The following is a 72,089-nucleotide window of genomic DNA, read 5'->3' as shown; positions in this document are numbered from 1 at the left end:
GTTTCTATTGAGGTGTTCGGGCCCGATAAGAGGTATGTTTGGTGGACGGAATTTGGTGTAAAGTGGGGTCTACGGACATGGTTGTTTTTTATATGTTGACGGTGAGTCAACGGGTTTGGATCAAGTACTGCAATGGGAATGTTGGGCTCCTGAGAGCCACCTGTATCCTTTCTATCTAAGTTGTTTGCTCATTTCCTTATTTGATATGCATATGTGACTAATTGAACATGAAGTTCCATGATTCTTGACTGCTATTATTTTGGTACCTCATTGAGCGTAAGCTCACCCCCTTTCCCGTTATCTTTGTTTTCCTTTCAGGGGACAAACTTTGAACTCATGGTTTTGGAAGAAAGGGTCGAGCTAGTGTATATGTTATTTTGTTAAACTCTTTTGCCACCGAAACCCTAATTGTATTTTGAACAGTATGGACACTGTGGCTTATACTTTGGTTAATTTGTTCAAGACCCCGATGTAAATATATGTATAAGTGTGTAACCTTGTCTATTATGTGTATTCATTTGAGATGTTATGATTCTATGGCTTTGGTGAATGTTTCTTGTAACCATTGGAGGATCGGGCGAGCGTGGCAATTGAAAAGGAAAGAAAATTTCTGGCAGGAAAATTCTTCAGAGAATCCGGCCGCATATCCTGCCAGTTCTTGGCCGGATTGACAGGGGAAGTTGAAAAAAATTTGGTTTAACCACTACCTCGAATCCGGCCTGATTGTGACGTGGCTTTTACGTTTCATTTTCGTTTTTCGTTTCTCTTTTCATTGAAGTGTTTAATCGAAGTCTCGTACTACTGTATGGTTTCGTAAGTTCTATTTTGGGTCTGGTGGTCTCCAATTGTTTGTTTTCTTTTGGGCTCCATCGCGCGTACTATAGGGTTTGTGAGATTCGACTCAGTAGTCCTGGCGAGAGTTGGACAGGCGATCTGCCGAACCCTTTGGTTCGCCTTAGGGGAAGGTGGGACTGTCACATCAAACATAGTTTGTTTACTTCTTAAATAAACGTTCTTTCTACATTAAGGTTAGTGGGAGTAATACTATGAGAGTTTTTCTCAATCATGATATTTGTGAAACCCTTCTATCATTGATATTCACAGAATAGAATGCAAAAGATAGTTAATTTATCTTAAGACCTTCATGCAAGAGTTCTTTGATTACTTTTACGTAATAATAGTGAATAATTGCATAATGTTCACATCATGCATTGGAATGAATATAAATTCACCAAAGATGCTATGAAGTTATACCATAGGCATCTACTGTTTGGCAAAAAATTTGTCGATATTGTATTGTGGCCATTATAGATATTTGATTTGACTATATCCTTTCATTCTGTATACATAAAAGAGTAGGAGTCAAAATAGGCATGTCAACATAAGATATTCAATAGTTATTTAGAAAGTAAAAGGTAGCTATTGAGTATACAGTAAGGAGTTATTATTGTTGATCAAATAACTAAAGGTTGTCGGCTGAATTGTTAACGATCAAATAACTCACATGGAACTCAATAGTTCATTTAGTGTTTTGCAATTATTTTCAAACTATTGTTATTGTCTAGATACTTGAGATATTTATATTTACATGATTTTGTGCACATTGTTGTTCATGTATAAAGTAAGGATCATGTGATCCATAAAGTTGGATCCTAAATAACTTATTTGAAGTTATTCATAAAGTTCTTTTAAAGCACTTGATTTGGAAGTATAATACATTTTAATACATGGAAGGAAGTGCTTGCTATGAGGGTATAACCGCCATGATTCATGTATTATTATTTTTTAATTAAACAATTGTTACATAACTGTTGAATTGGGTGAGTGACAAACAAGGTTTATGGCCATTTTTAAGTAGTTAGTCACTCATAAGTTATTTGACTATTTCATGTGGGTTAAGTGGGAGAATGTAAGACTTGCCTCTTTTTGAGGCAATTATGATCCACATGATTGATTCTAAAGTGATTGATATCATAATTAATTGATTGACATTTTGTCAATAATTAATTAGCATCTCCTAATAGATAATGATTGGTAATTGATATTCTAATTAATTGATTGACATTTTATCAATACATAATTAGTATCTCTTATTTGTTAATGATTGATTGATATCTTTGTTAATTAATATCTTATTTGGTTATGCAATTCATCCACATTTTCTCCAATAATATGGTATGATTGCAAGTAATTTGAATGTTTCTTGGACTTACATATTATATGTTTTGATTGTTATTATCAATACAATATAACAATTCGAGAGACATGCAAAGAGTTGTTATATTCAACAATCAAAAGATTAATATCATATTAATCTATGCAAGATAATTGGTTGACTTTATATGAATAGATCTGCAGACTTATTGAATATGTGCTACCTTATTATGAGATAAATATTTAAAAACATGATTTCATTATGAATTTGCCTCTACGTTCCTGTTGTTATTTGAAATTATGTAGTATTTTGTGTACTATACTTATGTTCATTTATCTCATATTCTAATGTCAACATAAGTATAGTTGATTACATTTAAATTTCAGAGAATTTCCTTTATAAAGTGTGTCTTGCATCTCAATTATTTGATGCATGAAGTATTTTAATCACATAAAGACAGGTGGTTAAAAATGAACATAAAAAAGAGGAAATTATGAAATTTTTTTATCAAAATACAGCTTTTTTGACTATTTTGATATCCTTATAAAGTCTAGCACACTTTATGTTTGAGAGTAGCCATAACATCTCAAACATTGATGTATTACAATTTTGATCACATATAGTTTAGTGATTAAAATCAAGGATTTCTAGTCAACAAGTTGACTACTTATTTTTTATGAATTTCCATTAGAAGTTTTCTTGCATCGTATATTTGGGAGTAGCCAAAGCATCTCAAATATACGGTGTAAAAAACTTTAATCACATAAGATTAAGTGATTATAAAAGGAAAGAAAAATTCAATGAAATTCAGTCAACGTAAAGTTTTTGACTATTGACAAATAATAAGATGCCATGCTAAGAATTTCACTTTTACATTATATATTTGAGAGTAGTCACAGCATCCCAAATATTTGATGAGAAAAGCTTTTCATCACATATAGTTGGTGATTGAAATTATGAATTTTTAGTCAACATATTAATTAGTTGACAATTTTTTGTATAACGTCATATACTTAGAAGTAATTACAGCATCTTAAGTATATTAGTGTTTGGATAAATTTTGTATATTCTTTTCACATAGTGTTGAGTGATTAAAGAAATTTAAAAAAAAAGGCATGTATATCAAGTTGCAAATAATTCATTAAGATAGTTATCCGACCCTACAGGGAGGTAATTATTTTGGTGAGATTAATTGACATAAGATGGTAAATTAGATAGTAAATTAAGAGATATTTCTATGTAAGATGGTCAATTTATTGTTTTAGATTACTATGTAAGACTTGTCTCTTTTTGAGGCAATTATGACCCATATGATTGATTCTACAGTGATTGATATCATAATTAATTAATTGACATTTTGTCAATAATTAATTAGCATCTCCCAATAGATAATGATTAGTGATTGATATTCTGATTAATTAATTGACATTTTGTCAATAATTAATTAGTATCTCTCATTTGTTAATGATTGATTGATATATTGTTAATTGATATCTTATTCAATCAATTAATCTATCAATTAGTCAAAAAATGTTATTTTCAATTATGAATTTTGGTAAGATTTCCTTGAGGAAGGAAACCTTAGGAATTTTGGTAAGATCAAATTAATCATGCTAACTAAATCTGATTTTTTGGCATAATTGAATTTAATTGTCTTTTCTAGTTTTTTTTTTGGATCCCTTAAGTTTGAATTAGGCAATAGTCATGTAGCTAAATTTAGCAAAAGTCATTAATACATTCCTAGATGATTGTATGTATCTACGAGTTGAGCACAAGTGTATAAACACATTGGATAAACAGACTTACTGGTCTTTCTTTACAAGTAGGTTGAGCTATCTTCATGAATTGTAAATATCAAGGAACAAATTTTCTAATAGACTATCTTATCTTCTAAAAAATTAAGTGTTCCATGTAATTTTTATAGATAAATAAACTTACTTTGTTTTATTGTTCTTAGGTGTTAATAGTTCAAATTTTGAATTCCAATTGCCTAGACTAGTCAGACGTTTGCGTTTAGTGACCTTCCCAGATTGCTTGCAGTTTGGTTTCATGATTTCCTAGCTCTATGTAAACACTACTCAAACATAGTTTGTATACTTCTTAGAATAACTTTCCTTCTGCTCTTATTTATTGCCTGATTTATTAATATCTGCATCTAACTTATGGAACCTACATGTTTACTGTTGTTTTTAGCTTCTTGGTTTTGGGTACAGTCTACTTGATGGAATACAAGGTGTCATAGGAGATCTACATTCAAGTTCAAGCTTGGGCAAGGTACAAATTAATGAAGTTGATCTTAGGTTAATATGATAGTTAGGTGCTTTGTGTTCTTTTCCCTTCAGCAATGTAAGCTAAGGTGGATTAATCTTGTCCTAGTCAATTTAGTTTTGATTATTATACTATATAGGAAATTAAAAAGAGTATCTTCAGATTTTAAGCAGTTATGCCAGCTTCCTTTACTTCTTGAATTGTTGCTTATTTGTTGGATTTTAATCTTCTGTGTGACATATATTACCTTGCCTGAAAAGTTTTGATTTGGGTCTGGGTGAATAGTAGTGATTACGGTGAGGGAACATGGATGGCAGTTACCGGCACACACCTTTCAGGTATAATTCAACTTTTTTCCCTCTTTTTCTGTTTCCTTGTTCAGGATGGATCATCTTTTGCAATCATATTGCTGCTGTTACTGCTAGACTCTTTGCTTTCTTCTTCTTTTCCTCAAACCTACAAACAATGTTCCGAATAAGTTGCTTGTATGTTCCTTACTTGAAGGCTTTACAAATTGGTGATCCTGAGACTCATAGGACCAATATAGTTTTGCAAGAAGACTAGAGGTCAAAGCTTTTATTTCATTGGAAATTTTGCAAGTCAATTACTAACTGTACAGGAGAAAAATTGTGGCAACACAATGTAAGATTGAACAGAGAGAAACTCATTATATAGCAAATAATTCTATCTCTTACATTGATCAAGGCAGCTATTTGTGGATATCAAAATAAAAAATTAAGAAAAATATTATTTGTGGATATAAAATAAAAATTAAGAAAAACATTAAGCACACTACTGCGAGCACCATTTAGCTTGATAGAGAGATTAAATGGCAGAGTTGATTCTAATATGACAAAGTTACACTAACAAATGATAGGAATGGTTTGTTCCATTAGCATAAGTAGGCTTTAAAAGAAGCATAATGGAATGACAGATAGAGTAGCTGATTTGTGATTTTTTGGAAAAAGTTCCTAATTGAGTTTGAGCTGGTGAATAGTTGTGAATCTTTTAGCTCATTTCTCACCCCTCTCTAGCTTGATTTTCTGCAGTTGTCTCAGAGATGAAATAGTATTTTTTTTCATGGAAGGAACACTTGCAGTCCTTGCAAATATTTTTTCCCCCTCCCATTAAAGCAGATATTTTTTCCCCTCTGTTGGAACCATAAAAAATTAATTCATTTAAGGAGATTTATTTTGTGATACAGTATTGAGTAGATATCTTGTTACTCTAGTTGGAGAACTTGATATTCAGAAAGAATGCATCATCTTTTACTCCTGGGATTGGTTCCACAAGTCATGTCTTTACCTTGATGAGGATGTGATAAGCCCAAGTTTCATTCAATTTAACTTCCTCTGGGTCCTATACATTTAATAATACAAGAAAAAGTCTTAATGTTTTCAACGCAAGGATTTTTGCTATTTGCTTATGTGCTAGAGCTAAGCCAAAACTGATCCTTTTTCTGCAGACTGTTTACCTTGAGTTGTTGGCTATTCCCGCTGAAACATCTATTGTGGTATTGATGGAGATATAAGTTTAGCTTTTGGTTGTTAAGAAATTGTTTGCTATGCGTGGTTCCGATATTGTCTGTTTAGGTTTTGCTAGTGTTGTATATGTTGAAATGTGTAGTTGAAGCACCCTGTTCCCCTTCCTCTTTATACTTTGGTTTGGATATCGTCAATTACTCTCGCGTCACCTCCATTTATCTTGGTACTATTTCTTTAAGTAAACAAAAAAAATCATTTGTCCTGTGATTTTAAGAGTTTTCGATGGTAGCTAATTTCAGGTTAGTATACTGGAACATGGCATTCATATAATTTTTCCTGACCTTAGTGAATCCAAGTCTTGTTGTCTGGTCTTGACACTTTAAATCTGTTCCATTATTATGTGCTTTTAATATCTTGTAATTGCATTTTTGGAGCCACAATCAAGGGTTTAAATACCACCAATTGGGTGATGTAGAATTGTGGCATATATGGTGTTTATCATGTTCAATTACAAAGTTAAATTACTTGATTCCCCTTACGATCATATGTTGGTGCAAAGTATACCAATGTAACTCTTGTTCCCTGGATTCATCTACTTTATACACTCAAGCTAAATGTAATCTATGCTGTAGTTTGACTTTTTTTTCTTATAGCACCTAATGGGATATAGGATACAAGAATGTCATGAATTTTTCCTAACCTATGATACCTAAGTGTTGAAGTGTGATCTATTCAAACCAAGTTGTTGATTAACTAATTTTGGATCTGACAAGAGTATGGTTCTACTTCAATTTTATGTTAAAAACAATATGGCATGAGCCTAAATACAATCTTTTAATGAATCACTCTATTTTTGAAAAGAAAAGAGACGAATATTGGCTATGCTAACAAATAGTTTTCCTTCTACTGTGAATAGGACATGGAGAGAAAAGAGAATAAGAAAAAAAAAAGTCTGAAGGGAGAAAACTAATACTAGAAATTGTGAGAACTCGAGAAAATCAGGTGTGTGCTTTGCATTTATTTTATTTTATTTACCTTGATATTGGAAATATTACATATAACGAATAAGTGGTTAAATTAAATGTCTAGTTGAATTTCTATGAAATCGAGAATTAGAAATATCCTAGATTGGTGTAGAAAAATTTTTATGAATCAAATAAACACATGGTATGTATATTGTAAATTGTGTCATTTGTATATATTACTAGACACGTAGCATATATTATACAGTTGAATAAATTATATGTCTAGTTGAGTTCCTTTAAAACCGAATGTATGAAAATCTCCTAGATTAATGTACGAGAATTTTGTAAGGGTATATAAATTAGAACAAATGAAGTTTGGAGTCAATGCATGAAATAATAAAACCGCAGCCCCTTAGTGAGCAAATAAGTTAATACTAATGACCTAACTAACCCTGAATTTTGGTTAAACTACTATTCAACCTAAGGAAGCCATCTTCTAGAAGACAACCGAGCGGAAACAATGAGAAAGAAATTGCTAGTTGGGCGGTGACCGAGAGGAAAGAAACACAAGGCAGCTTTCTTTCTTTCTTTCTTTCCAAAAACGGAATCGAGGGAGTGGAACTAAGAGTGAGGGAGAGAAAATTTGGTTAGCTTCATCATCTGCTGATCATAATCAAGAAGAGAAAGGCAAGGAAAATAGGAGGGATAGCTGGTGCAGACCTTGAGGAAACAAAGCTGGGAAAATCTGGTCAGTCTGCAATTTTTAACTCTTAAAGGAAAGAGGTAAATTCTCTGTGATCAATACTTATTTATTGAGTATAAATGAATATATATATATATATATATATATATATATACAAGCTGCAAGATAAGTTTTAGCAGAGGAAATGAGCTTCGATTGAAGAAAAATTCTGGTTTGAGATTAAAATGATTATTTGACTGAAGTTGTAGCAACCGGGAGTTAATTACATGAATTTCAGCTCATTAGCACTGTAAAAATGGAAAATATAATATAAGAAAAGCATGTAATATGGTTATCAGAGGTATTATAAGAAGTTTAGTTGAAGAAATTTGGGAAAAGTCGGAAATTGGGAGGACTGATGGAAGATCCTTGCCGGAATTTTTCCAGCTTTATCCGAGTGGGGGGGGAATGGAAAAGTTTCAGCTGTCTTTAGTGAATAATGACTCTAAAATTCTGTGTTAATCTGTAATATGTTGTATAACATCTTGATTTCTTCATGCATGAGTAAGGATGGCAACGGGGCAGGGTTGGGGCGAGGGACCCCTCCCCCACCCCCCGCCCCGTTGCCTATTAATTCTCCCCAACCCCCGCCCTGTTGCCTATTAATTCCCCCCAACCCCCGCCCTGTCCCCCGCCTCCCACTCCCCCAGCCCCGCTTCCTCCGCGGGGTTAATCAAATTGTCGTCGCGGGGTTAATAAAATTTTATTATAGCTAAATTTTAATAAATTATCAAATACTAAAATATCAACACATCATCAAGTTATTATTCATTGTAATTTTACAATTGAAAATCATAAAAACAATTAAACAAAAGTTATTTGAATACAATCCAACATGATGAAATAAATACAACTAAAATAGTCAAATTTTCACTTTTGGTACAAATACAATCACTAATTCATTATTGTGTTTGTGCTTTTTTTTTGAGAAAAAAGTGTTATTCTATTAAGTGTAATTAGAAATTTAGTATAAATGTATTAGTAAATTTAGTATAACTAATTAATAAATTCTATTAGTAGACATGTCTAATTATTCATATAATTGATAATATCAATTATATTATATACATTAATATACATTATATAATACATCTAACTAATAATATCATTATCATAAGTTTATAACTAATTAAATTACATATTATATATATATATATTTATATATACATACTTTTTTTTTGCGGGTGGCGGGGCGGGGGAGTATTCCCCCGCCCCCGCCCCGTTTCTAAACGGGGGCAAAAAATTCCCCCCCGCCCCAACCCCCGCCCCGAGAGCCCTCCACGGGGCGGTTGCCCGTAGGCACCCGCCCCCATTGCCATCCCTATGCATGCGAGGTTTGAGCATAAAATGAAGGGATCTAGTAGAAGAAACTCGTCTTTAGGCATTACTTGCTGCTACGAACCAACTTTATAGCCGAGAGAGGATATAAATCTTGGTTCAGCTTTTCTCTTGGATTTTTGGCTATAAATTTCTATATTTTGCTTAAGATGGTCTGTAGTTGAATGATCATCCCCTGCATGTCTAGTTGGAGCATGAAACTGAAAAGAAAATTATGAGAAAACACCACATGTTAAACTGCTATACTGCTGCAAATTGTAATTAGTTGATGACAGATTGTTGTGCGTAGCTTTTGGGTTGAATAATTTGTTGAAACTAGATGCTATTTGCCTTGGTATATGCTGGACTGAATGTACTTTAAATATTTAGAGCTTTAAGCAAGTGAAAGGATAGAGTTTTCGTCGAAAGCTTGAAGTAACGTTACTAGTTTTGGTTGCTGACCGAGAAAATGAAACAGGTTGTGCTTCTGACCGTCCCTTTTTGGCCTTGAAAACACGATAACTGGATGTCAATGTCTTCAGAAGAAATGTAGGTCTATGTCTTAGCTTCGAAACGCTATAAAATTCGCCTCAATCCGATAAGCGTAGTTCCAGTTGTGATCAAAACATCAGAGGGTGGCAAAGCTGCCTTTCTTGTTGCTTTCCTTTTGTTCCCGGATGCACTTTGCTTGGATAATGGCCGTGAGGAACCAACTTTGAACCAGCATTTCCTCTCATTTCCAACTTTGTAAGCTTTCATAAATGATAGCTACGGTTACCCTGATATTTAATGGCTATGTACAGCTCCACAAGTAGAGTTAAACTAAAGCAAATGAGGGGAAAACTCATGATAATTATGTACCTAAATTGGCTTCTAATTACTTAATATTGTCTTCACAAATATTTTAAAGACTATAAAATTTGAGGGACTGGTGTAGTGGAATAAAATTTAACTTACAAATAACCTAGAGTTTAATTAATTAAAAAGGGGACCAATGAAGTACTCCTAAACCGTAATCTTAGAATCTTGAGTGGAAAATGATTTAATCCTAAAATAAATATCTTATAAATTATTAACTTGGGAAAACAGGTATAATTCTTGATTAAAACAATAAAGTCAATGAGTTTCAAAATAAAATGATAAATGAATATTGAATATATTATATTTGTACTTTAAGGTCAAACTAGAATCTATTTTAGCCTAGACGGAAGAAATGAAACGTTTGCTTGTCTTAATCCTTGCACATTAGATTGGAAATGAGTTAATCTTAGCTCAAGTGTTTTATATGATATTAAAATTTGGTGTATATGCACATTAACCTTGTTTTAAAGCTACCAAACTTAATAAACTTGAAGACAAACGTAAGGAAGGTTGCTAGATTTTGGTGATTCGTTTTATAAGCTTAGGAACTTGGGTTTTAGTTACTTAAACATTAAATTATGTAAGATGAGTGGTTGTATATAAAATGAATATTCACTTTAGAATTATTAACTTGTACCAGGAAGTAGCCGTGAACCAGGAAACTAACTCGAGACTCGAGAGTAGTCATTTGAATCTTTGGTGAGTGTTTTCCGAATTTATGTGTTAAACTGTTTATGTGTACCTAAGTGCAATTATATTGCAAATGTGCTTATTATGAAATATTGCTAAGTGATTCATTGTGAAGAGTTTTCAATTGTCCCTCGCCTTCTAAGCCGAGGGTGTACTTTATCGCACTCGGCTTAGTTGAGGTTGAAGGTTGATAATTGATCAAGTGATATTGTAAGTGTGCATAACTGTAAGCCATGTGTGTACCTTATCACACTGGCTGAACTGGACCCCAAAACCCTCTGTTCAACGGACTATTCGAGCCAGCAAAGGGCTTGGTCGGGTAGGACGGTAGCTTTGGGTAAGTGTTTCGGTATACTCGAGTATTACCATGTAGTAGCAAATTACTGATATTGATATGGCCATCCAAGTGGCTCTAATGCGAGCACCGTATCCTTTTAAAAGCGATTGTTTGGTATGTGCTTCCTCAATTGCTTAATGAAAGTGATTGTACAGTGAAATGTGCACTACTCGCTTAATTGTACTGATTTAAGTGCTTATTGATTGTTGCTTACATGGAAACCTCACGGGTGTAAGCTCACCCTTTTAGCTTTGTTTTCCTTACAGGAGTTGGAGATTGAAAAGTGATTGGATGGAATTGGAAAGTTGTTTTGGGAAATTCCATCACTATGTATATATATTGGAGTCACGTTTTCTTTTGTATTTTAAGATGGTTGAATCTTCTATTTTGAGTTGATGTAATATTAAGAATGGATGTTTATAACGTGTATTTTGTTTCTTTTAGTGGACAAATCTATGTTTCAAGCTGATTGCAGTGGTACTTAAGAGTGAATGTTTAGTTGTTCAATGATAATGTTATCTCTGAAGTTAATGTAAGTGAGTGAGTCTTGGCGAGAGCCAGGCAGGCGATCCGCTAACTTCTAGGGTAGGCCCTAGGAGAAGGTGGGGTCGTCACAAGAAATTGAGTATTCTAAACTAGCAAAAAGTTTCTTTACTTCATTTGTAACTAGAGAGAAGATATCTTGAAATAATATGCTTCCTTCTAATTTGATCAATGTATTGCTGGCTTGACAGTTCTGGCAGTGGATGCTTACTTCCTAATTGTGTTGTCTTTTAGTATAGTGTTAATGTTATGAATCACTTAAGATAAAATACTGAGAGTTACTTCCAATAACACATTGAGAGATGCCTCAAACAAGATACATGCTGCAGATATATCTGTTAGGATTACGTTTTGCATCATCGTGGATTACATGCATATTTGTATTTGCGTATTTGAATTCCAGTGTGTTGCTTTACTTTCTATATTTGTTGACCACTTACATTAAATCTGTGGACTGTTTAACTTCTTGGACAGGTGGTTGCTATTACAGTATATTGCTTATTAGTGATTGCATTTTTTGCTTTTTTTGCTCCTTTCGTTGGACGCAATATTTGGGAGTATGCATTGGTTGCTGGTTATTCTCCTGTGGTATGTAACTTTGTTTTGTTTATGCATATTACGTAGTTACAAAACATGCTCCATTCGAGCATATGTTGGGACCTGAATTGACTGTTTAGGCTATAGATTTTGCTCATACTGGTAGTGTTGAAAGGCCAAATTTCTTTCCTGTTTGAAAGAACCAAGGCTGACCTCCGTACGTCTTATTAAGCTTGCATGTGCCTCAGTGTTTGGCTGTCTTCATTTGCTATTGACTGTCAATGCTTTTATTATTTGTACTATTCCAAAGTGAACCATTAAATTTCCCTCTCCCTCTCCCTCTCCCTCTCCCTCTCTCTTTCTCTCTCATTTGTTAGAATTTTAGGGGGCGCTTGGTTCATGCTTTGGAATTGGAGCTGGAATGAAATATCTATGAAATAATAAATAGAAAATAATTATGGGTTTGAATTAGTGGCATCATTTTAATCACTAGTGCTTGGTATAGACATATTTGGAATGGATGTCAAAATTAATTTTTTATTTTACTTGAATTGCTATGGACTAAGCCTTATTCCCTCAAAAAAAAAAGAGTTGTGAAAGAAAAAAATGGTATTGTACCTACTAATCCATGGGTTTAATGTTGAGCTTTTGGTTAATAGTTGACCCATTCACTGATAAATGCCAGTTTAATATTCTAACTTCTTAGATTAGTTAACCGTGAACTGGACGAGTCTTTGATTTTAGAAACTAACCGGAGAATAAGCCTTAAAATGTAGCCACTAAGACTTCATAAGGGTTAAATGCATCTTGGCAATAGATGATTTGAATTTTTTGACTTTATTTGTTGAATTGTTGTTCTCATGTTTGAGGACAAGTATGGTCTAAGTGTGGGGGGAACTAATAGGGTGCTATGATTATTTTTCCCTTGATTTTAGCCTAATTGATGGATTCTACTTATACTTAGTTAATGATGCTAATTGTAGATAAAGGAGCAAAACGTGATTAAAAGGGGTAATTTTCCAATTAATTTGATGGTGGCACGTTTGGGGCCGGTTTTCAAGTCCAAATCAAACTCAGGGCAACTTTTGGAGGAAGATTTTGAAGACTTTAATTTTCATTATTAGTTTTAGTATTGGATGAGAAAATTTGGAATATTATCTTTAGTAGTTTCCTTTTTTTTATTTTGGAGAACATGTCTTATTATTAGTAGTTGATGTTAAGTAGGAAACAAGGGGAGAAAATGACGGACGAACCAGCATGATTAAGAGTTCGGCCAACAACAATTTCGGGGGATGGGTGATTCTTTGGAACATAAGAGAGCCGTCACTTGTTTTCTCAATTCGTGTTGCTTTTCTTTATTTTTAGAGAAAAATCATATGCAATCAGATTCAATGGAGTCTTGCAGAATTTATTTTATGATGCGTAGCTAAATCTCCATTTTCTAGTCAAGGGTCGACTTGAAGTCATGGTTCCAAATATCTGTGAGATCGAATTAATTTTATTTATTTCTTTTATTCATTGATATTTGTATGTTTTCTGCTTTAATTTCTCATGATTATTTTATTGTTTGAATGTCGAAGGCCCGATATTTGAATTAACTTAATAATTTACTGTCAGTTTAAATGATTAAATCCGTAATTATTTGATCGATTAGCATTAGTGGCAACTAGCGTGATCGGTCCCATGTTAAAGAAACGTATGATCTAACTTAAACAAACCTTCATAGCATGTTTGTTAATTAAGGTTGGGCTTCTTTAATTCTTAATGCGATTGAGGAATTAAATTTTACGGTCGTACCTAGGGTTGTTCCTTGATTAGGGAAATAGTCAACGGTTGTACTTTGACTGTCCAAAAAGTAAGGAAGAGTTGGTTGTCAGAACTTGTTGATGACTATAACCAATCTATCAGTGAATATTTGAATTATTATTGTATTAGTGATCTGTTGTCTGAACCGTGGCTGAGAGTTGTACTTTTGGCTAGGGTCACATCTCCTGTTAATTTAATTCTCATTTATTGTGTTGTTAATTTGATTTATTTCTACAATTTGTTGATTTCCTATTTAGTACTCAAGATTTAGTGATTAATTAAGTATTTTTAAATTCATAAAAAAATCCCCCTCGTAATTTTACTCTAGAAAGGAATAGATTTCTCTCCAGTCCCTGTGGATACGACCCTACTCACCACTATTTACAAAGTTCTTATTTTTTTCGAGTAGGTATTTATTATTGTATAGACTCGACACCTGTCAATTATCTTGATAGATTGTTTAAAGGAAGACAAAAGAGGGTTACCTGTAGTTAGGGCTTTTGGATTGGTGTTAGGGCTGCTAGAGTTTGGGGTGAGAAGATTAGTGTAGGGAGGATGATTATTGGGAGGGATGGAAATTTTTTTATCACAAAGAAAATGAAATGGTCGTATTTGTCAAATATGACTGACAGGGTAGTTGCATTCTCCAAATACGACTCTCTCTTATGCTTGAACCGCTCATAAATCACTCCCTGTTGGTGGATAAGATTTTTTTTATCACAAACGAAGAAATTGTTCCAAATCCCACATACTACAAGTAAAAAAACTCAAAAAAAGCAAATTGATGCAAGTATGATATGAAGTGTTAATATACAATTGAATTATTAAGTATTGAAAATGTGAGGACCTGTAAATATCCCTTATTTTTATATTATTTTATTTTATTTTCCCGCATGCATTTTCTTCATTATACCTTCTTATTTTGATTTTTCTAGACATTTTATAAGTGAGTAGAGTTTTTAAATCATTTTTCTAGTTTAAATTAGTTCATATTCAGTTTGAAACGTAATATGGATGTGGGGCCCGCTAGTGCGCTAAGTGCGATAAATTTTTTGCCGATTAATTGAAGTTTGTATAAAGAAATATTATTGTACAAGGTGCTAGGAGATAATTAGAGGTTAGCTAGATAAATTACCATTGGTAGACAAAAGGATAAAATTAAAACCCTAAAGGACCATTTGTCACAAAACCATTGGACCTTGACTTTTGACCAAGACTTTTTGATCTTTATCTTGGAAAAAAATTGGACAAATTTCTTCATTTTTTTCTTCCTCTTAGCCGACTTCCTTAGCTAGAAAAAAGAGAGAGAGAAAACCCCAACTTCATCCTCCATTCCATGCTTGAATCTTGAATTTTAACTGTTAGTTTTGGAAATTACACCATACAAGTGCTTATTAAGGAGAAACAAAGGTCTTGGTGGAGTGATTTTTGTAGAGAAACCCTAAGCTATCAACTTTCCTCTAGTTTCAAGGTAAATTTCCTAGAAATTTCCTTTTACTCTTAATAATTGTCAATTAGTGGATTGGAGAGGTTAAATATGTAGTTTTGTGGATAAGTTTATGGTTTGAAGTAGGGGCATGGTGAATTTCAATTTTTATAGTAAATTTTCTGTCCTCATATGATGATTGATGTTTAGCCATGATTTTGTAGTTGTCATGAGTAATTTTGAGTTTGAAAATGCTAGTTCTGCTTGCCTTCAAAGAATTGGCCGAATTAGGCTTAACACAAAACATGAAAGTTGTAGGAAATGATGTTTTATAACTGCCTGTAAAATTTCAGCTCGATCAGAGTACTGTAGCATTTAAAATGACCGAAATACCCTTGACTGCCCATAAGCCCTGTTTCGCGGACAGTTTTCTGTTTTCGTGGAGATTTCAATTTTGAGTCTGAAAATGCATGATTTAGCTTTGGAGGCCTTCATAAGAAATGTAGGTATATGTCTTGGCTTTGAAACGCCATAAGATACACCTCAATCGGACTTCGGTAGCCTGAGTTATTGTGATTTAATCATAGTGCGGTTAACTAGTCTGATTGTGAGATGCTGGTTCTGTAATTTGAAATTTTGACCTGAATACACTACGAACTGGACTGAGTGGTCTTCATCACAGTTGTAGGCCTTTATCTTAGCTTCAAAACAGTATAAATTGCACCCCAATCCGATAAGCATAGTTTCGGTTGTGTCTGTTCCGCTAAGCGACGTCAAATCTGTCTTTTGTTTTCTGACTTAAACTTCATTTCCGGACATTTTCCTGGCTTGAATTTGTACTTGTACGACTTTGAGCCTATTAAACGGCTATTGAAATGAGATTATTTTGTGTGTGACTTTGGGATTGATTGAAGAAAACAATGAAGCCATAAATGGCTGGAAAATAGGTAAATACAGAGGGCCTGCTGCCCAAAATTTTAGGGCTACGCGATCCCTTCAAGTTGAGTTGATCTTGGTAAAAATGAAGGGTTTTGAGAGTTGTTTGTAACCCTAGGACCAACTGTTATCTTTTTGCTCAAAAGTCATATTTTATTCTTTTGTACTAGTACTTAACCTGGGAAGGCATACGACTTGTAGTCGAGCCTCATTGATGCATTCCATTTACTGGGTTTGTGGATGTGCGAACTATAATTGTTTTATCTTTGGTTATTTTAGGGTTTCTTGGCGATTAAAGCCACTTTGAGTAAAAACTTTTGAAGTATCTGTACTGGAACCAGTGAGTGTAGCACTCCCCTCATTTGTTGCTTAACTTGGTTTCTGCACCTGCAATCTGTGATTTGAATGACTGTACTATCTGTTTATTCTGTTTGAGACGAGAGTGTAATTTATCACACTCGTTCTCTTGTCTGTCTGTATGCCTATTTACTGTGTGTAATCTGTTATCTGCATCTGAGTCTGTTCGGACATCGTTTGGAGGCTGGTATCCAACGACCTTTCTGTGATCTCTAAGCTCAACACCTGTGGCTAGTTACTCGAATCGGGCCGTCAAGGGTCTGGTCGATTAGATAATGAACCACGGTAGTCTGTTTCTGGGAATCTTTGGGTATTGAGACTCTTGATTCCGGTATACTCGAGTATTACCATTTCTGTTTTTGTTGAGGTGTTCGGGCCCGGTAAGGTATATGTTCGGTGGACGAAAGTTGATGTAAAGTGGGGTCTAATGACATGGTTGTTCTTTATACATTGACGGAGAGTCAACGAATTTGGTTCAAGTACGGCAATGGGAATTTTGGCTCCTAAGAGCCACCTGTATCCTTTCTATCTAAGGTGTCTGTTCATTTCTCTATGTGATATGCACATGTTACTAATTGAACTTAAAATGCCATGATTCTTGACTGCTATTATTTTGGTAACTCATTGAGCGTAATCTCACTCCCTTCCCGTTATCTTTGTTTTCCTTTCATGGGCAAACTTTGAATCCTTGATTTTGGAAGAAAGGGTCGAGCTAGTGTAAATATTATTTTGTTAAGCTCTTTTGTAACCGAAACCCGAATTGTATTTTTAATTGTATGAATACTTTGATTTGTACTTTAGTTTAGTTAATTTGTTAAAGACTCCGATGTAAATATATATATATAAGTATTTAACCTATTTAGTGTATTCATTTGAGATATTAAGATTTTATGATTTGGTAAGCATGTTCTCACCATAGTAGTCTCCGATTGTTCGTTTTTCTTTGGGTCCTATCGCGCGTATTATAGGGTTTGTGAGTTTCGACTCCGTAGTCCTGGCGAGAGTTGGACAGGCGGTTCGTCGAACCCTTTGGTTCGCCTTAGGGTGAGGTGGGGCTGTCACAGGTGGTATCAGAGCCATTTCGCGTGGTCTCTGCGCCGAGTGAGTTTGGGCCAAGTAGTCTTATGGTCCCGATTGTATGAATAAGTGTAAAGGAATTAGTGCTTTTCCCTGGGCGTAGGCTGTGAATCGTGTCTGTTATAAGTGTAAATCCCTTATTATGGTACTTGCGAAAGATAGACATGTATATCGGGTAGGAATCTTTATTATAGATGGTTTACGCTTGGGACCAGCCAGCTCAAGTTGTGAATTATTTTATTGGGGATTCTTGTACCCGGATACGAAAGAAATGAGAACCTAGGTTAGAAATGTGATACGTTCCTCGATCAACACGTTTCGAGACACGTAGCACGTTTGCCCAAGGATCTAGCGAGGATGTCCAACGCTTGGAATTGCGTGATCTAGAACCAAACGGACGGCACGATTTGATTCAAGACGGTAGACGACACTCCGATGAAGGTGAATACTCCAGGGGAATAGGTCGGTAGAACAATCTAGGACAGGACGCAAGACTGCTCAAAACCCTTGCCAAAGCAAGTAAAGGGGTCGAATCTCTCTCTCAAGAAGAATCGAAAATATGCAAAACTTTATTGATAAAACGTCTCCCTAAAACCTTACAAAGAAAGCCTATTTATAGGCTAAAGTGACTGAAACCCTAAAGGGACTAGGAAAGGGAAAAGTCGGCCCATGGTCTTGGGACAAGATGGGCCGGCCCATGCTCTTACTTAAACACTAATCAATTGCTAAATAACTACTAAGGCCTAAGGCCCTATTCGGCCAACTCATTTGGAGGCCCACTTGAGTCTTCATGGGCTTGGGTCATGGTCTAGTTAACTCGATTAAAATCCTTCAAGCCTTCAATATCTCTATGGACTCCATGTTGGTTTTGGACAATTCGAACAAGGGTTTGGAGGGATTCTTTGAAGAGCTTGGCTCGTGCACGTGTGACTGGGCCCAATGGAACTCGGACTGGGTCATTACTTGGGCTAAGGTCCGTGCACACATCAGTCCCCTCCACTTGAGCAGGATTTGTCCTCAAATCTAGATAGAAATGAATGACACGAACAAGGGTTGGTATCATGGCTCCAGTGGCTCCTCTTGTTCGTATCAAAATGACTTGGGCGAACTAGAAATAAGATTCTATGGAATTTTATCTTTGACACCGCAACGGGTATAAAACCAACCAAGCAACTGAGATTTGACGAGGTCCAATTGCTCATCTACACCACGTAATGCCACTTCTTTGACTCCCTTAGGACCAGGAAGACAATGTTGTGGGCTAGCTTTTATGCGTCTTGTATTCGCCATGACGTATGAGGGAACCTGCAAAAAGTTAGCAACGAAACCGAAGATATTGCCTTTCACGCTCCCTTACGTGTATCCACTCGCACTCGTGTATATGGATGTCACTCTAATGGACTTACCAAATACCTTTACCTGTTGGGTTAGGTAGTTGAGAAAGGCCGCTCAAGTCCAATAATTGTCGCCAACTTTTTCCACAAGAGTAACCAAGAAGGTAAGACACAAATATGGGTGCAAAATGAAGTGGAAATGGACGACTTTGAAAGGCCAATAATGGCGGACAGAAATGGAAGTGCGCCAATGGGGACACAAAAGAAAGAAACCCTAGCTTCCTAAAATGTAGGAGTGGGTTCCTAGAATGTAGGAGAGTATTCCTAAAATGTAGGAGAGAATGTAGGAGAGTGTTCCTAAAATGTAGGAGAGAATGTAGGAGAGAAAAATGTAGGAGAGAATGTAGGAGAGTGTTCCTAAAATGTAGGAGAGAATGTATGTAGAGAATGTTGAAGTACCCTAAAATGTAGGAGAGAAGTAGGAGAAAATGTAGGAGAGTGTTCCTAAAATTTAGGAGAGAATGTATGAAAGTATTCCTAAAATATAGGAGAGGATGTAGGAGAGTATTCCTAAAATGTAGGAGAGAATGTAGGAGAGTGCCCCAAAATATAGGAGAGAATATAGGAGAGTGTCCAAGTGAAACAAAGAAACCCTAGCTGCAAGTAGAAAACCCTAGCCGCAAGGATAACCCTAGCAAGAGAAGGAAACCCTAGCAAGATAAGGAAACCCTAGCAGCCGTCACGTTATTGTTCTTGCTGCCCAAGCGACAACCAATTAACGAGACAGATTTGGGAGCAACGTTGAAACACCAACAACCAGAATTTTTGATGCACAAACGACTCAAACGCAAGAAACAAGTTGTGGACAGAAATTATCAACAAACTAGACACAACACAAAGAAGATAACACACTAACAGATTTTGTGTTCGGATGAACAGTAACGATGAACAGTGTCGGGTGAACAGTGACGTTTTTTTTTTTTTTGGGAAAACAAGGAAGCGGAAAGTACTAAGAATTCTACGACACAACTACGAAAAATATGGATATAACGAAAGATACCTCAACCTGGCTCTGAAGCCAACTGATACGTTCCTCGATCAACACGTTTCGAGACACGTAGCACGTTTGCCCAAGGATCTAGCGAGGATGTCCAACGCTTGGAATTGCGTGATCTAGAACCAAACGGACGGCACGATTTGATTCAAGACGGTAGACGACACTCCGATGAAGGTGAATACTCCAGGGGAATAGGTCGGTAGAACAATCTAGGACAGGACGCAAGACTGCTCAAAACCCTTGCCAAAGCAAGTAAAGGGGTCGAATCTCTCTCTCAAGAAGAATCGAAAATATGCAAAACTTTATTGATAAAACGTCTACCCTAAAACCTTACAAAGCAAGCCTATTTATAGGCTAAAGTGACTGAAACCCTAAAGGGACTAGGAAAGGGAAAAGTCGGCCCATGGTCTTGGGACAAGATGGGCCGGCCCATGCTCTTACTTAAACACTAATCAATTGCTAAATAACTACTAAGGCCTAAGGCCCTATTCGGCCAACTCATTTGGAGGCCCACTTGAGTCTTCATGGGCTTGGGTCATGGTGTAGATAACTCGATTAAAATCCTTCAAGCCTTCAATATCTCTATGGACTCCATGTTGGTTTTGGACAATTCGAACAAGGGCTTGGAGGGATTCTTTGAAGAGCTTGGCTCGTGCACGTGTGACTGGGCCCAATGGAACTCGGACTGGGTCATTACTTGGGCTAAGGTCCGTGCACACATCAGTCCCCTCCACTTGAGCAGGATTTGTCCTCAAATCTAGATAGAAATGAATGACACGAACAAGGGTTGGTATCATGGCTCCAGTGGCTCCTCTTGTTCGTATCAAAATGACTTGGGCGAACTAGAAATAAGATTCTATGGAATTTCATGTGATTTGTTTGAGTGTCATCAAGTATGAGTAATCCTGTCTAAGATATATAGTGCGTTATTCTCGTCGATTGTGGACGGAGCCCTAGAGGGGACAAGTTTTCGTTCGTGCTTTTGTATTTTTGGCCTAATTAGTATATAGTACCTTTGATGACCCCGATACTTTCATGGAATTTCCTTTGACTTGTATCTGACTGACTGTTAACGTGTGATATATATATGCCTTTTGATCTGTGTGTATCTTTTGTTACCCGTTCATGCATCTATTTATCTTTAATATTATTTTCACGCTTCGACCCTAGATTGGGTAATCCAATGGACGGTACCCGTGGTGGAAGAGGCCGTGGACGTGGTGTTAGGCAACTCTCGAATGAAGGAAGTAATCAGGAACCAATACCAGAACCAAATCCTGAACCTAGGGTCGACCCAAATACTCAGGTAGCTGCTGCTATCCAGCCCATGACCGATCTGCTAGCCCATATAGTGGAACACCAGGGTCAAAATCCTAATCCTCAATCTGGAAACCCTGGTAACAATGTAGAGGGTGAGGATAGAGCCCTCGAAAGGTTTCAGAAGTTCTCCCCACCAAAATTCCTTGGAGGACCAGACCCTGACGTGGCTGAGAGGTGGTTGGAGAAGATGATCGATATTTTTGCTGCGTTACATTATACCGAGGAGAGACAAGTGACCTTCGCTGTCTTCCAACTGGAGGGAGCAGCCCGATCTTGGTGAAATATCATTAGACTGAAATGGGAAAGAGAACAAACGCCGAGTACATGGGCGAACTTCATAAGGGAATTCAACACCAAGTTTTTCCCTCCTCTAATCCAAGAAAAGAAGGAAGATGAATTCATTCAGTTTCGCCAAGGAACTCAGACCGTAGCCGAGTATGAGAGTCAATTTACTCGGTTATCTAAGTTTGCACCCGAATTGATTGTAACTGAACAAAGACGGATAAGACGTTTTGTCCAGAGATTAAATGTTGAGATTCAGAAGAACTTGGCTGTAGCTCAACTTAGTACCTTTAGTGATGCTGTGGAGAAAGCCCAGCGGGTTGAAAATGCGAGGCTACAGGTGACAAACTGTGAGGACTCGCAAATTTTCTTATATTAAATTCTTATTTCGAGCTCATTTAATTATTTACTTGGCCATTTACTCTGAATATTATTTTCTAGCCTCTTGAGACCTAACTACATTGATCTATGACTTACTTATATTTTTAGAGTGGCTCGTTTCAAAAATTAATTTTTCGAAACCCGTTAAGTGAAAATAGTGAATACACGTTTGGGAACGATAACCGATTTAAGGGTACAATGAGATTGGAAAATTGGAGACTTGCACGATGGTTCTAAAATAGGTATTTTATGTTTAAGTATTCAAGTGATAGTTATTAGTATCATTGTTATAAGAATTTCTTGGAAGTTTCGCTTTATCGCGCTTAAATTGAAAATTCGCATTTTTGCGCGCGCGATTAATTGGGAGACTATAGACCGTCATTTTATATTTTTAAGAATGGATAATAATAGTATGAATATAAGTATATTGGAAGTTTAGTGCACTAGTGAAATGAACGCGAGAGGAATCAAGCACAAAACGCACGCGTACGCGCACTATTGAAGAGTTGACTTTTGCACCAATTCTAGCCACACAAATGAAGCTTCCTTAGGAAGTCAAATTAGATCAAAACACTCTCTCTCTTCCTCACAAAGTGGCCGGCCATCAGCTGCAAAAATAACCCAAGGAGTTGTTCATTTTTCATCTCTAAATCTTGCACAAATCATCTCCAATTCCTTCCAAATTTCACACACACTTAGCTTAATACTTGGAGATCATCTTAAGCTACAAAAAGGGGGAGCTTTCCACGGTTTTCTTGAGCTAAGAGAGGGCCGAAATTCTGCCCTTGTTCACCAACACAAGTAAGTGACGATCAACCCTCAAATTCTTGGCCTATGGAAGTTGATTTACACTTATGAGCTTAGATATTCATGTGGGTGGCTTGTTATTGTTAGAAAACTTTGAATGTGGGCTCTATGAACTCCCACTCTTGGATTGATGGCTGATGTGATGTTTGATGATGGATTTAATGTTGGTTTAGTGCTCAAATTGGTAGATTAATGGTGCATAGCTAGTATAAACTTCAATGAGAGCATGGATGTAAAGTTTCCAATTCTGCCCCTGTTATGATAGTACCTCTTTTTGCAAAATTTTAAGGTTCTAATAGCTTGTTTATGTTGTTTACATGTTATATTGGTTGTGTAAAAAGTTTCATTGAAAAATAACTTGATTTGATCACCCAAATGTTGGATTTACGAAAGTTTAAAAATCTGGAAACTAATCCCGTATCCACCCAGGCAGTGTTTTTGTTTTGGCTATATCTTTTTACTCCGATGTCAGAATCGAGTGCCATTTGCGGCACTGGAAACTAAACATTCCCAGCTTTCCAACGGTATGACATGCACGTTTTGGTTCCATCTGAGCAACCCAAACCATTCATTTGAAATTCGCTGTCCTGTTTCATTGTTTCCTGGAAGGTAGCACATGAGCTGTAACTTGATGCTCACGAACGAGCTAGTTATGGATAGATTTTGAAAAAAGTTTCTTCTGAGAAAATATAGCCTTATGAGTCTATTTTCCAACTTCACCAACCATGCTCAATTCCGAGTTGAATTGAGTGATTTATGATCAAAATTTGAATCTGATCTTGTGAAGGAATACCATGCATTTGGACAGATTTGAAACTAACAATGATTAGGACTTGATATCCGAAGCTTCTTAGTGTAAATCACCTATCAAATGTACCTTGGACATATTTTAGACATTACCTATTGGAATGAACCGTGTTTGAGGTGTTTTATTCGCCAAATGTTTTGAAAACGGAAAAACGGAAGTCCAAGGCAGATTTGCTGAGGAACTTCTTGGGACTTTAGTAGTTTCGTTAACCAATTTTCCGTACATATTTTTCTATGAAAATTGGCAGGGGAATAGTCCCTATATGGTAGTATTATACTGCTAAATTTGGTTCCATTCCAACTCCGTTTCGCTGCTCAACTAACCTTCCAAAGTTCATAATTTGAATTTGGAAAATCCTTGATTAACAAGGAAATCTTAGTAACTTTGAGCTACCATATCTTGGTGCTCAAAACTCCGAATCTTGTTCCATTTATTTTGCTTTAAACTTGGATTGCAACTCTATTAGAATTACAAATTTCAGAGGTTAGTTCAGATCAAGTGAATTTTACCAAATTTTCAAAGTTGGCCAAAAACCAACCTAAACCTGTCTTCAGTGCCCTAGAACAGCAATTTTGAGCTAATTTTTGGATACTTTTCGTTTGGAATCATGGAAAATTATCTTCTAAAAACTTTTAATACTTTCTAAGAGGTTTCCAACGGTATCAAGTTTTCCAATTTTAGACCTACTGAGTGTAAGATCTGATTTTTCTAAATTTGACGCGCAAAGCTGAAATTTGGCGATTTCTTAGAAAATAAAATTTTGAAAACTCGTTATTCCTTCTTGATGATAATTGGTCACTTTAAACTTGATTTCATGAAGAAAATCAGTTTTTCTTGTGTTAATAAAACCTCACTTTTGAACCTTTATTTTGAGTGGCTAAGGTTCTTGGTCTGACGTATTGACTAGTCCAAATGAGCGTAACTCTTTTCTTCATTAATACGTGATTGTGAGTGAAAAATACTTGTTAATTGCTTCAGGTGCTCAAGCGAGTCTTGAAGAGAATCTCGGAGGGGACAACTAAAGATTTTCTCGCTCAATTACTTTTGAATTGGTGAGTGTCAAGTGCATGACTTGTCGTATTTACTTGATTTACCTGCTTATACACGTGAATATCACTTGATGAGACGAGTGTGTACTTTATCGCACTCGCTCTCTTTTACTCGAATTTTACTTGCATTAACTTGGTTTTCAAAGTCGATTTGAATGAATCTCGTCAACAAAATAAACTCATTTTCGTGTGCATGCCGTGTTGTCGTGCGTGTCGTGTTGTCGGGTGGAGTGAACCTCCTTGACTTATGGAGACGTCCAATTTTCTTAGCCAATCTTGCAACTCGAGCCGGCATGGGTTTGGTCGAGAAGTTTGATAAACCAAGAGAATAATAAAACACAACTTGATCTTTTGAGATCTTGTTCGGCATACTCGTGGAGTATCGCCCTTTTCGTGAGTGTTCTAAAATCAAAACTTGATCTCTTGAGATCTCGTTCGGCATACTCGACGAGTATCGCCTTTTTCGTGCGTGTTTGGTTACGGATCCGAGAGGGTGGAATATTGGCTGAAGGAAGTAATAAGTGAAGTTTCTACGGACATAATACCCACCCGAATGACGGAGTGTCATCACGAGGGGGTATCGGATCGACCCATGGCGAAGCAAGTGGAAATTAGCTCCTGAGAGCTCCTGTATCCTACTCAAGTGTGTCTAATTGTTAATCGTGAATTACTTGATTTTATCGCTTTATTTATAGTATAAATGTTATTGATACCTGAACTACGTGTTTGAATGATTTTCTTGGCCTCACTGAGTATTGGCTCATCCCATTAGTTTGTTTTCCTTAACAGGAACCGGAATGGAAGCAATTAAGGAAATGTCGACTTGAGGCACTTTTGTATTAGTGTTTTGATTGTAATCGTCTAGATACTTTTGAATGTTGTATATTTTGGGGAAAGTGATTGTAAATTTGAAATTGTGACGTGAGATTGAATATTTATGTATGGAAATGATTTCGTATCTTTATTCCGATTTTCATTATTAGTATTAGACTTTAAGTTTGAATTGAAATCGTCTCGAGTCCCGGCGAGAGTTGGGCAGGCGTTCCGCGGATACCCTTGGGAGAAATGGGGGCGTCACAGAAACTTCCAAACCAAAAAAAGGAACTTCCCTGAGAGTAGTTCGGAACAAGAAGATAAGAGTACACCCCCTAAGATTGGAAAGGGAAACGGGGGAGTACGACGACCGAGGGTGTCGCGTGATGCCTCTCAGGAGGGATCGGTCTCTGCTACTCGTGGTCCCTGTGGATATTGCGGAGGACCAAATCATACGGAAGCAAATTGCTGGAAGAAAAAGGGAAAATATCTGCGCTGTGGAAGCGCCGATCATCGGATTGCCGACTGCCCAATTCGATTGCGAAAAGGAAAAGGGATCCAGCAACCAACTGAGACTAACCCAGGACAGTTAAAAGGGGAAGGGACTGGATCGAAAGTACTGGCTTGGGTGTATTCCCTAGAACAATATCAGGTTCCTGACTCGTTTGAGGATGTAGAAGGTACGATCCGCCGTTTAACTAAGACTTTGAGAGAACCTAGTGGTAAGGAAATTTCGTTAAGGGGGAGAGAGTGTGAGAACCCGTAAATGTCCCTTATTTTTATATTATATTATTTTATTTTCCTGCATGCATTTTTTTCATTATATCTTCTTATATTGATTTTTCTAGACATTTTATAAGTGAGTAGAGTTTTTAAATCATTTTCCTAATTTAAATTAGTTTATATTCAGTTTGAAGCGTATTATGGATGTGGGGCCCGCTATTGTGCTAAGTGCGATAAATTTTTTGCCGATTAATTGAAGTTTGTATAAAGGAATATTACTGTACAAGGTGCTAGGAGACAATTAGAGGTTAGTTAGATAAATTACCATTGGTAGACAAAAGGATAAGATTAAAACCCTAAAGGACCATTTGTCACAAAACCATTGGACCTTGACTTTTGACCAAGACTTTTTGACCTTTATCTTGGAAAAAAATTGGACAAATTTCTTCATTTCTTTCTTCCTCTTGGCCGACTTCCTTAGCTAGAAAAGAGAGAGAGAAAACCCTAACTTCATCCTCCATTCCATACTCGAATCTTGAGTTTTAACTGTTAGTTTTGGAAACTACATCATACAAGTGCTTATTAAGGAGGAACAAAGGTCTTGGTGGAGTGATTTTTGTAGAAGAAACCCTAAGCTATCATCTTTCCTCTAGTTTCAAGGTAAATTCCCTAGAAATTTCCTTTTACTCTTAATAATTGTCAATTAGTGGATTGGAGAGGTTAAATATGTAGTTTTGTGGATAAGTTTATGGTTTGAAGTAGGGGCATGGTGAATTTCAATTTTTATAGTAAATTTTCTGTCCTCATATGATTATTGATGTTTAGCCATGATTTGGTAGTTGTCATGAGTAATTTTGAGTTTGAAAATGCTAGTTCTGCTTGCCTTCAAAGAATTTCAGCTAGAGTGCATAAATTTCAGCTTCAAGGTTTCCAATTTGCCCTGTTCTGCCCGGTTCAGTTTGACCATGTTACATGCCGAAGTAGACTTAGCACAAAACATGAAAGTTGTAGGAAATGATGTTTTGTAGCTGTCTGTAAAATTTTACCTCGATCGGAGTACTGTAACATTTAAAATAACCGAAATACCCTTGACTGCCCATAAGCCCTGTTTATCGGACAGTTTTCTGTCTTCGTGGAAATTTTAATTTTTAAGTCTGAAAATGCATAATTTAGCTTTGGAGGCCTTCATAAGAAATGTAGGTATATGTCTTGGCTTCGAAACCCCATAAGATACACCTCAATCGGACTTCGGTAGCTTGAGTTATTATGATTTAATCATAGTGCGGTTAACTAGTCTGATTGTGAGATGCTGGTTCTGTAATTTGAAATGTTGACCTGAATACACTACGAACTGGACTGAGTGGTCTTCATCACAGTTGTAGGCCTTTATCTTAGCTTCGAAACGGTATAAATTGCACCCCAATCCATAAGCATAGCTTCGATTGTGTCTGTTCCGCTAAGCGACGTCAAATCTGTCTTTTGTTTTCTGACTTAAACTTCATTTCCGGACATTTTCCTAACTTGAATTTGTACTTGTACGATTTTTGAGCTTATTGAACGGCTATTGAAATGAGATTATTTTGTGTGTGACTTTGGGATTGATTGAGGAAAATAATGAAACCATAAATGGCTGAAAAATAGGTAAATACAGAGGGCATGCTGCCCAAAATTTTAGGGCTACGCGATCCCTTCAAGTTGAGTTGATCTTGGTAAAAATGAAGGGTTTTGGGTGTTGTTTGTAACCCTAGGACCAACTGTTATCTTTTTGCTCAAAAGTCATATTTTATTCTTTTGTACTAGTACTTAACCTGGGAAGGCATACGACTTGTAGTCGAGCCTCATTGATGCATTCCATTTACTGGGTTTGTGGATGTGCGAACTATAATTATTTTATCTTGGTTATTTTAGGGTTTCTTGGCGATTAAAGCCACATTGGGTAAAAATTTTTGAAATATCTGTACTGGAACCAGTGAGTGTAGCACTCCCCTCATTTGTTCCTTAACTTGGTTTCTGCAATTGCAATCTGTGATTTGAATGACTGTACTATCTGTTTATTCTATTTGAGACGAGAGTGTATTTTATCACACTCGTTCTCTTGTCTGTCTGTATGCCTATTTACTGTGTGTAATCTGTTATCTGCATCTGAGTCTGTTCGGACATCGTTTGGAGGCTGGTATCCAACGACCTTTCTGTGACCTCTGAGCTCAACACCTGTGGCTAGTTACTCGAGTTGGGTCGGCAAGGGTCTGGTTGATTAGATAAAGAACCACGGTAGTCTGTTTCTGGGAATCTTTGGGTATTGAGACTCTTGATTCCGGTATACTCGAGTATTACCATTTCTGTTTTTGTTGAGGTGTTCGGGCCCGGTAAGGGGTATGTTCGGTGGACGGAAGTTGGTGTAAAGTGGGGTCTGCGGACATGGTTGTTCTTTATACGTTGACGGAGAGTCAACGAGTTTGGTTCAAGTACGGCAATGGGAATTTTAGGAGCCACCTGTATCCTTTCTATCTAAGGTGTCTGTTCATTTCTCTATGTGATATGCACATGTTACTAATTGAACTTGAAATGCCATGATTCTTGACTGCTATTATTTTGGTACCTCATTGAGCGTAAACTCACCCCCTTCCCATTATCTTTGTTTTCCTTTCAGGGGCAAACTTTGAATTCTTGATTTTGGAAGAAAGGGTCGAGCTAGTGTAAATATTATTTTGTTAAGCTCTTTTGTAACCGAAACCCGAATTGTATTTTTAATTGTATGAATACTTTGGTTTGTACTTTAGTTTAGTTAATTTGTTAAAGACTCCGATGTAAATATATGTATAAGTGTTTAACCTATTGAGTGTATTCATTTGAGATATTAAGATTTTATGGTTTGGTAAGCATGTTCTCACCTTAGTAGTTTCCGATTGTTCGTTTTTCTTTGGGTCCTATCGCGCGTATTATAGGGTTTGTGAGTTTCGACTCCGTAGTCCTGGCGAGAGTTGGGCAGGTGGTTCGTCGAACCCTTTGGTCCGCCTTAGGGTGAGTTGGTGCTGTCACAGAAAATACAAAAAAAAAAAAGCAAAATTACAATTCCTCCTCTAGTCCATCTTCAAGGAAAAACTTTTAGTGGTTGAAAAGTAGATATGAGAGAAAAACAAATATAGTTCTTGAGAGATCGAACTAAAAAAAACTGAGCAAAGACTTGTGATTAAGTGAGAAGAGAGAAAAAAAGATTATAGATGGAGAGAAATCGTAGTCAACTAATAAGAAAGTGAATCTAAGGTCCTATTTGATAGTCCAATTCAATATTTAATGAATTCAAATCTTAATATGTTAAGATGTATTTGATAACCAAAAATTGAATATCTGAATTAATTAATTGACACTGAATTTTTTAAACAAAACTTTCTCCAAAAAATAAGTGATCAGCTATTCGCTTATCACTTAATATGATATACACTCAAATGTATCACATTTAATATTTAACAATTTAATAATTTAATGAATTTAGACTTTAGATTTTAGATTTTAGACTTCAGTTCTATCAAATGCACGCTAATAGTGAAGCTATTTTTTCTTTAAAATAGAGAAAAAGGAAAACCAAAAACTTTGCTAGTACAAACAGAATCAGAATTTTAATTTAGGGGAGTCAAACAATTAAGTACATGAAAATTTAGAAATAGTGTACTAAAGAAAAATACAACAGTTTTAAGTTCAAAACTTATAGCATAGTAGTTGTTTGCTTATAATAAGAGAGAAAGTACAAAGCAAAATAACAAAACAAAATCATTAGGAAGTGAAGAAACACCTACAAATAATTTTGCAGTAGTTTATTTCTAGTTTCCAAATCAATATGGAATCTAACAAAAGCATATGGTTAAAAAGCTAAATCTTCACAAAATGACATTATTAACATGAAGACTTATAATTTTCCTCAAGTCTTCTAATAGCCAAAAAAGATAATTGTGCATCTAGTAGTTGATGAAGTATCTTATCACAAGAGTTGCACTTTGTTGTTAAATAACAAGAATTGTTTTAATTAAAAATTAATAAAGGATTTAATATACAATAGAGGAAATTATAAAGACAAATAATAAAAAAACCTTTCTTTGCAACAATATAGTTTTGAGGATCGAAAAAGAATCTACACTAGAAAACAAATTACGAGGATACAAAAGTTGATTCTACCATTTTATATTATAAAAAGGATAAATTACACATAACCTCCTATGGTTTCAACTGTTTCTACATGACCTCATAACATTTTCAAATATCCACTTTAGGGTTGTAATCGAGTCGAGTCAAGCCTGAGTATCGCCATACTCGAGCTTGACTCGACATGCAAGAAGGCTGCTCGAACTCGAGCTTGAGCTCGAGCGAGTACTATTATTGGAGCTCGAGCTCGACTCGCATGGGCTCGAGTCCATGCGAGCCTTATCGAGCTCGGTCGAGTTCGAGTTATTAAAATTCATTTTCTTGATAATTTTTTAGCAAAAAGACATTATTGCCCTTTTAAAATTTTTATATGACTTGAAATATTTCGTAAATTCGATCATTCTTTTGGGTATAAGGGTAATTTTATAATAATAATATATTAAATAATTAAAATTAAAATGCTCAATAAGGCTCGTCGAGCCTTCGAGCATCGCTTCTGGATGCTCGAACTCGACTCGATAACCCTATCGAGCAGCTTGAACTCGACTCGAACTCGATTTGACCGAGTTCGAGTCAAGCATTTGTAGCTCGCGAGTAGCTCGATTTGATTACATCCCTAATCCATTTCACCTCTTATAGTTTCATGTAAAGTAGGAAGTTGAAGGAAAATAGTCTCTATAACATTGTTAGTTGAAATACAAGATTAGCCTTACTTAAATACTAAGTTAAATAATGGTTTAACCACCTTCTATAATACCATAGAGAGATTATGTGGATAGATGTCAAAATAACAAGGCAATAAAGTGGATATTCGTGTAATAAGGAGATTAAGTGGACATTATAATTCATGCACATGTATTTTTGGAGTGCCTTTGGTTCCGTCGCCATCATTGGTGATGCTTTCAATCCGTTTTCCACTTTACATAAAACCATCGTGGATTATATGATTATTTGAAAACGTTAGGGGGTCATATGGCATAATGCAAAACTACATGGGAGCCATATGTGATTTATTCGAAAAAGGCAAATTACAAATGTATAAAAGCTGGTCACCCCATTTTATATTTTATATAGCTAATATAGTTTCAATGGTTAATATTTTTAATCAAGTTAACTTTTCTAAGTTGTTGTAGTACAAATTGAATTCTAATGTTTCATTTGCTTTTTTGTTTAATTCCCTTATATCACTAATAGTTATCTTTCCTTGTACTAATACCACACAGAATAAGAGATTTAGATTATTGTATAGAAATGTTAGAGGGATCACATATAATTACCATCATTAAAAAATTTGTGGGGAAAGAAAACTGTAGTTTAAATAAAATCTTAAAACTATTACATACTATTAAAGATTTGGATGCAATCTCGAGTGGCTACTCCTCTTTGCTCCCGTTGATTGCTTCCGTGTCTGCAAGTTTCTTCACTTGAGATGTTGTATCTATCTTGAGATCTTCGTACTTGAGAAATAACACTTTTTGAATGTCATGTAAGTTTGCATTCAAGTATCCCTCTATATGATCCCACTAGGAGGTATAAACTGCATGGTGCGCGATGGTATGGAAACAGAAGATGCACAGACAAGCATATGATGTGGAGGGAAAATACCGGAGGAGAATATAGCTACGGACATTCATGTGTTTCGGCAGATGACAACCAAGGTTGTTAGGTCAACGTAATTTTTTTTTTTTTGCTAAATGGGCTACGCAGGAGCAAAATATGAGTACGAGCATGCACTATTTTTCATACAAAGAAAGATCTGAACCGAACAAAGCAAGATAAACAATGGAAACACGTTTCATATAAAGAAAGCTCTAAACTAAACAGAGTAAGATACATAATGGGAAGTAATATAGAGCCTAGTTCTAGTACATACCCACTACAATTGCTTCTTAGAGACCATCATAGTGCTTAAAAACTTAGTATGGACTACGTTGGATGAATAGTGAAATTGAAATGCGATGGATATAGTTTTTCAATGTCTTTTCTATTGAATACGATAACAGCAAAAGAGATGGGTGATTGTGGAATAAAAAACAATATGTCTCTAGGGCAAAGAGCATGTTCAACTATGAAAGTGGCCCAATTCTCATTAAAGGATCTTTGTTTCATGCCAATGCAATAGGTTTTATAGCTGCTTGTAAGAATTACTGTTGGTGTTGTGCCTTCATGTAGTCGAAGGTCAGCATATTGTGGAAGGGCCAATTCACAAAAAAAAAAAAGGGATTGAGGGATCCAAAGAACAAAGTTTAGCCAAAATCGAATTTTGAATAAAGAAAAGTGGTATGGACAAAAGAGGAAAAGCTATATATAACATAAAGAAACTTATAATTATTCATAGTCACCCTAAGCCGGACACATATCAAAACTGGATTATGTGCAATATTAGCCATAATATCAGTCCCTTCTATGGCTTCGAACTCATTCCAGAGGATCAAAATAACAGGCTTAAATCTTAACACAGAAGAACATACAAAGAAAACTCATTATTAACCTGAATACAAAAGATAAAATCAATAAACAGAGGGGAAAAAATACCCAACACCTACTCATAGATAACAATAACATAGTCACACGCAACAGATGGCCCCCTTTCAAAATACTTCTCTAGCAGGAAGGCACACAAAACAATTCCCTTGACATTTGTGAAGCTTCAAAAAGATAAATTCAGGAAACAAAAAAATGTATAGGCACACAGAATTCAAGAATAGGAGAAAAACAACACAACGGAAAATAAAGTTACCTATGAAATTTTTTGTGTCGGCAACAGTGTCGCATGAAGCAATAGATGGTAGCCCAAAATAACATGGGAGCTTTGGAGGCTCAACTTCGATCACTTCATCAATTACCATTTCATCAGTCAAAGAGTCAAGTATCTCATAAAAACGAGTTTTTGAAATGTGATACTTCTTAAACGGCACAAGTGGATTGCTAACATGATCAATGTTCTCATCAATCGCAAGTGCAATCACCTTTACACCCCAAAATAGGCAAATCCACAATCAGCAAAAGAATTAAGGAAAAGTAAACACTGAACCAACATAAAACTACACCTGAAAATCAGAAAAAAAAAAACAAAAATAAAAACAAAGTAGCGAAACTTCTTTGTTATTTCACTACCACAAATTGTCTTCACATGTGATGCCTCGATAAGTTGAACTCGGGATGTCCAACAAACCACGTAAGCATTAACCTATGGCACACTAACATCCCATCAACATGCTCGGACCACATAATTTAAAGAAAAAGACAAATCAAGCCCAATGGGTAAAAAGACATGGAAAAAGGAAAAAAACCAAAAGAAAACAAAATGAGAGCATAAATACAGACATTCAACCAAACTATGAGCTAATAAATGTATAACTAAAAGGGAAAAGGGATAAAAGGCCACCAAAATAAGGCCATAAAAGCTTCAAACAAGACATTACAAGGAAGTCGAAACACAAAAAAACACCAACCATCAATAGTCATAAAAGAAGTGAACAAAACCAATCATAAAAGAAATATTAGAAAAGAAAAAACAACACAGGTCTTGCCCCAAAAAAGGGAAAAATCTTGCTACTCCTCAACAACATAAATAAAGCAAGCCTGGCTTATGCACTCTAAATTGATAAGCAAAAAAATACAAAAACAAGAGAAAAGGAAAGAGGGAAACATAAAAAAAACACACCAAACATCTTGAGTTATAAAACAATAGAACAGATCAAGGCATAAAAGAAGTTAAAAAAAAAAACACAATTGTCTGGGGCAAAATTTTTTTTTCTTGTGATGGCCAAGTTCTAACCATTTTGTGTGCTCATTTGTATCAAGCCAATTGTGTCCTTTTTTTTTGCTATAACCTAGCCCATAAAAGAAAGAAAGAACAAGAGAAAACACTTTGTTATGAGAAAGGGGAAAAAAAGACTCAATCCACAGTTCTAAAAGGAAAAAGAAAAGTTGTACTAGCCAGAATAGCACATCAAACAAGAGGGAAATCGCAAAAGGGAAAAAGGAAAAAATGATAAAGCCACGGAAAAAATACAAGCAAGGTGTAAAACAAGCATATAAGATAAAATCAAACCAAAAAACTCTCTAAACAAAATAGGAGGAAAACGCAGCACCTGGAGGAGAGGGTCAGGAAAAATTTCCCGAAAGAGGATAAATGCCACAAAAAAATCACCGAAAATTAAAAAAGAAATTAAAAGAATAGCGAAGAGAGTACTAGGGAAAAAGAATGAAAAACACAACAGCTAAGCATTACAGCAAACGTAAAAGGAAAAAAAGGAAGGAAAAAAAAAGGAAAATGATAGAGCCAAGAGTAAGGAAAAAGTACCCAAGCAACGCACAAAACAAGCGTAAAAGCCAGCATAGAAGCAAAAACTATTTGGCCAAAAAAGTAGACAAGATAGAGTGACTGGAGAAGTGAGATCCAATACTAAAAAAACTTTCGAGGAAGAAAAGAGTACCAAGGGAAAAAAAGGAGAAAAACACAGCAGTTGGACGAAAATGCTTTAGCACTGGGGGATGTATTTTTAGAAGCCAAAACAACCACGCCCTTTGTCCTCCAACTACATTCAAGTAATTTAAAAAAAAAAGACTAAATATCAGCTTGGTTGAGCTTCGGAAAAAGAAATTAAAAAAGAACATACCTATGCAGAACCAAACACCAACAGACAGCACATCTGCCTCTGTCCCAGGCTCAAACCCATAATAGTAAGAAATCAAATGTAATCCTCATTAATATTTCGACTGAAAGACTAAAAAAATGTAAAAGTAGCACAGAAACAGCAGTCTCCTACCCAGGTAGCTCCTTCCAGCACAGAAGAAGTCACCAAAGATAGTACAGTGGTAAACATCATGGAGGAAAACCACGAAGCTAAACCGCGCCGCACCAATCGAGTGAAGGACAAAAAAAAATGACGCTGTGGCACTTCTGCACTAATTGAACGCAGCACAAAAAAAAATGTCGCGATACCTGTCTAGGAACCATGCGCAACACACGTGAGATGACAACCAAGACGAAACTAAACCAAATATCTCTTTGGCTCTTATACTATATATGTTGAAAAGAGTATTATGCCTTTGCAAATAATCTAAAAACTTCATCAATAAGACTTGCTTTTTGCTTATCTTTACCAAGATTTTCAAGCTAAAAATGCCGATGAGAAATGTATTGATACAAAGGGCTTCTACATATATAAATTACATCAAATGGCCAAAAAAGTCAAAAAAACTATTTAGAAATCCCTATTTTGGCCATGAAATTTATAAAAATAATTTACATATACTGAAATTTTTGTTTAAAATAATTATTTAGCTAATAAAAAGTATATTTTTTGTCACTCAACTAATAAAAACTTTTATTTTAGTTACACAACTAATGATGACATATACTTTTTGGTCATCGAATGTATGTTCTAATTAGTTGAATGGCTTTTTTGGCAAGATAAAAAGTTTGGTGGTTGAAATAGGAAATCCTAAATAATTTAGTGACAAGATGTAACATATGCTCTATAAATTATGCTACATTTTGTATTCAAAATAGATTCAAGGACATGGTAGCATAGATGTGTTGTGAAAATTCGTGGGCATAAAAAGACCTCATTATCAAGATTTTGGCAAAACCGATTAAGAACCATGATATTTTCTTCTGCCACCTCTTTAAATTTAACCATTCTTCTCCAGATGACTGAAGAGGTGGGTGTGACTTGAAAATGAAGTTGCCATGTTTTTAAAATCAGGCTGTCAAAGTGAATCAGATGAACTTTTGGTTCATAACTCCAACCGGTTGAATCAGTTAAATCCAAATCAAACGTTTTTCTAATTTTTAATTTTTATTTATTATGTGGATGGGATGAGTTTAAAATTAAAAAGAAGGAAATTTTAGTATGAACCAATTCAAAAGTTTGGTTTTGACCGATTTGACCACTTCCTTGACAGATTTGACTAGTTTAATTGATTTTATAATTTTACTAATGAACCAAACTAGTGCCATGACCGCTTCATGGTACACTGGTCAAATCGGTTTGGTTTTCATGACACTGGAAGCTATTGGCTTCACTACAACAAAGTAGTGCTTTTGCGATGCTTTGAGTATGACAAATAGAAAAAGTGCCACACTTAAGGATGTAAATAAGTCAAGTTTAATAGAGTACCTTGCGAGTTTAATCGGTCAAAGCTCGAGTTTGAGCTCATATTGACCGAACTCAAGTTTCAGTTCGAGTAGCTCAAATCGCTTGACAAGCTTAAGTTCAAGTTTAATATGCAAAACTCAAAAGCTTGTGAAGTTCAATCGAGTTCAATCGAGTTTTACACATGCATATATATATATATATATTTATATATATATTAATTTTTTATTTATTAGTGTGACATATCTATCTTGTCCCTAGTTTAAAATTATATAAAATATAAATTTATATTAATTAGACTCAATTGGCCTTGATTACACTTGATTGAGCTCAACCGGATCTGATTTGATCAAACTCGAGTTTGAACTCGTGAAAGGCAAAACAAAATCGAACTCGAGTTCGATTTCAACTTTCAAAAGTTCGACAAGCTCGAACTCAAGTGGTGCATTGTTCGAACTCGATTCAACTTGATTACACATTTAGTTGCGTCAACACAAGTTGACTCATTCGATAAAAGGGAAAGGTACAAACGCACCCAATCATTTTCATTCCAAACAAAAACAAAAAAAGAGTAAAAAAAAAAAGAAAAAAGAAAAAGGAAAGGGTGCTGCAAACCGTGGAAGAAGCTCCGTGTCGCAGAATTTGCGGTAATAAAAGCCTTTATTGCAAGAACAACTTACATGGTGGAGTGAAGTACTCAAGTGAAACAACGACGTTGCTGTTAAGTTAATAACGTCGTTTAATTTTATCATTTTATTATTAGGGATAATTGCAGAAACCTCCCTTGAGGTTTTTGACACTAGCACTCACCTCCCCTATGATTTTTAAAATTGCATTAACCTCCCCTAGGAGGAAATTGGACCTATTACTAACAATAAATTGTATGATTTTACTTTTATACCCTAACTAATTGCAGAAACTTAATGAAAGGATTTTAGAAAAGAAAATTATTTTTTGTCAACAAATTGAGTGACTAATTAAACTAGATTACCTATGAGTTTTAGCATCATTAGCCATTATAAGCAAAACTAAGGAATGGTGCCAATTGAGAGGAGAAAACGGCGTACATGTTTCTATATTATGTTCTTCAAACCGGTCCATTTAAGTCTAATTTTATACAATTGTAGAGAGAAAGGCCAGTACGCAATTCTGGAGTTTCTACTAAAATAAGTATAAAGAGAACTTGCACAAATATATCTGCTCAAATCATTTCTATTTCAAAATCTTCTCTAGTTCAGCCTATTACTATTTCTCAAGTTGCTACATCTCTTCCCATTAAATTTAGTACGTGGTTCTAGTGCACTTACTGCAATTTTCATTTACTAAAGGCAACTTTATCTTATTAGTATGCACTTCTAATTACTTGTAACTAGGCTTATCTCATACTCATTAACTTTTAGTGATGCTTAAGTATGCTGTTAATTAGCTAATTGTTCAGCGATTTTATATATATATATATATATGATTGGTGTTGACAACATAAGTAGTTGTGTTACCCCTACAAATAGGTATTCATATTACTAATAAAGAGTTTTAAAAGTGAGGTGTATTCTTTATAAACTTTGCTGCAAGAATCTGGATATATAATCATTTAACTACCTGTTAGTATCCACCATTGTTTCATGTATTATTGGTAAACTTCATTCAATTGCATTTACACCTCTTGAATTTTGTTAATTCTTAATAGGTTTTCATATTTTGTTATTCCTCTATTAATATAACTTGGCAAGCAGCATGAAGGGCAAATCTGGTACAAATTTCTCATCTCACTCCTTAAAATTTTTTTTTAATAGTAACTTTTCTGGCATGGACTGAATTTGCAACACAAACCTTAAGTTCAAGGGTGGTAAGTGCTATTTTCTGAATCACAAGGGAGGTAAATGCTAGTATCAAAAACCTCAGGGGAGGTTTCTGTAATTATCCCTTAATATTAATATATTCTTAGTAACTCCCGAAAACAAATCTCGTAGTTGAGTCTTCGGTGTCCAGTGGTCTCCAGTCCACCATCACACTCCGGTCCGGTGTGTACGAATTTCCCGAATAACGACAAACAATACTACGAAAAAGAAAAGAAAAAAAAAAGGTACTAATTTTGAGTTTCGACTTCGGCTTCACTTCCATCAGTTCTAGGTGGGCAGCGGGGGAGAAACAATTCAGATTTCATTGATTCCCCTGGTAAAAAATTTTTGTATTTTTGCTGTGGGAAGTTTACAATTTCAGAACAAATGCCTTTATAATTTCACGCTAAATTCTGGTATTATCAAACGTTGTCACCGATTCCAAGGATTTTTGTGCGTTTTTGTTGTTGTTGATTGAGATTTTATTCTGAAATTATACAAATTTGAGCTTCATCTTCTTTTCCTACATAGCTGCATTCTGATTCAGGCATTTTGTTTTTTCTTTGACTCAGTGGAGACTTCAAAACCTGGAAATTACTATAGGAAAAAGCATTTAAGTTGGAAATAAATTTAGCATTAATTCAATAATAAGGTGAGAAAGGTGTTAGGGTTAACACTGAAGCTAGTATAAGTTTGCAGGGTGTCATTTTCTAAACTGGCAATAAATTTCGTGAGGATTAATAGTTTCTTAATTCTTACTGTTAATAGAAAATTCTTCTAATTTCAGGTAGATGACTAATTTCAGCTTCTCTTTACCTCCATTTTCCTGCTATTCTTATTCTTCATAGGTAGACAGTCGGCGATGAAAGTAGTTTGACTTAGTTGGTAAGCATCTGATCTGTTGTTAAAATTCATTAATGCTATTTTATCATTTTTTGTGCTTATTTGTTGTGATTTCTTGTTCTGGTTTATGAGAATTAGGGTAATGAAATTTGGAGGCATTCCTCTGAATTCTTGATTCGGCTTTAAGAGTCTTTGTCTTGTAGTTTTCGATTTTTGTCTGGGGAGTTTTATTAAGTTTCTGATTACGTTTGTTCAGAATTTATTATTATTATTATTATTATTATTATTTAATTATACATATCTTTCTGCCAAGGTGGAAATAGCAGAATTGTAACTGTTGCTAAGTGAGTTTTATTCATTTCTACTTTTTGAAGTTGATCTTCTCATTGCTGTCTGCACGCTGGGATGATAGAGAATATATTGAGGATCCAAACAACGTGAAGCCTGAGGTATTGTGTTCCCACACGAACTTGATTTATTTATTTATTCATCTACAAGTACTGCACGTGAACTCAATACATTTTGAATTTTCTTGGCACTGTTGGGATATGACTCAATTCCCCAAGAAGATAAAGAATCCTATCTACAAAGGGAAGTGGAAGATTCCTTGGGTTCGAAATCCAGGTACTTTATGAGCATACTCACTCGTATTCTTGGACGCACTTGAGATGATTCACATAAAATAAACATTCCAGTTAATAAGTTTAAAAGCTTGTTCAGTTGGAAGATGTTAATGCCAGAAAGTAAGTTGAGGTGAAGATGATGATTTTACCAATTAATCAGATCGAATTAATCATGCTAACTAAATCTTATTTTTTGATATCATTGAATTTAATCGTTTTTTCTGGTTTTTTTGGATCCCTTAAGTTTGAATTAGGCAGTAGTCATGTAGCTAAATTTAGCAAAAGTCATTAATACATTCCTAGATGATTGTATGTATCGACAAGTTGAGCACAAGTGTATAAACACATTGGATAAACAGACTTACTGTACTTTCTTTACAAGTAGGTTGAGCTATCTTCATGAATTGTAAAGATCAAGGAACAAATTTTCTAATAGACTATCTTATCTTCTCATAAATTAAGTGTTCCATGTAATTTTTATAGATAAACAAACTTACTTTGTTTTATTGTTCTTAGGTGTTAATAGTTCAAATTTTGAATTCCAGTTGCCTAGGCAGTCAGATGTTTTTTGTTTAGTGACCCTCCCAGATTGCTTGCAGTTTGGTTTCACGGTTTCCTAGCTCTATGCAAACACTACTCAAACATAGTTTGTTTACTTCTTAGAATAACTTTCCTTCTGCTCTTATTTACTGCCTGATTTATTAATATCTGCATCTAACCTATGGAACCTACATGCTTACTGTTGTTTTCAGCTTCTTAGTTTTGGGTACAGTCTGCTTGATGGAATACAAGGTGTCATAGGAGACCTGCATTCAAGTTCAAGCTTGGGCAAGGTAAAGATTAATGAAGTTGATCTCAGGTTAATATGATTGTTAGGTGCTTTGTGTTCTTTTCCCTTCAGCCATGTAAGCTAAGGTGGATTAATCTTGTCTTAGTCAATTTAGTTTTGATTATTATACTATATAGGAAGTTAAAAAGAGTATCTTCAGATTTTAAGTAGTTATGCCAGCTTCCTTTACTTCTTGAATTGTTGCTTATTTGTTGGATTTTAATCTTCTGTGTGACATATATTACCTTGTCTGATAAGTTTTGATTTGGGTCTGGGTGAATAGTAGTGATCATGGTGAGGGAACATGGATGGCAGTTACCGGCACACACCTTTCAGGTATAATTCAACTTTTTTTTCCCTTTTTCTGTTTCCTTGTTCAGGATGGATCATCTTTTGCAATCATACTGCTGCTGTTGCTGCTAGACTCTTTGCTTTCTTCTTCTTTTCCTCAAACCTACAAACAATGTTCCTAATAAGTTGCTCGTATGTTCCTTATTTGAAAACTTTAGAAACTGGTGATCCTGAGACTCATAGGATCAATATAGTTTTGCAAGGAGACTAGAGGTCAAAGCTTCATTTCATTGGAAAATTTGCAAGTCAATTACTAACTGTACAGGAGAAAAATTGTGGAAACACATTGTAAGATTGAACAGAGACAAACTCATTATATAGCAAATAATTCTATCTCTTACATTGATCAAGGCAGCTATTTGTGGATATAAAAATAAAAAATTAAGAAAAACATTATTTGTGGATATAAAAATAAAAAATTAAGAAAAACATTAAGCACATCACTGTGAGCACCATTTAGCTTGATAGAGAGGTTAAAAGTCAGAGTTGATGCTAATATGACAAAGTTACACTAACAAATGATAGGAATGGTTTGTTCCATTAGCATAAGTAGGCCTTAAAAGAAGCATAATGGAATGACAGATAGAGTAGCTGGTTTGTGATTTTTTGGATAAAGTTCCTAATTGAGTTTGAGCTGGTGAATGGTTGTGAATCTTTTAGCTCATTTCTCACCCCTGTATCTAGCTTGATTTTCTGCAGCTGTCTCAGAAATGAAATAGTACTTTTTTTCATGGAAGGAACATTTGCAGTCCTTGCAAAGGATGAGAGAAGCAGTACACAACTTGTATTTACTATTTTTCCCCCTCCCATTAAAGCAGATATTTTTTCCCCTCTGTTGGGACCATAAAAAATTAATTCATTTAAGGAGATTTATTTTGTGATACAGTATTGAACAGATATCTTTTTACTGTAGTTGGAGAACTTGATATTCAGGAAGAATGCATCATCTGTTACTCCCGGGATTGGTTTCACTAGTCATGTCTTTACCTTGATGAGGATGCCATAAGCCCAAGTTTCATTCAATTTAACTTCCTCTGGGTCCTATACATTTAATAATACAAGAGAAAGTCTCAATGTTTTCAACGCAAGGATTTTTGCTATTTGCTTATGTGCTAGAGCTAAGCCAAAACTTTTTCCACAGACTGTTTACCTTGAGTTGTTGGCTATTCCCTCTGAAACATCTATTGTTGTATTGATGGAGATATAAGTTTAGCTTTCGGTTGTTAAGAAATTGTTTGCTATACGTGGTTCCAATATTGTCTGTTTAGGTTTTGCCAGTGTTGTATATGTTGAAATGTGTAGTTGAAGCACCCTGTTCCCCTTCCTCTTTACACTTTGGTCTGGATATCGTCAATTACCCTCACGTCACCTCCATTTATCTTGGTACTATTTCTTTTAAGTAAGAAAACAAAAAATCATTTGTCCTGTGATTTTAAGAGTTTTTGATGGTAGCTAATTTCAGGTTAGGATACTGGAACATGGCATTCATATAATTTTTCCTGACCTTAGTGAATCCAAGTCTTGTTGTCTGGTCTTGACACTTTAAATCTGTTCCATTATTATGTGCTTTTAATATCTTGTAATTGCAATTTTGGAGCCACAATCAAGTGTTTAAATACCACCAATTGGGTGATGTAGAATTGTGGCATATATGGTTTGACAGTTTGTTTAGGTTTGCCTAGTGTTTATCATGTTCAATTACAAAGTTAAATTACTTGATTCCCCTTACCATCATATGTTGGTGTAAAGTATTCCAATGTAACTCTTGTTCCCTGGATTCATCTACTTTCTACACTCAAGCTAAATGCAATCTATGCTGTAGTTTGACTTTTTTTTCTTATAACACCTGATGGGATATAGGATACAAGAATGTCATGAATTTTTCCTAACCTGTGCCAAAAGCAAGCCTAGTTGACTGGTTTGAATCTTCTTTTATTCTTTCTAAAGTTGCTATTTTTGGTTTGTTTGTCTACTTGGTCATATGATACCTAAGTGTTGAAGTGTGATCTGTTCAAACCAAGTTGTTGGTTAACTAATTTTGGATCTGACAAGAGTATGGTTCTACTTCAATTTTGTGTTAAAAACAATATGGCATGAGCCTAAATACAAACTTTTAGTGAACCACTCTATTTTTGAAAAGAAAAGAGACTGAATATTGGCTAAGCTAACAAATAGTTGTCCTTCTACTGTGAATAGGACATGGAGAGAAAAGAGAATAAGCAAAAAAAAAAAAAGTCTGAAGCGAGAAAACTAATACTAGAAATTGAGTAATCTAAACTAGCAAAAAGTTTCTTTACTTCGTTTATAACTGGAGAGAATATCTTGAAATAATATGCTTCCTTCTAATTTGATCAATGTATTGCTGGCTTGACAGTTCTGGCAGTGGATGCTTACTTCCTAATTGTGCTGTCTTTCAGTATAGTGTTAATGTTATGAATCACTTCAGATAAAATACTGAGAGTTACTTCCAATAACACATTGAGAGATGCCTCAAACAAGATACGTCCTGCAGATATATCTGTTAGGATTACGTTTTGCATCATCGTGGATTACATGCATATTTGTATTTGCGTATTTGAATTCCAGTGTGTTGCTTTACTTTCTATATTTGCTGACCACTTACATTAAATCTGTGGACTGTTTTACTTCTTGGACAGGTGGTTGCTATTACAGTATATTGCTTATTAGTGGTTGCATTTTTCGCTTTTTTTGCTCCTTTCCTCGGACGCAATATTTGGGAGTATGCATTGGTTGCTGGTTATTCTCCTGTGGTATGTAACTTTGTTTTGTTTATGCATATTACGTGGTTACAAAACATGCTCCACTTGAGCATATGTTGGGACCTGAATTGACTGTTTAGGCTACAGATCTTACTCATACTGGTAGTGTTGAAAGGCCAAATTTCTTTCCTGTTTGAAAGAACCAAGGCTGGCCACCGTACGTCTTATTAAGCTTGCATGTGCCTCAGTGTTTGGCTGTCGTCATTTGCTATTGACTGCCAATGCTTTTATTATTTGTACTATTCCAAAGTGAACCATTAAATTTCCCTCTCCCTCTTCCTCTCCCTCTCTCTCTCTCTCTCTCTCTCTCTCTCATTTGTTAGAATTTTAGGGGGTGCTTGGTTCATGCTTTGGAATTGGAGCTGGAATGAAATATCTATGAAATAATAAATAGAAAATAATTATGGGTTTGAATTAGTGGCATCATTCTAATCACTAGTGCTTGGTATAGACATATTTGGAATTGGTGTCAAAATTAATTTTTTATTATTTTTTGCTGGACTTCAAAATTATTGATCCCTAACCACCACTGCTCATCATAATGAGACCATCACCAATCAAAACTTCTTTTGTTCTTTGTTTTGCAATCATCAATGGAAAATCCATGACTAATCAATATAAAATCTGGCAGATGGTCTTTTTATTTTTCCTTTTTTTGAAAATTAGCAAATGGAACTTTAATTAAATAAACCAAATTCAATCCCTCAAAGGAGGAGCCTCGATGATGGGGAGAGCAGAGAGAGGGTAAGTGATGGAGAAAAGGGAACAGTTTAAGACATATTTTCTTTCTTTGTTTTTTTATAATTGTTCATTTGTTCACTATTAGGATTAAATTGAGGGTTTTGGGCGATTCCTCTGAATTTGGTCGGGAATCATGAATCACCAATTCTTTAGCCATGATTCCAATATTTCAATTCCCGTTGTACTGGACCAAGCAGTCCATATTGGAATGAATGTAATCAGCCCCTTAGTTCTTGGCCTTTCTGGAATTCTGAAGACATAACTAAACTGAAAATTTTGAGAGAAACGGTTAAGTTGTTAGTGATTAGAAAAGAACTAGCACGTGTGATGCGACTTGACTTGTTTATAGAAATGAGTCATGATATGTGGAAGTCGTGGAAATAGAAGTGATGGAGAAAAGGGAACAGTTTAAGACATATTTTCTTTCTTTGTTTTTTTATAATTGTTCATTTGTTCACTATTAGGATTAAATTGAGGGTTTTGGGCGATTCCTCTGAATTTGGTCGGGAATCATGAATCACCAATTCTTTAGCCATGATTCCAATATTTCAATTCCCGTTGTACTGGACCAAGCAGTCCATATTGGAATGATTGTAATCAGCCCCTTAGTTCTTGGCCTTTCTGGAATTCTGAAGACATAACTAAACTGAAAATTTTGAGAGAAACGGTTAAGTTGTTAGTGATTAGAAAAGAACTAGCACGTGTGATGCGACTTGACTTGTTTATAGAAATGAGTCATGATATGTGGAAGTCGTGGAAATTTAGAACTGTTTTTATAGTAGAATATAGTTTAGGGAAGATGCTGACTTTATTTGCTTATATAACTCCATTTTGACTTTGGTGAAACTAGATTTGAATGTAATGCACACATCCTCTCCAGGATCTAGATAACTCCGTTCTGTTTTTTGCTTTTTTGGCATGCATTTCACTGTTGTTAAATTTAAGAACTTTAAATTATTTGACTATACCTGAAATTAACTAAATGGTTCAACTCTGACAAATTGGCCTAGTACATGGTTGAATGCCTGGCCAAATTCGATATCCACATCCTTTTATAGTGCTAACAGTCAATCTGGGTTCATCACTACTGTGCACTGATGTCTTGGACCTGGATACATAAATATGAATATGCTGTTTTTCCTTTTCTGGATATCGTATATGACAATTTTAAAGAGGTGTTGGTATTTTTTATTTTTTCCAGTTTCCTGTGAAGATTTCTTAGTTTCTATAGCTTAAGCATTACTTTAGTCACTTATTTTTGTTGTCAGCTTTTCAGCTACTATATGTGGTAATAATGAACTTTAATGTGGATTGTTATGTGGTAATAATGAACTTTAATGTGGATTGTTTGCTCTTCTTCATGTAGGCGACACTTGTATTTGTTCTTTATGTTCGGTGTACTGCAATTAATCCTGCAGATCCTGGCATCATGGCTAAATTTAATTCTGAGCCAAGAAATAAAATCAGCATAAGCAATGGGCTATCTGCTCAGGATTTACCTCAAAAATTCGATGAACATAGTGTTGGGGCTCGTTCTTCTGTATCATCACCTTCAAGAAGTTCCGTTCCTGCAGCTAACTCCAGTAAGAGAGCTTCATTAGAAGCTGGGAGTACTAACATGCAAGTTACATCTCCAACTGCGAAGTCATCTTGTTGGCATCCTGGGAAAATCTTTTGTGCAGTGTTTGTACATGAAGATTGCTGTAATCAGGATGGCATAGATGATCCAGAAGGTGCAGGCGAAGATGCCTTGTTTTGCACATTGTGCAATGCTGAGGTAGCTAATTTTGTTGGGTATACATTTCCTTGATGGAAATAACTCATTTCCAATACTCTTCCAATCTTGCTTTTCTACATCCCTATTGTAATGGAAAATGCTTCTGATGAACATAGCTAAATTTCAAGTATACCAATCCATTGCAAACTAAGAGAAGGTTTAAAAAAAAAGAGAGATACTCTTAACAAATTCCAGTACTCAAAGCAAAGTTACCTCAACTATAAATGATCTAATATGAATGTTCATACACGGAACAAAGTTTTAAAAAGCAATTTAATGATTGACATAAAGTCAAAGTCATGTCTAAAAAGAGCTAGTTTCCTATTCTTTAATCTCTCTGCCTAGATTTTCATAGAAACATGAGTAAGCTAAAAACTTTCAAAACTCCTAATTCCTATTTTAAAATTGAAAGCAAAATTAGTTATAGTAATTATTTAGGAACTTTCCTATAAGACTGACTCCAATCAATTATCTAATATAACAAATAATTAAAAGATACTTGGTGACATAATGGCTGGAAATTTCCTGTGAACAAGTGAAAGACCAAACAAAGCCTCAAGACCTAAAAGTCTAGAAGCTACTAAATGTCGGGAAATAAATTATGATGAACATGAATAAAGACATTTAACTAACATATTCTTGCTCCCAATTAGGCTGCCAATCTTCAACCAATGCTAGTTGAAGCCTGAGGAAAATCACAAAAGTTTTTAATTTTTAGATGTCCTTGAACTCTTTGTTGACTGTATTATAACTGCCAGAGTGTAATCCTTTGGTAGCATTCATCTTTAATGTTCTGGCTCTTGCTACATGTGTACAAACTTATGTAATTTGATAAGCCAAACCTATATGGATGGTTTCATTCCGCAGTCAAAGAGTAATTTGCAACCCCTTGTAACTGCTGTTCTACTTAATGTGCCATAGTCAGTGGACTTGCTTTATAGTCATGGGATTCTAATTCACAATTCGAAACCATTTGTTCTATAACTATTTTGAGTGCCATTCCTTGCCTACATTTTATCTGTAAAAGTTCTGGATACCACTTGGTGTTGATAAAATTTCTATAATTTGTGCCCATGCAACAAACATGAATGCCTCTTTAACTCGATGCTTCGGCTGCAGGTACGCAAATTCAGTAAACACTGCAGAAGTTGTGATAAATGCGTTGATGGATTTGATCATCATTGTCGGGTAAATTTTTTTAGTTTTTATGGTTTCTGGGGATATACCTCAATTATTTTGTGGACTCTAAATTTTGAATGTTGATTTTCAGTGGCTCAATAACTGCGTTGGTCGAAAAAACTATGTAACTTTTATAGCACTAATGGCCCTGAGTCTCTTTTGGGTAAGTTTGGAGTATTATCTGGTTCATTCGTATATTTGTTCTTATACTACTGATCTCTCTCTCTCTCTCTCTCTCTCAGCTTGTTATTGAGGCTTCGGTGGGGATTGCGGTTTTAGTGCGTTGTTTTGTTAACAAGAAGAACATGGAGGCTGAAATAGTTGATAGACTTGGAAATGGTTTCTCTCGTGCCCCATTTGCCACTGTTGTGGTAATATTTTATCAATTTTAACAGGCATAAGATTAATTTTTTTCCTTCTCTTTGCATGTGATTCAAATATAGTTAGCAAGTTATCTATTCTGATGCAGGCAGTGTGTACAGCTGTTTCCATCCTTGCTTGTGTACCCTTGGGCGAGCTTTTCTTCTTCCACATGATACTGATTAGAAAGGTCAGTTGCTTTCAGATCTACTTTTGCTGTTAAAATTTAGGTAGATGAATTATGTTGGTTATGCTTTGTGTTAGGGTATTACGACTTATGAATATGTCGTGGCAATGAGGGCTATGAGTGAGGCACCGGCTGGGCCATCTATGGACGAGGATCTGCCAAATATTATGTACTCGCCAACGGGTTCTGCTACTACAGGATTAAGTGGTGGAAGTTCTTTGGGCTTGCAATACAAAGGTGCATGGTGCACCCCTCCAAGGGTGTTCGTTGATTATCAGGTATATTACCTACTTACCTGCAAATTACTGCAAAAACAGGATAGATTGTCTTGATACCAAGGGAAACATCTTTCACATGGTTAATTTCATAACTGCAGCATTTAGGGTTTATTTTTATGTGCAGGGATTTGCTTGAAATTAAAGATTTTCAGGAACAGCTGAAAACAAAACTTCTTGTTCCAACTGCTATGTGATAGTTAAAGTGGTTATTTATGTTTTATATTTGGTTTACTTAAAAGACAGAGATTCTGGAATTTTGCAAGTATCATAATCTTCATAGAGTACTCAGTCCCTCAGTTTGCTTAGAGAAAATGTTGAGTAAGTGGTCTAATATTTCTATTTGAACAGTGATGCTTCCGATTGTTACAGCATTGAAAAATATCCTTTACAGATTGTTTCCCTGACCGGCCTCCCCAAGCTGCAAATGACGTAAGAAGAGCAAAATAGATGGCTGAGATGTGGAGAAATTAATTATTAATTGAAGAAATGTTCTTATTCCTGGCTTGAGTTGCTCTGAAAACTTTGGATCTGATATCATATTTCGTATAACTGACCTTTTGTACAATATCCATCTATTGGCGCCCTTACTGTCATGCAAGAGAACTTATTTTGCTGGGGTTGAGTTGATCTTTGCAAATTTTGTTTAAAGAACTTATTGAAACTGTTGCCTGGTTTTTCTGCATCAATTGAAAATAGTAATTGAAGTAAGAAACTCGGATTGAAGTTTGCACAAGTATTGGTTTGTTATAATGTCTGTAGGATCACTGATGGAATTTTTTATTCGTTGGTTTTCTTTTAGCGTACAAATTGACTGACATTTTCTTTTTTATTGGCTTTTGGATTCATAAATCTTACGTTTTACCATAAATGCCTTGCTATTGCAGGTACTACTTCACAATTGATTAAATATCAGTATTAACTTGTTATTCTTTTTAGAACTACTCATCTTTTTTAACTCTGCCTTTGAACAATACATATAGGAAGAAGTAGCACCTCAATTAGAACCTGGAATGGTTCCGTCAACAATTGATCCAGATGCAGCTGCATTTGGAGAAAAGGGAAACAAAGTACCAAAACGATCTGTTCGGATCAGTGCTTGGAAACTTGCAAAATTAGATTCCAGTGAGGCTGTGAAAGCAGCAGCGAAAGCCAGGGCATCTTCATCTGTATTGCGTCCTGTTGATAACCGTCGCCTGCCAGATGCTGAAATGAGCTCAAGTGGAAATCTGAGCATTAGTAGCAGTATGAGCACTGACACTGTAGGAAATAAGGATAACAAAAATGAACTGAGACTTTCTCCTTTGCAAAACTCAGTTGCTCCCAGTCAAGGTAGCAAGGATGAGTATGAAACTGGCACGCATAGTGTGAGTAGCTTTAGTAGTCCAAGCCATGTCCACGACTCCGTGACACTAAGCCCTCTTCCCCAAGCTCATGGTTTAGGACAGGTTAATGCATCTAGTTCTACACTTGGCCTCGTCCCCAAGCAGCCTCTAGCCCCAAGAGTTGCTTTCGCACGGATTGCTGACCCAGCGCTCCATCCTCCATCTGGCACTGATGTAAAGATCAATCAGAAGGTTAGTGCTTCTGACCCATTATTGCTTTCAGCTGCAGCGCCTGCAACTTCACTACTACGAGATATTAAGAGGACATCGGTTGTTTGGGACCAAGAAGCTGGTAGATATGTTTCTGTCCCAGTGTCAGCTTCAGATGCACGTAGTAGATCATTTGTTCCTGGAGTGTCAAACACAAATGCAGGATTAAAAAATAATGACAAGCAGCCTGTTGCTGACCCACAGGAATCTTCACAGCTTACAAATCTTCCAATCCAACAGTCAGAGAGGTTGCTTTATGCTGGGGAGTCCATATTTTTTGGTGGGCCACTTCTAAGTGGTCCAATTAGGGATGGTTTGAAGAGTGAGAGAGGCTTAGGGGCAAGAGATGGACAGGATAGGCTTCCAATCATCATGCCCAAAGACACTAGATATAAAAGGGACTCTGTCTCAAACCAGTTGCCTGTTTTCATTCCAGGAGATTTTGACTCTATTCCGTCATCAGGGTTGAAGTAGGATCTCATATGAACTATTTGCATAGTTTATATCTCCCTATGCCCACGATGGTCTAATATAGGGAAGTTGGAGAAACCGCCAAAAGAACTGCTCCCTCGTTCAACCTGGAACCTTGTTGTCGATAGTAGTGATTCTTGTAACCAATGGCGAGGTTCTAGTGGTTTCTCCTTGTATGGATTTTCCCATATTAACACTACAGAGGGTACATTTGTAGGATAAAGTCATCCAATTCCCACGAGCAGTGAATCATTTTGCTTGTAATTAAGAATGATTTGAGGGTTATAGGATTAGGTCGAGCAAAAGGTTTACCTTGTCTCGCTGTAACTGTTTGTTGATACATTCCAATTCTTATGCCAACAAAAATGTTTCAGGTAGCAATAGCAGAACGTACTAACTGCGTCACATTTGGTTCATCCTGAAGCTAATTCTTAGTTATTCAATATCTTGATGTCGCGTGTAGTTTAGCATATGAACCCGTCAAGATTGAATGATCTTAAGAACTGAAGGGAAAAATATAGAAGTATAGCTTTATTACTTGTTTTGTTCTTATTGTATTTTAAAACAAATTGTCCATCAAAACATATCTAAAGATGTGTCAAAGATGCCACGCTGAGCTAAAAGTTAAAGTTCTAATTTATCATTAATTGGAGTTTGAAGAAATAACATGAACAGTTTAAAGTAGAATGTAATATTTTAAAGTCAGATTGCAAATTTAGTGTCTTAGATATAGAGGTAAATGACACCTTTGTTGGATTGTCATTGAGATGGTTTCACTTTATTAATGTGTCAAATATGAGTGACACTGCAATTTTGAACATAAATACTAATGATTTTTCAGTGTTGCCATTAAAAAAAAAAAGTAGCTTTTTGTAACTATTCATTCATAGTTATTTTAAATTTTGAATTGAATGGTTATGTTGCCTATATATACAAAGTTAGTTTATTTAGAAAAATTGATTACATGTCTTCGTAACGAGTAAGATTTTTCAAAAAAAAAAAATCCAAATTATGGGGATGGTGGGAGAACAAGATCACAATAGGCCAAATAATAATGATTCTGCTAAAAGTGAGATTGAATTGGTAAATTGGGAGCATAGAATTATAAGATGGAAACGGTAGATTAAAATTCTAACAGTTATAGCACACAATAAAACCTGCTGAAGAAGATGATCGTACACTGCCTTAGGTTTCGTGTGCCTTCAAATCGCAAGGGGTAGTCCTATTTATATATATAGGATGCATTGGTGAACCTCACATGCCAAGTGTACAGTCTTTGATTTATTCTTATTTGATCTAGCTCGTAGAAACGACTAAAAACATTCAAGTACCTCCACTACATTTACAATCCACTAGCATATACCTTTGTCCACTCTACTACCCGGATAATCTACCAGCTGGATTGCCCAAGCTACCTTGTGAGTGTACATGTTTTGTTGAGCTCTCTGCTAATTCTATTCCAAGATTCTCATCTTCTAACTATCCAGAAGCAACCAGAGTTGTTAATCCAAGGACATTTGGCATGCAACTTCAATTCTAGATAGAGAACTCCAATCTTGTTCAATTTTAAAGTGGGTTAAGAGGGAGGAGGGATGGGTTGGGTAGCATCCAAAAAAAAAATAAGTATAAGTGAGAGGGTCAGGATTTAAGATCTCCTACTTACATGTTTAAAAAACTAGAGGTACCTCGGCTGTGCAACGCACAGCCAGGGCCCTCTAGAACATTAGTTAAATATATAGTAACAAATGTTTTAGTACATAATGAATAGAAATATAGGAAAAAAATTAAGTATAAAAATAATTAAAATTTGCTGTGAAAAGAAATTTCATATATAAAGTTAACCCCAATTTATTGTGATTTGGAAAAAGAATTTTTAACCAATATTATGTGTACGTAATGATATCAAAAAAGAAAAAAAAGCAAATCTATTATGAGTGCATTATCGGTTTAATAGCAGCATAGTTTTAGTTGTAATTAAATAAAGAGTAGTCATAATGTTTCTAACATTTTAATAATTAGAAAAAATATAGAACGCCACAAAACCTGTCACTATCTTCAACATCAATAAAAAAAAAATAAAAACTTGCATATTTTTCTTTCTTTTTTGAGAGAAAGAGCGAGTTAATCTATCCATTTAAATCATGTATAATAGCATTACAAATAGATGAAAATATTATCTAACCAAATAGTTATAGAATACGTATAGCAAGTTTAAATAAAAACATGAATTGCCATATTTGTAAATCTACATATGCAAATTCAAATCCAACAATTTGTTTGATTGCAAATATGTCTTCTTAATCAAAATAGAATTTTCTAATAATATTTTGTAGAGTGACACTCTAAGCTAAAAGCCTCAATACTAACTTCCCACCAAATGCATTCCTTTGAAAACTGCAATTGTTTTAGCTAGTCAAATCGACAAAATATTATTAACTTCTTTAGCCAAATAGTAATGATATGTCCAGTTCTATGCCTAACAATCATCTCAAACTCTAATTACATTATCTATCATTATGGGCAATAAAAAGGGATAGGAGTACAAAGTCATATAGAACCAGTTTAAGTAAAAGATTCTGAAATCTAATTTTGCACTTCTTTTATTTCCAAGCTATCATTTGCTAAAATTAAAACCATGAAAATAAACTACCTATTATGGATACAAGCTAGTCATTCAAAATGATGAATGAAGAGATATAAAATATTATCTTCACATTCTAAATTGCTAGCCCCAACAATTATTTTACCCGTCATCCACCTTATCCAGTTTATAAGCACTTTTCACAATTAATAAACTTTATATAAATTAAAATATAATTACCTATCCATAAATTAAGAGATTCTGGTTAATTTTTAATTTAATAGGCATCATTTTTTTCTTCCTGATCATCGTTTACCTTGGATTTTCATTTATTAGATTTTTTTTCTCCTCTACTGTAGTACTATCACCCTATTATCAAATAACAATTTTAATAAATAAAAAATTAGAATTAGAATGAATCTGCATAATGGTGTTATTTATTTTATCAGGGAAAAGTAGTTACAATTCTTTCATTGTTAGCCTAAAAATTCTTCATGTAATCACTACCCGTCTTGTTGTCAGCCTTTTCCAAAAATAAAAAGATCAAAAAGTAGTTTCAGAATAAATAAAATATAAAAAACTAAAAAAAATGTTTCTTTAGATTTGGGGAAAAATATTCACAGTATCACATACCTATTTTGGGTAGAAAAGAAAGTCAGATGAAGAAGAAATAGGTGAGAAAAGCAATAAGCAGAGGTTGTTGATCAAGACGCAAAAAATGACAAAAAAAATATCAAATAGTATATACCAAAAAGAGACATTAAAAGTAGAAGATCATGAATCATAATTATTGGACTATGGAAGAAAGGAAATATCAAACCCATTCTTGATCTCCGATAATGAAATCATTCATTTAGTTAATTATGGACAAAAATGAAAGAAAATGCATCAACTAATCCAATAGAGAAAAAATAGAATAAATGATTAATTAGGATGATAGGGGAAAAAAATGAGTACAAAGTGGAAACTAAATAACAAACCTGCAGTGTACATGAGGATTTGTTTAATTATCTTTAATCAAAAAGGAGAAAGGAAATAAAGTGAACAAAAGAAAAAACAAAGCAAAATGAAGAAAAGAAAAGAATGGGCCACGTGTCAAAATGAGAGGGATCCACTTGGCAATCATTGGAGTTGCTATAGTAACTCCACTTTCTTCTTATATAATAGGTAGAAAAGCGAGTTAAAATCCCAAAAGACTCCCAATCTGTCCACACATTGATAGGGTATCAATAATATATAACCTAAATAGAAAACCCATGATCCATGGTGGGCTCAAGGCATGTTATATCAAATTTGAGATTCAATTTTAAAGTTTCTTAATCATTCATTTTAAAGTATTTTTAAAAAAAAAATTCAATGGAGGAGGGATGGAATTTAAGAAATAGGAAGAGGGAAGCGAGATTTGGTTCTAGGACCTTTAAGTCCTAGATGGATAAACTAGGTATGAAGATATATTCGATGTATGTTCAACTAATAGAAAATGGGATTTGTAAGGATTATTTCCATAATAATTGATTTTACGTTTTGATAGCAAATTGTAGAGATATTAGCGAGCCAAAATTTTTTGATGTTTTGTGATTTTGCAGTTAATAATGTTATTCAAGAATTTTTAGATAATGTGAAAATGGTAGAGGGATTGTATAATAGGTAATAGATCTTATGTAGTAAAGTGGACGCATAGGCATTGTTTTTTTTTTTTTTTTAAGTATAAGTGAGGGAAGCATAGGTACTTTATTTGTAGTTGGTAAATATGAGAATAACTGATTTAGTGGGTACTCAATTAGTTTATTAGTTGTAGTATGTAATGAGGGTATTTGTAAAGTTGAAAGATGAATAAAATTATTCATTACTTTCAAATAACTAATATTGGAAATAGATAAAAAGTTTAACATCCACACAAGTAACTAGTTCTATTAATAATTAACTAATTTTAACTTCTAAGTTTGTATTTATATGTATGTATTTTTATTTTTAAATTTCAGGGAATGGAAAAATATTATATAAAGAAAAAAAGAGAAAATTGAGACGAAAAAAGAATAAAAAATCAAAATTTAGGATAAATCACCTATGAATTTCTTTTGGGGACAAAGTGAAAATGAGGCCACGGTTTTATAGGGATAAGTTGGAAATTAACGTTTCCTCACGATTTATGAGAGCAATTTTAGAAATTAAGGCATTATCTAACAGTCAAATATAATTTTGACAAACAAAGGAGGAAAAGTGTTGGAAAATTAACTTTATGGAGCAAACACAAACCTTAAGGGGATTTAGGCCTTGTTTGAGATTCCGATGCTTTTGGTAAAAAATCACTTTTAGGTGTTAAAAGTAATTTAAGGCATTTAGTAAACATCATCCCATAAAATTAGGAATGAAACTTTTGGTATGAAAAGCATGTAGACACCAAAATTTTATTATGTTATTTTATTTGTTCATTTTTAGTTAAAATATATTTTATTTTTATTTATTTTGTTTCACTTCTATTTTTGAGAAAAATCAGTTTAGAAAAAAATCAAAAAGGACAGAAAAGAAAATTAGAAAGCAAGAAAAGAAAAATCATCAAAATCAGTTTTTTTGTAAAAAAAAAAAAAAAAAATTCTGCAACCCACGCGCACAACTCTTCTTCTTCATCTTGTACCCATAAACAGTACAAGATGCAGTTGGCATCTTTGGGAGCAAATTCTGGTTTGATTTTTTACTTTCTTTTTTTCCAAGTTTTTCTGGTATAAGATGCCACCTCACCTTGTGAAATTTATCCGGAATGTCCTGGAACAAGAGCCATCAAATGGCTATAAAAAGGCAGCAAAATGAGGGTTCATCTTCACCCTTAAAAAGCAGGGGTTTTGTGGCTCCATTCGATATAAAAAGGTGGCTAAGAGAGAACAAAAAGGGAGAGGGAACATTAGAGGGGCGGTGGAGATCAGAAAAGGAAAGAAAAAGGGAAGCAAAAAGAGAGAGAAAAATCGAAGGAGAGAAGAAAGGAAAATAGCAGAAAACTTCTTGGAAGACTTTGAGCCAGGGTTGATTACTCAGCCCTCTTTTTCTCTCATTATCAGTTTCAAGGAGGCTTCTCGTGGGATGATTTCTTTTTCTGGTAAATCCACATTGATTGAGGAGAAGATTTTGTGTTGGAAATGTTTAGAAAAAACCTCTGCAACATCTCCAAATCTGAGCTTGAACCTGTTACCTTCATCATTCTTAAAGTTTCTGCATCAAAGTTCCTGGCTTCTAGATTTGAGCTTTGAATCCCACTTTTCTCAATTTCTATGTGTGTAAACATTGAAGGTAATTCTTAATCTTTCATTTTCTTGCTGCAATCCACAAAAGGAAAAATCTTTAACTCATCAAAAGAGAACCTTTTTCAGATTATGCTTTCATGAGCTTATGGTGTGGGTTCTATGGTTTTGCTGGGTCTGATGTATCTGGTGTGAATAAAAGAGGATAAGATTTGGAAGTTAATGTAAATGTTTGTCCTTGATTATCTTTGCAAGTCTTGCAGTTCATAAGCAAAGTTATGTTTCGGGGTTTTGTTCGGAATCCATGAGTGAAAGTTGTCTGCTTTCCTTTCTATCTGCAAATCTCGGATGGGAAATTTTGAGCCATTAATCCCATGTTGTTCTGTGTTTTGTTTGTGGGGATGTGGTTCCTATTGGGTTTAGTTGATGATTCCGTGAATTTGGCTTGAATGTTGCGGCTGTCTTTTTGAGTTTGAATAAATTTCTTGAGTTGCAGAAGAAAGCTTCTTCTAAACTTTGCATGCAAAACTTTTAAAAACTGCTTTTGATCCCTGGTTTTCTAAGTAATTAGGCTATGGCTCAAAATCTTCTGTAATTGAACCATTTTTGTCCTTTTAAGTTTTAATCATCTCCTTTGTATTTTAAATGAGTTTTTTGGGTAGATCAATCCTGGATTGTAACACATAATTAGTTTTTAATATTTTTTTTAGTTAATTTTGTCTTGTTGGCGTTTGTAAGAAAATTTAATAGTGGCTTTGGTTATGTTGTTTGGATTTTTGGAAATGGGTTTTCATTAGTTCTGATTGGGTTTGTCTTGGGCTTGGAAGCCTAAGCCCTTGCATTTTTTGATTGGGTTTGTTTGTCAAAAGTGATGGGTTAGCCTGCATATTTTCTTGATGTTTTCGGCTGGGCTTGGGAAATTTTCGGCCCAAAAAGAGGAAAAATGGCCCATGGCCTTTTGTTAAGAAAAATCTGGTAACGAATTTTGCAAGCTGGTTTCTAGATTTTTAAGTAATTATACTATGGCTTCAAGCACTTTGGTTTTCTTTCAATTAGGTCCCTATTTTAATTTCAATTTGGTCCTTGACTTTATTTTTCTTACATTTTGACCCCTAAGTTTTGTGAAAAATTTTCTTAATTTTTATAATTAGATCCCTGGTAGTTTTGATTTCTTAAATATAAGTTACTTTTCCTCTCTAATTGTTAATTATACTTCATTCAAGTGCTTTAATTGATAGATTTCATGATTATTTTCATTTGTTTTATAATTAAATTGGTGTCTTGATTATTTTGTTGATTTTGGAGCATAATTAGGGCAAATTTCACCCCATTTAACCACAACTTCAACGGAGGTAACCTCTTTTATTATTTTAAATTCTTTTATGTGCTCCAATGTGTTTTCATGTGTAATTGCATGTTTTGAGTGTTTTTTCTTTTAATTATTCATTCTTATTCATTTCATATTTTATTTATTTTATTTTATTTTGATGATTATTTGAGAGGCATTAAAATGCCAAGTTGTGATAGATAGGTGCTCAAGACATGTATTTAACTAGCCTATGTAATAGATAGGTTTTAATTTTTGTTAAAAATGTATTTAGTTAGATAAATGTAATAGTTAGGGTATTATTTTTAGAATCCCCCCCTTAGATTGTAGTTAGGACCCCAAATGTAATAGTTAGGCTTTCATTTGCATTTATTTGCTTGTGTGCTTGCATGTTTGTTTGCTTATGTGTTTACTCGCTTTCATTAGGATTTTGCATCTAGAAATTATGCTTATGTGTTATGTGCTCTATGTGCATTATTGTTTATTTGCTTTAATTCTGTTTTATATGATTTATTTAGTTATAATAAACGCATAACGTGTAACGGCTCCACCCTCTCCTAGGCATACCCTAGAAGATAGCGGACCGCCCGCCTGGCTCTTGCCAGGGTTACTCACTTACACTAACTTCAGAGATAACACTGTGGTATACTAAAACCACTCGTTTAAAACTTTTACAATACCAAGTTTGATACAAAACTTCAGCCATGGTATGATACTAGATAATTTACGTTCACAAAAGACTTCATGTTAACTCCCTAAGCCAATCGTTCGTTCCTCGACCAGCAACTCCTGTAAGGAAAACAAAGCTAAAGGGCTGAGCTAAAGCTCAGTGAGGTTTGCTGAGCAAGTAACATTTAATAAACACTTAAATCAGTACAATTAAGCAAGTAGTGCACATTTCACTGTACAATCACTTTCATTAAGCAATTGAGGTAACACTTCACTGAACAATCACTTTTAAAAGGATACGGTGCTCGCATTGGAGCCACTTCAATGCACTACACACTCCATCGAACTCCGCCTTATAATCTCCAAAACAATAAACACTTCCCTCACTTAGATGGCCATATCAATATTAGTGATCTGCTACTCCGTGGTAATACTCGAGTATACCGAAACACTTACCCAAAGCTACCGTCCTACTCGACCAAGCCCTTTGCTGGCTCGAATAGTCCGTTGAACAGAGGGATTTGGGGACCAATTCAGCCAGTGTAATAAAGTACACACACGACTTACAGTCATGCACACTTACAATATCACTTGATCAATTATCAACCTTCAAGCTCAACTACGCCGAGTGCGATAAAGTACACCCTCGACTTAGAAGGCGAGGGACAATTGAAAACACTTCACAATGAATCACTTAGCAATATTTCATAATAAGCACATTTATCACATAATTTTACTTAAGTACACATAAACAGTTAAACAAATCAATTCGGAAACACTCACCAAAGATTCAAATAAACTACTCTTAGGTCTCGAGTTTGTTTCCTGGTTCATGGCTACTTCCTGTAACAAGTTAATAATTTCAAAGTAAATATATAGTTTGTAGATGATAATTTATTATTCTTTTATTTAAACTATTTAAATCAAGTTTGACCTTAAAATACAAATATAACGTTCTCAATATTTATTCATCATTTTATTTTCGAAACTTATTGATTTTATTATTTGTTACCTTATACGTTAACCGTATTAAAGTCACGTTTTAGTTCAGAACAAGATATAACATATTCAGTATTTATTGATCTTTTTAACCAAGAGATATACACATTTTTTCAAGAATATAAGCTGTAAATATTCACATTAGGATTAAATCATTTTCCACTCAAGATTCTAAGATTAAGGCTTAGGAGTATTCCATTGGTTCCCTTTTAATTAATTAAACTCTAGGTTATTTGGAAATTAAATTTTATTTCACTACACCAGCCCCTCAAATTTTATAGTCTTTAAAATATTCGTGAAGACAAGATTAAGTGATTAGAAGGCAATTTATGTATATAACTATCATGAGTTTTCCTTTCATTTGCCTTAGTTTAACTCTACTCATGGAACTAGATATAGTCATTAAATCTCAGAGCCACCTTAGCTATCATTTATGAAAGTTTACAGGGTTGGAAATTAGAAGAAATGCTAGTTAAAAGTTGGTTCCTCACAGCTAGCCTCTTAGCAAGGTACATTAGGGAACAAAAGGAAAGGCAGAGAAAGGCAGCTTTGCCATCCTCTGGTATTCTGATCATAGCTGGAGCTATGCTTATCGGATGGAGGCAAATTTTAAGCATTTCGAAGCTAAGACATAGACCTACATTTCTTATGAGACATCGACACCAGTTCTCGCATTTTCAAGGTAAAAAATGTACGGTCAGAAGCACCTTCTGCTTCACTCTCTAGGCTGGAGCTAAAAGAATTTCAGCAGGTAATGGCTTAGCAGCCGGATTTTCCCCTTTTGTTTCACCTCAGTTTTATGTTCCAGATCATTGTACAAAGTATATTGATTCAACTTCAAGTTAAATTAAGCAAAACGGGGCAGTTCATGACCAAAATTCAAAAGGAAAGCTGAATGAATTCAGCTCTGCGCAAGGCTGCAAAACTGAGGTATAGCAGCTTGCATCAGAGTTCTTTCTGTTGGGTTTTAGGGATACTACGCAGCGAAAAAATAAAAATTTTTCCCTAAAACCATCCAGGAATCACCCTAGATTTTACGTATGATGTACTAGAAGTAGGGTTTTAGGATTACCTTAATCCAAGCGGCGTCTCCCTGCAGCGTTGTTTGAGGATGGTCAGCCCTTAAGCAGTCCAGTCGTCTTGCCTCTACTGATATCCACGCTAGAGCAACCCTGGATCGTCTCACGAACTATGTATTGAAGAGAAAAAAGGTGCTAGCCTTCTTACTCTCTTCGAACGTATATTTTTTCTCTCTATTGTATGTGACGCTCACACTCTGTATCTGTATATCAGCTAACCCCCCAGAAACCATTGGAGAAAGAGAGAGATATATGATAAGGTAGAATGATGAGTCTTCTTGTCTGATTCAAAAATCAAAACCATAAGACTTCTCATCACACCAGACTATATCTATCATTATCTGATAGATAAGAGATAACCATTTACTCTTATCTGCTCAAAAAGGCCTGGGATTAATTTTCCTTTAAAATTAAACCCCGATAATTTACATAGTTTCAATCCAGGATTAAATCTCTATTGCGTGTGACCCAATAGGTCCCGAATGTATTGGTAATAATTATGGTTTAATAATTAGATAAAATAAACAACTTTATTTTATCATAACTTATAATAAATAATTAACCCATAATTATAAATCACGAGCGGTGTCTAGCAACACATCGTGATTGCCCAATTATTCGGAATTAGTCAAGGGAATTTGACCTAACCTTTCCGTGAAAAATTACCGTGTAATTATTATCCTTTCACCAAAGATATCCAATTAGTCAGGAATAAGGAATAAGTGCCAATTCCCTGATGATTAATTAAATTTTCTAGGTCCCGAAATTTACCCTTAATTAGGTTAAATTGAAGACATTCTTCAATTTACCTAATAGTCGACTTTAGGGTTAATTTCTCACTAGTGGCCATCCGGATATCATCTCCTTCTATCGGAGTGGTAAATCCTATCTCAATCACCCATTTTCTTTACATGCTTCACACTACATCCAACTTCTACACTTTAAGGCACTCACGAAGAGTAACAAGTAATTAGAGTCAAAATGTAGCGATTCACACTCAAGATATTATGGTGATCTCAAGTCGTAGGATCACTTACACAATTTTTCACTAGAGATACACCATTGGCACTAGATAGATATCCTAACGGGATCTCTAAATGGATCAATCCAATGCATTTGTACTTTCCAAATCATCTACACATTAGCCTAGGTATCATCATACCATAGTTGATGAGAACAACCACTAATTACATTAATTAGAGGCTAACTGTGTACTAGTTTTACCGTACTAAAGATGTCCTATTTCATTAGTACTTAACTAGGGAATTTTAAGAATATTACTATAAAAAGCGATTGATATCTCATAGTCATCAACTCTTGTGACTACCATCACATTAGTAAACATTCTAAGGACTTTATCAGTTATATCTAATATTTAACAGATAAATAAGAAGTTATTAAAATACAAAACATATAATTTAGGAATGTATAAAATAAAACCAAATACATTGTTTTAGGGCATACATTCCAACAATCTCCCACTTGCACTAAAACACATTATCCATGTTTTTCATCCCATAAGATAATACATGACTATCATGCTTCTTTTGAGGAAGAACTTTAGTAAGAGGATCAGCTATGTTATCCTCTGTGGAGACTCTCTCTATCTTTATATCATTCCTAGCAACGATTTCTCTAATCAAGTGAAATCTCCTAAGCACATGTTTGGATCGCTGATGAGACCTAGGTTCCTTGGCTTGAGCTATAGCTCCATTGTTATCACAGTACAAAGTGACCGGATCAACAATGGTTGGAACCACACCAAGTTCAGTTACGAACTTCTTGATCCAAACTGCTTCCTTAGCTGCTTCCGCGGCCGCAATGTACTCAGCCTCTGCTGTAGAATCTGCTGTGGTGTCTTGTTTGGAACTCTTCCAACAGACAGCACCTCCATTAAGAGAAAAAATGAAGCCTGACTGTGATTTACATTCATCCTTATCTGATTGAAAACTCGCATCAGTATAGCCTTTGAGCTCTAACTCACCCTTTCCATATATTAAGAACAAATCTTTGGTCCTTCTTAAGTACTTAAGAATGTTCTTAACGGCCATCCAATGACCCTCACCTGGATTAGCTTGAAATCTGCTTGTGACACTCAGAGCATAGGAGACATCAGGTCTTGTACATAACATAGCATACATAATTGATCCAATTGCTGAAGCATATGGAACATTGTGCATCTTATCAGTCTCAACTTGTGTCTTTGGACAAATGTTTTTAGAAAGGCTCATACCATGAGTCATAGGTAAATTACCCCTCTTAGACTGATCCATGCTAAACCTTTTTAGCACTTTCTCTATGTATGTAGATTGTGAAAGACCCAGTAGCCTTTTAGATCTATCCCTATAGATCTTAATGCCTAATATATAGGCCGCTTCTCCTAAATCTTTCATGGAAAAGTTCTTCGACAACCAACATTTTACCGATTGTAACATCGGTATATTGTTTCCCATTATTAATATGTCATCTACATATAAAATAAGGAAAACAATCGAACTCCCACTAACTTTCTTATACACACAAGGTTCATCCGGATTCTTGAGAAAAACCAAACTCTTTGATCGTCTCATCGAATCGGATGTTCCAACTCCTAGATGCTTGCTTAAGTCCATAAATAGACTTTTGTAACTTACATATTTGACTAGGATTTGTAGATGTAAAGCCTTCAGGTTGTGTCATATACACATCCTCATGCAATGTCCCGTTAAGGAACGCGGTCTTTACATCCATCTGCCAAATCTCATAGTCATGATATGCTGCTATGGCAAGCAATATCCGAATGGATTTAAGCATAGCTACTGGTGAGAAAGTTTCATCGTAATCGATTCCCTCTTTCTGCTTGTAGCCTTTGGCTACCAGTCTAGCTTTATAGGTAACCACATTACCATCCATGTCAGTCTTCTTCTTGAAGATCCATTTACACCCTACAGGTTTTATCCCTTCAGGTGGATCAACTAAGGTCCACACCTTATTGTCATACATGGAATTTATTTCGGAATTCATGGCTTCTAACCATTTAGAGGAGTCTGGATTACTTATTGCCTCTTGGTAGGTAGTAAGTTCGTCATCTTGAATGACTAGAACATCATTGCTATGGCTCACAAGAAATTGGTATCTCTTGGGAGTTGAGCGTGTTCTTACTGACCTACGAAGCCCTTGTGTATTAACAGCTTCAGTATCTGCCCCATCATTATGTGGTTGAAGCTGTTCTTCATTAGATCGTTCAATGTTTGTTGGATGATCCTGAATTTCTTCAAGATCTATTCTACTCCCACTGCTTCTTTCTAGAATGTATTCTTTCTCTAGAAAAATAGCATGTTTTGAGACAAACACTTTTTGCTCAATTGGATTGTAGAAATAGTATCCTATAGACTCTCTTGGATACCCTACAAACAAACATTTGTCAGATCTAGGTTCAAGCTTGTCTGACTCTGCCCTCTTCACATAAGCTGGGCAGCCCCAAACCTTCATATAAGATAGATTTGGTTTCTTTCCTTTCCATATCTCATATGGTGTGGAGTCGACAACTTTAGTGGGTACTCTATTAAGAGTATAAGAGGCTGCATCTAATGCAAATCCCCAAAACGATTTTGGGGCACTTGAGTGGCTCATCATAGAACGAACCATATCCAATAAGGTTCGGTTTCTCCTTTCAGATACACCATTTAACTGTGGTGTACCTGGAGGAGTCCATTGTGGAACTATTCCATTATCCTTTAAATAAACTCCAAACTCGTCATTTAAGTATTCTCCACCACGATCAGATCGTAGTATCTTAATACTTTTATTGGCTTGTTTTTCTACTTCATTCTTGAATTCCTTAAACTTTTCAAAGGATTCAGATTTGTATTTCATTAAATACACGTAACCATATCTCGAATGGTCATCTGTGAAGGTGATGAAGTATGAAAAACCTCCTCTAGCAGTGATCGACATTGGGCCGCATACATCAGTATGTACTAGCCCAAGTAAATCACTGGCTCGTTCCCTTTTTCCAGTGAAGGGCATTTTGGTCATTTTGCCAAGTAAACAAGCTTCGCACGTATCATATGATTCATAATCAAATGAATCCAAGTATCCATGTTGGTATAACTTGGAGATGCGTTTTTCATTTACATGACCAAGCCTACAGTGCCAGAGGTAGGTTTTATTTAGTTTATCTGTTCTCATTCTTTTTTCACTCACATTGAGAATTTGATGATCAAGATCTAGAATATATAAACCGTTATTCCAACTTCCAGAACCATAAAACACGCCATTTTTAGAAAAAGAACAACATTTATTCTCCTGGGTTATCCGAAACCCATTTAAATCCAAACAGGAAATGGAAATGATGTTTGTAGTAAGTGCTGGAACACAATAACAATTTAATAATTCTAAAATCAATCCACTGGGTAAAGTGATATAATAAGTCCCTACAGCTAAAGCAACAACTTTTGCTCCATTGCCCACACGTAGGGTGACTTCTCCTTTTCCCAGCTTTCTATTGTCCCTTAGACCCTGCATAGATGTGCAAATGTGAGAACCACATCCGGTATCTAACGGAAGCAGGTTGCTTTGGATGTGATTACAATGGAAGCAGGTTGCTTTGGAAGGGTCCGCCTTTGCCTTTTTGGGCTTTTGGGTGGGCTTATTTTTGGATTTCTTAAATCCCTTTTCTTGTCTCTTTCTCTTCTTAGAGGAAGTAACGACAAGCACACCAGTAGAGCCTTTTCCCTTTTTGATTTCTTTCTCAGCAGTTTTCAGCACATTCAACAATAGAGGCAATGTGTGCTGCAGATTATTCATCTGATAGTTCATAACAAACTGTGAGAAAGAATCTGGCAGAGATTGGAGCACTAAATCAACATTCAGCTCCTGATCCATCTTAAAGCCTAATTCGGCCAGTTTTTCAATTAGCCCAATTATTTTTAAGACATGCGGAGCAACAGGTGCTCCCTCTGCCATCTTGCACCTGAACAATTCTTTAGAGGTATCATATCTAACCGTCATTGATTGTTGTTCAAACAACTCTCTCAGGTGTTGTACAATATCATACGCCCCCATGTTCATGTGCTGCTGCTGAAGCTGAGGAGTCATGGAAGCTATCATGATACATGAAACTTCCCTATTGTCAACCTTATGTTTCTTATAAGCATTTCTAACAGCAGCAGGTGCAGTAGGTTCAGGCTCTTGAGGCATTGGACCATCAAGTACATACTCAATTTTCTCATGAGTGAGAACGATAAGGACATTACGATGCCAATCAAGAAAGTTCGTGTCGTTGAGTTTGCAATCAGTAAGAATAGTACGAAGGCTCAAATTGTTACTCATTCTACAACAAAATGAAAGATAGAATTTGTTAGAAAAATGTTTTGTTTAATAAAATCATAAAAACTTCAAAAATTATGATTTTATTTCCACTATTTTTTTCAAATCAATTACCCTCTAAAATTGAATCGGGAATTTCTAAAATTCCATAGTGGCTAGGATCCTATCTTAATTTATTTCGACCTTGAGTGTGTCCCAACAAATCGAAAATAATTATGAAAGGTAGGTACTTTTACCAATTACAACTTATTGTAATTCCTAGATCAGTTGGGTGTCAACTCTTGACTTTAAATCTCTATGGATCAACCCAACACTTGCCTCTAAAATTAATGATTTTGAGTGAATCCCAACAAATCATAATTTTAGCTAAATCAAACCCATCATTCTTGAGAACATTTCTCATAGCAAAACCACGTAGTAAGTAAGGCAGCCTTGGGTGAATCCCAACAAGCTAGCACTTAATAACTACTCTAGTTTTATACTATAATGATGGAAGGCATTTTATTGATTTAATATTATAGTTGAGGGATTTGTCTCTTTTTCCAAAAATATTTTATAATTAAAATTTTTTTGGAAAAATTGCTCATTTGGTCTCATCAATAAACATGCATATAACCATATCAAACTTATAAACATGAATTTAAATCGTGGATGGTTGTGGATATTCCCAAACTAATTTCCCCGGCCATTAGGAAAATTAGCATGAGACTAAAATCTTTAATACCGAGACGAACCCCTTCGTTGTAGTATGCATCATTTCTTCTTTTCAAAGTTACAATTTCTATATAAATAATATAAATTCCTATCATCTATTCCTATCTATTGTACATTACAAATAGTATAGAAGAAACCCCGAGTTACATTCGGGGGGAATTTAGATGAGAAAAGAAATTACAATTAGAAAATAAGAAAGGCAGGACACGCATGCCCTATTTTAAAATTAATTACAACCATTCAAACCTAGAATGATTGTAACCTTCCAAAATACCACAATCATATTGCGTACTATATCCACAACCATCCACCATGCATTTTCACAATTTAAACAACTTTCAATAAAAGAAAAGCATGTAAAATAAGCAATCTCAATTCATGGATTAATTGAATTTAATTCCTAAGGTCCCAAACAAAATTTTGGGTCCATGCATATGCGAGAAAAATTGGTAAAATTAAATTTTATTAGGTCAACTTTATCCTCAACTAATTTGAGGAAAGAATGGGAAAATAATTCAAATTAATCAAATTAGTTCTAAATTAATTCCCAACCTAATAATATATGAAATAAATGATTCCATAACACATTTTAACAATTAAAATGGGATTTAATTCAGAAGATTGCCAAAAGTTCAAAACTTCAAGTTTTAAGAAAAAAAATTTTTTTTTTTCTAAACCATTCTTGCAATCGTTTTCTATCATCACCGGCAACTACCACTGGACACCACCACTTCAGTCACCACCGCTGAGGTCTCCACTGACCATCAACGGCAGCAACTCCCAGCGGCAGCCACCAGGGAGTTCACTGGAAACAACCAGTCGGCTGCAACATCAAGCTGCAAAGTTTTCCCGTGCCTGATTGTTGCTGCTCCTCGTTGTCGCGCCTGTTTGCTGGATAGCGGAGCTACCACCGCAACAGCCACCACCACTGGAGTCTCCACTGACCACCAGTGGCAGCGGCTCCTGGTAGCAGCCACCGCAGGTCATGGGCAGCAACCGTGAGGAGGCTGCTGCGCCCTTGCTGATGCCTGCAGCAAATTTGCTGCGTTTTTGTCCCAGAGAGCTCATAGCTCTTCTACCCAGCAACTACTACCAGGCGTACAACCTCCCACTGCCACCAAGGAAAACCACCATGGCCTCACATGGCAGCAGCAGCTGGCGGCAGCCCTTGCAGCCGCAACATCGCAGCAACCGCAGGTTTGCAAACGCAAACTTGCTATGTCGGTTTTTTTTTTTTTCTTTTGGTCCAATGATCATCCTGCAACTTTTGCAGATGATCAACTATGACCATGGGTGACCCAAATCCACGAAAGAAGGGGAAAAAGGAAAAAAACCAGGTGCTTGTGAAAACCTGCGACTGCGGCCGCGGCTTTCAAAAGCTTTCAAAAACCAGGTTTTCAAAAGCTTTCATGAAAACCCTTTTTTTTTTTCTTGAAAAACAAAAGTTGATTTTCCCATAATTTCGCATATTCAATTAAATCCAATTAGCAATATTAATCCATGAATCCAAAATTGCCTAAAATCATACGTAAAATTCTTAGGGATGGCTCTGATACCACTGATGGGTTTTAGGGATACTACGCAGCGAAAAAATAAAAAAATTTTCCCTAAAACCATCCAGGAATCACCCTAGATTTTACGTATGATGTACTAGAAGTAGGGTTTTAGGATTACCTTAATCCAAGCGGCGTCTCCCTGCAGCGTTGTTTGAGGATGGTCAGCCCTTAAGCAGTCCAGTCATCCTGCCTCTACTGATATCCACGCTAGAACAACTCTGGACCGTCTCACGAACTATGTATTGAAGAGAAAAAATGTGCTAGCCTTCTTACTCTCTTCGAACCTATATTTTTTTTTCTCTCTATCGTATGTGACGCTCACACTCTGTATCTGCATATCAGCTAACCCCTAAAAACCATTGGAGAAAGAGAGAGATATATGATAAGCTAGAATGATGAGTCTTCTTGTCTGATTCAAAATCAAAATCATAAGACTTCTCATCACACCAGACTCTATCTATCATTATCTGATAGATAAGAGATAACCATTTACTCTTATCTGCTCAAAAAGGCCTGGGATTAATTTTCCTTTAAAATTAAACCCCGATAATTTACATAGTTTTAATCCAGGATTAAATCTCTATTGCGTGTGACCCAATAGGTCCCGAATGTATTGGTAATAATTATGGTTTAATAATTAGATAAATAAACAACTTTATTTTATCATAACTTATAATAAATAATTAATCCATAATTATAAATCACGAGCGGTGTCTAGCAACACATCGCGATTGCCCAATTATTCGGAATTAGTCAAGGGAATTTGACCTAACCTTTCCGTGAAAAATTACCGTGTAATTATTATCCTTTCACCAAAGATATCCAATTAGTCAGGAATAAGGAATAAGTGCCAATTCCCTGATGACTAATTAAATTTTCTAGTTCCCGAAATTTACCCTTAATTAGGTTAAATTGAAGACATTTTTCAATTTACCTAATAGTCGACTTTAGGGTTAATTTCTCACTAGTGGCCATCCGGATATCATCTCCTTCTATCGGAGTGGTAAATCCTATCTCAATCACCCATTTTCTTTACATGCTTCACACTACATCCAACTTCTACACTTTAAGGCACTCACGAAGAGTAACAAGTAATTAGAGTCAAAATGTAGCGATTCACACTCAAGATATTATGGTGATCTCAAGTCGTAGGATCACTTACACAATTTTTCACTAGAGATACACCATTGGCACTAGATAGATATCCTAACGGGATCTCTAAATGGATCAATCCAATGCATTTGTACTTTCCAAATCATCTACACATTAGCCTAGGTATCATCATACCATAGTTGATGAGAACAACCACTAATTACATTAATTAGAGGCTAACTGTGTACTAGTTTTACCGTACTAAAGATGTCCTATTTCATTAGTACTTAACTAGGGAATTTTAAGAATATTACTATAAAAAGCGATTGATATCTCATAGTCATCAACTCTTGTGACTACCATCACATTAGTAAACATTCTAAGGACTTTATCAGTTATATCTAATATTTAACAGATAAATAAGAAGTTATTAAAATACAAAACATATAATTTAGGAATGTATAAAATAAAACCAAATACATTGTTTTAGGGCATACATTCCAACAATCTCCCACTTGCACTAAAACACATTATCCATGTTTTTCATCCCATTAGATAATACATGACTATCATGCTTCTTTTGAGGAAGAACTTTAGTAAGAGGATCAGCTATGTTACCCTCTGTGGAGACTCTCTCTATCTTTATATCATTCCTAGCAACGATTTCTCTAATCAAGTGAAATCTCCTAAGCACATGTTTGGATCGCTGATGAGACCTAGGTTCCTTGGCTTGAGCTATAGCTCCATTGTTATCACAGTACAAAGTGACCGGATCAACAATGGTTGGAACCACACCAAGTTCAGTTACGAACTTCTTGATCCAAATTGCTTCCTTAGCTGCTTCCGCGGCCGCAATATACTCAGCCTCTGCTGTAGAATCTGCTGTGGTGTCTTGTTTGGAACTCTTCCAACAAACAGCACCTCCATTAAGAGAAAAAATGAAGCCTGACTGTGATTTACAATCATCCTTATCTGATTGAAAACTCGCATCAGTATAGCCTTTGAGCTCTAACTCACCCTTTCCATATATTAAGAACAAATCTTTGGTCCTTCTTAAGTACTTAAGAATGTTCTTAACGGCTATCCAATGACCCTCACCTGGATTAGCTTGAAATCTGCTTGTGACACTCAGAGCATAGGAGACATCAGGTCTTGTACATAACATAGCATACATAATTGATCCAATTGCTGAAGCATATGGAACATTGTGCATCTTATCAGTCTCAACTTGTGTCTTTGGACACATGTTTTTAGAAAGGCTCATACCATGAGTCATAGGTAAATTACCCCTCTTAGACTGATCCATGCTAAACATTTTTAGCACTTTCTCTATGTATGTAGATTGTGAAAGACCCAGTAGCCTTTTAGATCTATCCCTATAGATCTTAATGCCTAATATATAGGCCGCTTCTCCTAAATCTTTCACGGAAAAGTTCTTCGACAACCAACCCTTTACCGATTGTAACATCGGTATATTGTTTCCCATTATTAATATGTCATCTTCATATAAAATAAGGAAAACAATCGAACTCTCACTAACTTTCTTATACACACAAGGTTTATCCGGATTCTTGAGAAAATCAAACTCTTTGGTCGTCTCATCGAATCGGATGTTCCAACTCCTAGATGCTTGCTTAAGTCCATAAATAGACTTTTGTAACTTACATATTTGACTAGGATTTGTAGATGTAAAGCCTTCAGGTTGTGTCATATACACATCCTCATGCAATGTCCCGTTAAGGAACGCGGTCTTTACATCCATCTGCCAAATCTCATAGTCATGATATGCTGCTATGGAAAGCAATATCCGAATGGATTTAAGCATAGCTACTGGTGAGAAAGTTTCATCGTAATCGATTCTCTCTTTCTGCTTGTAGCCCTTGGCTACCAGTCTAGCTTTATAAGTAACCATATTACCATCCATGTCAGTCTTCTTCTTGAAGATCCATTTACACCCTACAGGTTTTATCCCTTCAGGTGGATCAACTAAGGTCCACACCTTATTGTCATACATGGAATTTATTTCGGAATTCATGGCTTTTAACCATTTAGAGGAGTCTGGATTACTTATTGCCTCTTGGTAGGTAGTAGGTTCGTCATCTTGAATGACTAGAACATCATTGCTATGGCTCACAAGAAATTGATATCTCTTGGGAGTTGAGCGTGTTCTTACTGACCTACGAAGCCCTTGTGTATTAACAGCTTCAGTATCTGCCCCATCATTATGTGGTTGAAGCTGTTCTTCATTAGATCGTTCAATGTTTGTTGGATGATCCTGAATTTCTTCAAGATCTATTCTACTCCCACTGCTTCTTTCTAGAATGTATTCTTTCTCTAGAAAAATAGCATGTTTTGAGACAAACACTTTTTGCTCAATTGGATTGTAGAAATAGTATCCTATAGACTCTCTTGGATACCCTACAAACAAACATTTGTCAGATCTAGGTTCAAACTTGTCTGACTCTGCCCTCTTCACATAAGTTGGGCAGCCCCAAACCTTCATATAAGACAGATTTGGTTTCTTTCCTTTCCATATCTCATATGGTGTGGAGTCGACAACTTTAGTGGGTACTCTATTAAGAGTATAAGAGGCTGCATCTAATGCAAATCCCCAAAACGATTTTGGGGCACTTGAGTGGCTCATCATAGAACGAACCATATCCAATAAGGTTCGGTTTCTCCTTTCAGATACACCATTTAACTGTGGTGTACCTGGAGGAGTCCATTGTGGAACTATTCCATTATCCTTTAAATAAACTCCAAACTCGTCATTTAAGTATTCTCCACCACGATCAGATCGTAGTATCTTAATACTTTTATTGGTTTGTTTTTCTACTTCATTCTTGAATTCCTTAAACTTTTCAAAGGATTCAGATTTGTATTTCATTAAATACACGTAACCATATCTCGAATGGTCATCTGTGAAGGTGATGAAGTGTGAAAAACCTCCTCTAGCAGTGATCGACATTGGGCCGCATACATCAGTATGTACTAGCCCAAGTAAATCACTGGCTCGTTCCCCTTTTCCAGTGAAGGGCATTTTGGTCATTTTGCCAAGTAAACAAGCTTCGCACGTATCATATGATTCATAATCAAATGAATCCAAGTATCCATGTTGGTATAACTTGGAGATGCGTTTTTCATTTACATGACCAAGCCTACAGTGCCAGAGGTAGGTTTTATTTAGTTTATCTGTTCTCATTCTTTTTTCACTCACATTGAGAATTTGATGATCAAGATCTAGACTATATAAACCGTTATTCCAACTTCCAGAACCATAAAACACACCATTTTTAGAAAAAGAACAACATTTATTCTCCTGGGTTATCCGAAACCCATTTAAATCCAAACAGGAAATGGA

General features: G+C 35.4%; 1 protein-coding gene across 6 annotated transcripts; it reads left to right on the top strand.

Moving 5' to 3' along the window:
- The first annotated feature begins 38,301 nt into the window (after positions 1-38,301).
- On the top strand, positions 38,302-50,549 carry LOC113779543 (probable protein S-acyltransferase 19). 6 transcript variants are annotated; one of them, XM_027325140.1, is made up of 14 exons: positions 38,302-38,494; positions 39,006-39,042; positions 39,375-39,449; positions 39,570-39,624; positions 40,376-40,456; positions 40,736-40,788; positions 43,461-43,574; positions 45,691-46,101; positions 47,221-47,289; positions 47,372-47,443; positions 47,523-47,651; positions 47,750-47,830; positions 47,905-48,105; positions 49,086-50,549. In XM_027325140.1, exons 6-14 carry the CDS (start codon positions 40,744-40,746, stop codon positions 50,169-50,171), a joined length of 2,208 nt encoding a protein of 735 aa, XP_027180941.1. In that variant the 5' UTR covers positions 38,302-38,494; positions 39,006-39,042; positions 39,375-39,449; positions 39,570-39,624; positions 40,376-40,456; positions 40,736-40,743; the 3' UTR covers positions 50,172-50,549. The 6 variants fall into 6 exon arrangements, with proteins under 6 accessions (XP_027180941.1, XP_027180942.1, XP_027180943.1 ...); XM_027325141.1 differs by having other exon boundaries at positions 39,567-39,624; XM_027325142.1 differs by lacking the exon at positions 39,006-39,042.
- Positions 50,550-72,089: the final 21,540 nt, after the last annotated feature.

Source organism: Coffea eugenioides, chromosome 8, assembly GCF_003713205.1.
Source record: "Coffea eugenioides isolate CCC68of chromosome 8, Ceug_1.0, whole genome shotgun sequence".
Classification (NCBI taxonomy): Eukaryota; Viridiplantae; Streptophyta; class Magnoliopsida; order Gentianales; family Rubiaceae; genus Coffea; species Coffea eugenioides.
Note: the sequence above shows the minus strand (reverse complement) of the source record. Positions and strands in the feature narration are given on the sequence as shown.

Bases quoted from the DNA above. Each gene is read 5' to 3' on its own strand.
- LOC113779543 (XM_027325142.1), top strand. From the start codon at position 40,744: ATGGTGAGGGAACATGGATGGCAGTTACCGGCACACACCTTTCAG. The intron at 46,102-47,220 runs GTAGCTAATTTT...CTTCGGCTGCAG, and splicing joins GCACATTGTGCAATGCTGAG to GTACGCAAATTCAGTAAACA. The intron at 48,106-49,085 runs GTATATTACCTA...CAATACATATAG, and splicing joins GGGTGTTCGTTGATTATCAG to GAAGAAGTAGCACCTCAATT.